Source organism: Nelumbo lutea, chromosome 4 (assembly GCF_056320005.1).
Source record: "Nelumbo lutea isolate HS-2025 chromosome 4, American lotus-T2T, whole genome shotgun sequence".
Taxonomy (NCBI): domain Eukaryota; kingdom Viridiplantae; phylum Streptophyta; class Magnoliopsida; order Proteales; family Nelumbonaceae; genus Nelumbo; species Nelumbo lutea.
The window spans coordinates 44,282,432-44,354,520 of record NC_142687.1 but is presented as its reverse complement, the minus strand read 5'-3'; the positions used below and the strand labels follow the sequence as shown (position 1 = coordinate 44,354,520).

Sequence of the window (72,089 nt, the reverse complement as noted above, 5' to 3'; positions counted from 1 at the left end):
TTACTAACTTAAGCATCGGTGCAACCTCGTCGGGTTAGCCACCCCGGGTTCTCTGATCTTATTTTGCAGATCCACTTAGCTCGCCGTCCGACTGGAAGCCAGATCATCCTCCAATAGGGAGCAGTCAAATCGCGCTTCATCAATTGGCATCGTTTGTGGGAATCGCTACAAAAAGCCTTCTCCACACTCAACAGCTCATTTGAAATCAATGCCATCCTCCAGTCACGCCGGACAGAGCACTGAAATAAATGTCTCTGGGGGGAAACCTCAACTTCCATTGGTCTGCATCAGTCAGTTCACCATACTGCTCACTGTGGTTGGGGTTCCAACATTGACCTTGCTGCAAGCTTCTACGCAAGTAAACGCACCACTCCCTCCTGTAGTTGGCACAACCTTCAATAAACCATCTATGGTTCCTCTTGGAGTCGGGCAATCTAAGTTCGATGACTTGGTACACTGGTGCGGGCCATTCAGGTCCAAATGCAATAGGTCCAACAATTCCAGCAATATTAGCAACAAGTATTCTACCAGTTCTACCAACAGTAGTTCCCTCCACTGTCGCAAGACCAGCAGTTGGCTCCACCCCGGCACCCAGCAACTCAGTAGAATCGACCTTGTGTGCAGAACACTCGATCTCCCCACCGAGGCAAGGAGACTTCCCAGGTTCCACTTCCTCTTGGGAGCGAAGTCTCACCTCGCGGCAGGAGAGACGAACAAAACACTCCGCCCACTTCACAGGGCAACATCAGAAACAGGTCTGGACACACTCAGCCTGCCAGTGCCATTCTTCTTCGGCATTCGCATCAAGAAGGTTCACTCGCAGGTAACCGGTTTGGGGTTTTGGCCGCAAACTCAAGGCATGGCCCTTCCATCCATGCTAGTCAGCCTCAACATCCAGGGAACCAAGAGCCACCTCACGACAGAACAGTACCAAACCACACAAAGGTTAGCGGCACCAATGCAAAAACGACGAAGGGGCAATTTAGTCAAACAAAAATAACTTTTTGTTGTGTTCACTGTTTTTCCATTTTTTTTCAAAACATATGTGATTTTGTAAATCAATAAAACTTTATTAATTTTTTTTAAAAGGCCCACATATATATTGTTTATTTAGTTATATTATCTATATATGTTATTTGTGTATTTATAAATATGTTTATATTGCATTTTCTTTATTTATATATATATTTTTTTCTTTATATAAGCTGATATATTTTTTAAAATGTTTCAAGAATTAAATCAGATCAAGTTTGTTGTATGTTCTATCGATCAAATTTGGATATACCCTGGTTCAAATCCGATCTATTTGCATCCCTAAGGAAAGGGGCGAGAGAAGATGTCATATCAATTATGGTCTAAATTTCCACAATAGATCAAATCATTTTAATTTAGAAACCAAATTAAACCAAACTGTTCTATTATGGATTGATTTAATTTTTAATATGGTTTTGGCCATTTTATTGGGTTTAACCCAATTAGATTGCTCGAATAACATGCATACCTACATAAATAACAAATAAAATTCAAAAATTGAAATGTTAAAAAGTGCCACCTACTACTATTACATAAAATATATTCACATTTTCTCAAACTTAAACTACTCTTTTGGGCATCAAATTATAAGCTCAAAAGTGAAACAAACAAAAAAATTATATACATTAATAAATATATTAATAATAATTTTGTTTAATCACATTTATAATTTGGCCAAAAATTGTAAGAGAAATTTTTAGACCGAAAGAACTAGTTTTAAGGAGAGACTAGACCAAATATTGCAGGTAAAAGAAACAATTTATATTGATCAAGTCAAAACACTTTAGGTAGAAACAACAATGATACCAAGGATAACCTTGCAAACTTGGCATTGCTCCCTTCTAAATGATTGTTGTTGGGAATATGGGGTCACAGAAACTTAGAGGAGAAGCGCTCTAAGGCGTGTTTGAAGACACTATCTTTAGAGCGTTATTTGCCACCACTTAGTCTTATTGAATTTGTTGTTGGATTATAAACAAATTTGTTCCTAGGATACAATAGAGCCTTGGGCAAGAATTTGCAACCAACAAAGTTGAAGAGTCTCCAAAGAAACCTTTTGTGAAATAGTAGTAGATCGAACAAAGAGAGACAAGAGTGATTTTTGAAAATTTGTGTTCAAATGCTTGATTTACACTCCTTAAATAATTTCAAGCATTGTGGTCGTTAAAAAGGTAATTAACAGTTAATGACTATTAACTTTGAATAGTGCCTCTTGACCACATCTGATTGAATCATGACCGTTGAAACATCAACGATCAACCTTACACCAAAGGTGAAAGCTATTCTTCATGAGCAAAGTGTGCCTCTAAAACACCTAATTGCGCCGCACACAAGTGTGTGTTGTGCGGTAGCAAGCTTCCAATGCTCTCCTCTATTTCTAAGGAGTGTCAATAAACTCCTAGAAAAACTATTTTCCAAGAATGGCTACATGTCCATTCATATTACTATTTTTTCTTGATGAATAGGAAAATGGGCTACCCTTCCTTCTAAGGGTAACCGGGCACAGGATATGTCACACAACTTGATACTTATTGCGTATTGTTTGTCTGCATCCATGCCTTTGTCTAACAACTATAAATCACAACTCACTTTAAAAAATTGAGGCTAGTGTGATTCAAACATAGAACTAAAGTCATGCAATGACCAAGAGCATATACCTCTTCAACCACCAAGCCACTTAGCACTTTTTGATAATAAAAGAAATGCATTAATCTTTATCAACATTAAAGTCTAGTAGTCTACATACAACCCAAATAAACAATATATACTAATATTCAACAACTTCAACTACAAATTAAAAAGAATAATTTTTAAAATTAGTATTTTAGGAACAATTGAATAAATAATTTATCAAATCTACATATATACCAAAAATCAATTTTTAATTTCAGGAAATTTATACAAATAAAATTATTCTTAATAGAATAATTATTTTAATGCTTAAAATTTATAAATTTGCACATCATATGCATATTTAAATTTTAATAAATTATTAATTAATAGTTTAATTTGCATAAATAATAATGTTCTACTATTTAAAAAATAAATAAAAATATTATTTACAAAATATTTGAGAATATAACATAAATTGAATAGGTCAATTCCACTAATTTACATTTATATAAAAATAAAATAATTTTTTATTTTAGAAATTTTATAAAAGAAAAATATTAATAATGGAATAATTATTTTAGTAATTAAAATTTATGAATTTTCATATGATATATATCTTCAAAATTTTAATAGATTTGATATATTTTAAGTTAAGATTATATATTTTTTATAAACTATTAATTAATACTTTACTTTACATTTTATAATAACATATTTATTTTTTAAAAAATGTAAATAACATATTTGTTTTTTATAATAATATATTTATTTAATAATTAATTTTTTTATTGATTTTTTGTTAATGTTAAAAGATAAAAATAGTAAAATAGAAATATTGATTTAGTAATTCAAATAGAATAGTTAGATATGTTTTGTGCCTTGGACTTTAATAGAAAGTAAAATAATGATGTATTTGTGCATTTTCTAAAAGAATCTATATAATAAGTCTTAGATTGTTGATTGATGCACTATCATTAAAATTGCATAATATATATGCATCTCACTATATTAGTTGTGCATTTCCCTAGTGTATCCAAACATTTCCATATTTTTTGTTTGTATCCATGTGATTTTTAAGAAAATCCATATTCGTATCCATATCCAAATTGTCCGATATGATACCTGATACCAATACTTTGATCCTTGGTCTTGAAGGGCCATATGAGGAGAATTTTACCACGAGGGCCCAAAAGAGATGGACTCTATCAATTTCTCGAGATAGTTCAACAAAGACAAACAACTTAGAAGCTCTTGTAGGCAAGAAAGCTTCCTTAGAAGAATGACATCAATGGCTTGGTCATGCATCTCTAAAAGTTGTTAAAAATATTATTTCTAAATTTGGTTTGCCATATTCAGGATCTCTTAGTTACCTTTTTGTGTGAGGCATGTCAAATGGGTAAAGCCCATTATTTAAGTTTACTTTCATCTAATACAAAATTTTCTTCTCCACTTGAGTTAGTTTTCTATGGGGACCTGCCCCCACTTTGTCTAATAAAAGATATAATTTTTATGTTTTATTCATGGATGCCTACTCAAAATTTTCATGGATTTATCCTCTTGAGAAGAAATCGGATGTGTTTAACACTCTTTTTAAATTTAGGAGTCATGTGGAGACCTTATTTTCTACCAAAATCACTAGACTTGTTCATGGGTTGGGCTGGGCCGGGCTTTCACTATATATTAATAGATTTTTCTAAGGCTTGAGCCCAAGCCTGGCCCGACCATCGGGCCTACAACTTGGGCCGGAGCCCGGCCCTCATAAAAAGCCTGAAGCCCGGGCCTAGGCCCAAGCCCAAAATTTAACCCATGTTGTTACTACTACTGAAGTGACCGAATAGAGAGAGAAATTATAAAGAAAAAAATAAAAAATGTATATATTAAATTATAAATAAATATATATATTTCAATAAATATTATATTATTTATATTTTATATAATATATAAAATACACATTACATATTTTATAAAATATATAATGCTGAATTGGGCCGAGTCGGGCTTGGGTCGGGCTTTTTTGACAAATCCCAAGCTCAGCCCGAAACACAGTCGGGCTTATTATGTTAGGCCTGAGGTCAAGCCCGCGGGTCTAATTACATGACCAAGCCCGACCGGCGTGCGGGTCGGGCTAGGCCGGGCCATCGGGCTACCCAACCCATGAACAAGTATAAAAATCACGATGTTTCAGAGTGATTGGGGTTGAGAATTTTGCAGTCTTTCTCGTTATCTTGATGATGTAAGCATCACTCATTGTCTCAGTTGCCCTCACACACATGAATAGAATGGTGGTGTTTAATGCAAACATTGCATTGTCATTGAGTCCACATTATCTCTACTACCATCCTCCTCTCTCCCTCAATCCTTTTGGGTAGATGCTACTAAAACTGTTGTTTTTCTTATCAATCGATTGCCTAATTCGAGCCTTGGTAATCTTTCTCCTTATGAAAAATTATTTGAGAAACCTTAGGATTATTCTCTGTTAAAAGTGTTTGGTTGTAAGTGTTATCCTCTTCTTCGGCCCTACAACAAACACAAGATGGATTTTTGCTTTTGCACCTTGTATATTCATCAACTACATTAACTATCACAAAGGGTATTGTTGTTACAATCCTATTGTGGGACGAGAAATTATTGCTCGACATGTCTTTGATGAGCACTCCTTCCCTGGCCTATTACAATCATCGCCATCTACTGGCTCTTCTAACACTTTTGGCATCATTATTCCTTCTCTAAGCATCATTGACTTTGCTCCTTGTTTGATTCCTGCTACCCCTAAGGTATCTTCCTCTACTCCACCTTCAATTGAGATTACTAATGAGGAATCTACTACTTCTTCTCCTATTCCAAAACACCCAATTTTTATAAGTGATGACCTCTTACCAGTTCGGTAACTCAATCTCTTCAAGAGATCTTGGACACGAGTCCGGTGATGCAACTTCCTATGCACACTTGTTCCATGGAAACAAGGTTGATGGCAACTCATTCGACTCGTGCTCTACTTGCCACTCGCCATCCTCTTCTGTCTACATTGCTTCATGATGTCGCTACTCATGAAGTTGAACCATCTTCCTATACTAACTCATTGGTGTTCATCCATGCCCACCGAGTTTCATGCCTTGGTTCAGAATGGTATTTGAGTGTTGGTTTCCTATGACTCCTCTATGAATGTTGTTGGTTCCAAGTGAGTTTTCAAAATCAAACATCACCCCGATGGCTTGATTGATCGTTACAAAGCTCATCTTTTCACTCAAGGCTTCACTCAGGTTCCTAGCGTTGACTTCATAGACACCTTCAATCTTGTGGTCTAACCCACTACTGTGCGCATTTTTCTTTCATTGTCAATATCTCGAGGATGGGACATTCGGCAATTAGATGTTCATAATGTGTTTCTCAATGGATTCATTACAAAAACAATATATATGCACCAACCCAATGGTTTTGAGAATAGCAATTATCTACATCATGTCTACAAGCTTCACAAGGCCCTCTATGGTCTCAAACAGACCCCTTGGGCTTTGTTCTCTCTTTTGAGCAATTGGCTTTATGATCTTAGTTTTCGTGGTTCATAGTGTGATCTCCCATTGTTCATTTACACTTGGGATCAAATTACCATATATATCTTGGTTTGTATTGATGCTATTATTGTTACTAGGTCCTCCTCCTCTCATGTTTTCCATCTCATTGGTGACTTGTCTCAATCTTGTTCTCTCAAAGATTTACGGTTTTCACATTATTTTCTTGGTATTGAAGCCCATTGGGATGCCATAGGGCTGTTTCTTTCTCAATATTTTGGATCTCTTGTTATAGCTAAACCAGTTTCCAGTCCCATGGCTACCTCATCTTGCCTCTCTAAGTTCCATGGGGAGCCTCTATCTGACCCTACTCAGTATTGTAGTGTTGTGGGAGCACTTCACTACGTTATTCCCACACAACCAGATAAAGTTTTTGCTGTAAATAAAACATGTTAGTTTTTACATGCTCCTGCTAAGGAACACTGGGCGACTATTAAAAGACTCTTGAGGTATCTCAAAGGCATTATTAATTATGGACTGCATTTCTCGACTCAGCCATTGGGGTCTTTAGCTACCTACTCTAATGCTGACTGGGCAGGTTATCCTGATGACCGATGCTCTATCGGAGGTTATGGTATTTTCCTTGGTTCTAACTTAGTCTCGTGGAGTGCTAAAAAGCAACCTACTATTACTCGGTCTAGTGCAGAGGCTGAATTTCGAGCTCTAGCTAATGCAACTACAAAACTAATGTGGCTTCAGTCTCTTCTCTCTGATATGGGTGTTACTCTCAAGTCGCTACATATGCTCTACTTTAATAATGTTGGAGCTACATATCTTGGTGATCATCCCTATTTCATGCTCATACTAAGCATATAAAAGTCAATTTTAATTTCTTATGTGACCTTATTTTCAAGAATTCGCTAGTGGTTCAGTTTCTTCCCCTCAAGATCAAGTTGTTAACATTTTCACTAAGCATCTCTCTTCTTAACAGTTTGAATTGCTTCGATCCAATCTTCATGTTCTTCTAGCCCATTTTTGCTTGAGGGGGTGCGTTGAGAACATTGAGGGATCGGCAACCCTAATTCTCCTACCAAAAAGAGAGTCGTTACTCTAAAAGAAGCTCTAACAAAGATGGAGCAGTTACTATAGAGAGACCAGTTAGAGCATCTCCTACCAAAGATGGAGTAGTTACTATGGAGAGACTAGCTAGAATGAAAAGGAAACTTTCTCATTAGGAAGTTTCTTAGCTAGGCTTATAACCTTGTTTGCATGTTGTTATTTTTATAATTATTTTCCAGATTTATTCACCTTTGTTTTGTATATAATACCTTTGTACAATCAAATCAATACTTAATGAAATTCGACCCGTTCTTTTAGAATTATTATCTTTCTCTTAGGCTAACTATTTTGAAATCGTAGGTGAGGCCTTTGTTCACAAAAGCTATAGAGAATGGAAACTATGATGCCATTGTTAACCCACGGTTACAAAAGGACTACAATGCCACTGAGATGGAACACATGGTTTCTTGTACAAATACTTGTGTACGTGTTTCTGAATTGCATCGGCCCTGCATGAGCATGGTAAGTGTGTTGGATACAATGTTTGGACCCATCGTCGAACTGGCCAATCGGATCGGCTAACCTGTCATCTAGTCATATTTATGGGGAGTATGGATTTCCTATCAACAAAATATGCTCCAACACCCTACCAACATAATCTAATACTGCACATCTCATGCATGCCGTGTCCTTTTTTATGCTGGGTCCTAATCTTATGGTGAAATGTGCAATGTATAGGTTGTTACAACATGTTTTGTTGGTAGGAGATCCCAACTCATTTACAGGTGTATTTCACTCTCAAATCATTCACCTGCATGAACTTATTGACTCAATCAATGAAATGACACAACTATAGTCGTTGGTTGGATATTTACTCTTTACTGCTATCCTTTTTTGTATTTCTAGCAATTTTCACCAGTAATAACGATGACTCATTTTTTACAATTGATTTTATTTATTATGAGGAATATAAAATATTAGAAACATATATGTTATTTTTTTTTATTTTTCATTGATATTATGTGAAATCATGAATATTCATTCATTTGATCCATGGTCGAACCATCAATCCACCACGTGAGAACTTATTCCTTTCTAGTTTTAAAAACATTAGTTAAAATTCTGTGTGTAATGATTTTATATTTATATTTTATATTCATCTTATTCACATGGATTCTCTTAAAAATTTAATTATGATTTGAACCTAGTAGATTGTTCATGTCTTGGAGGGACTCAGAGCTATTGCAGAACTGAAAGAAGTTCATCAAATTGGAAGCAACAAATAATGGAACATACAACAAAACCTTTACTCTCCACTCTTTGAACGAGATTTAAAATTGCAGATTTCATTGTTTATCCATATCAATGGCATTGACTATATTTTATTATATTTCATATTTATAATTTGCTGAAATTATAAATAATACATGATTCCTATTTGTATTGATGAATTATTTTTTGATAAAACCCTAACTACAACAAAAATGGATTTTAGTGACGAATGTATAGTGATATCCATCACTATAAATAACTCCATAGTGATGAATTTAAAATTCCACCACTATAAATATACTATTTAGTGACGAAGAGATTTTCCATCATTATAAAGAGGTTATAGCAACAGATGGTTAAAACTTTGTCATCAAATTGTGATTTATAGTGATAGACAATGGAATGTTCGTCACAAAAACACAAAATCTTAATATATAGCGATGGACAATTGTCATTCTTAACAACTGATAAACTTAAATGATGGGAAATTTAAGAACTACAGCTATATATTAAGTTATAGTGACGGATAATTAAATCATAGTCACAAAATGGCGGATTATAGTGGTAGACAATTGAATGTTCATTGTAAAAGCACAAAATCTTGATATATAGTAACTAACAATTGTCATCCATCACTAAATGGTAAATTATAGTGACAAAGAATTAGGTATTTATCACAAAATCATGAAGGTTGATTTATAGCGACAAGTAGTTTAATGACAACCACAAAAACTTTATTTAAAGTAATGGGCGATTAGGCATTTGTTACAAAATCTTAATCTTTAATAATGAACAATTAAAAGCTTTTAACTAATTAAAATTACAACATATTCATTTTGAGACATTTTTATAGGGGCATTTTCTCATAATCATTGTTTAAAGGTTATTTTGTTTGTAATAATATAATAAATTGGACATTTGAATTATTGAATTGATACATCCAAATAATGGGCAATAGGTTAACCATTTATATATTTAAAAAGGTTGTAGTAAAATTCCATTTAAGTTCTATGTAGAGATACTCTTGGGTCAACTTTTTATAGACTTGTGACACCCCATTTTTGCACTTGTTAGTCTTTATAAAGTATTTTGAGCTTTAAGCATGATTTGGCTAACCTTGCGATCGACCTGGAGGTATTTTTGGAATTTTACAAAAGTTGGGGTCTCAAGGATTCAAGGCCATAGGTACATAGAGCCTAAAAACTTAAACCCAATGACACTAAGATCACCGAAATCCAACACCGTTATCCCTTCATCCTTAGACCCGAAGTCGAAATTGATTCCAATCATCCGATTTGACTCATTTTAATCCTAATCCTCATTTCACATCACATCTAAAATCCGAGACTATAGGTACATAGAGCCCAAAATCTGATTCTAACGACACCAAGATTGCCCAAGTTCGACACCATTGACCCCATCATCCTGAGACCCAAAGCCAAAACCAATTCCGATCATCTAGTCGGGGTCATTTTGATCTTAATTCTCATTTCAAATCAAATCCAAAATCAAAGACCATAGGTACGTAGAGCCCAAAAATCCAACTCAAATGACACCAAGATCACCTGAGTCCCACACCGTTTACCCCATCATCCTAAGACCCGAAGCCGAAACTGATTTCCACCGTTTGATCGAAATCATTTTGATCATAATCCGCATTTAACAAAAAATCCAAAATCTGAGACCATAGGTATATAGAGCCCAAAAATCAAAATCCAACAACACCAAGATCACTCAAATCCCACACCGCTTACCCCTTCATCTCAAGACCCGAAGCCAGAAACGATTCTAGTTGTCCGGTCGAGATCATCTCTGATTTTAAATCTTAATCCCTAGAAAATCTAAAATCTAACATTGTAGATGGATAGAGCTCAAAATTCTGAGTCCATCGGTACCAAAATCGTTTAATTTTGACACCGTTAGCCCCTCCATCTTGAGAACCGAAACTAGACTCAATCTGGAGCCTCTATTTAGAATTCTCTTCACAATAACTTTGAACCTAGGGCATTGCATGACCAAAACTTCTCCTCAACCTCTAGAAACATCTTAAAAATCTAAGATTTGGCTAGCTATAGCTTGCAATTAATCAAGCCAATCACCTAAACTTGGAACGTCTAATTTAGGTAAATTGGTGAAATCTTTCACTCTTTATCTGATTGATTGAGAGAATCTTTCACAAATCTGTCTTGATAACTCATTCTCTTAATCAATCTCCTTTCAAAAACTATTTAAACATTAGTCATTGATCTCCCTTGTCTCCCATTTCAGCCCTCCAATATCTAGAAATACCAATCCTTTCTTACATCCTAAACACACAAACCTAGAGATCCTATAATCAATAGTATAGAGAATACCCCCTTTACATCCAATAAACTCCCTATTCATATTCTCCACATCCTTGTGTCCCTCCATATCCATAGTCTAAAGTATGAAATGATCTTAAAAGTGCAACAAGAAGTCTCCATCGTGCGACAACATCCTTCACCATTGTGGCCATACAACTCACGTCTTTTGCTTCTAGCAAGTAATTGGAGATCTATTCTTGCTATTGGCAAGAAAGACTTCAAAGTGTAGAGGAGGTTCGTGTTCTGTCCATTTATAGCAGTCGTTGAAGGGGAAGCTTCTAAGCACGCAACAGTGGAGAGGACAAAGCAATTTCAATCGGTTGGAGTTTTCTTTGAGGCAAAGGTTCTTGTCCGAACATTTAGTACCATACTTCCCCTTAAATTTTCATTTTTTCAATTCAGTTTTTTTTCATTGTAGACTATTTTGTTTTCCACAGATAGTTAGGTTGGTCCATTTCAGATTGCATTTCCTTTTAGTTAGTATTATATGGTTAAATTATGATTCTGTATTTTGGCTTGTTCGGGTCAATACGATCATCTCATTGGCTTTCCCTTTTTTTTTAAATATGTGCATTTCCCTTAATTATTCTTGCATCATTTTCTACATTTAATAAATTAGTTTTATGAATTGACAAAAGCATTTGGCTTCTCTTCCTTTAAATGTTGTGTTCTGTTTTAACACATAGGCCATCTTTTCAATTTTTCTATTACATGAGTTAATTAAGAATTTGGTTTCATCAATAAATCAGCTTTCGTTAACATAGGAAATTGCCATGCCTTCAAATTCCACCTTTTTCTTTTAATCTTTTTACTTTAGATCCTTAAGCATGCTAGAAACGTCTTTTTCAGTTAGTCCTTTCTTTTTTTCCTAGCAACAATCTAATCAATATCAAATATCTCTTCATCCTATGTATTAGTATTAGGTCAAATTAGAATTCCTTGCATATTGTTCATTTCTTTTAGCTTTAAATTATTATTTATGGATTTCTACCATAGAATTCGTACTTCAAATTTGTTGTTTGAATTTCCTAGTCAATTATTAAATTGCTCTTGCATCTTTTAGCATTTATTGACTATTATTTGTTAGGCCATAGTTAGGTTTTCTCTCTTGTTTAATTTAGTATAATATAGTTTTATTAGTGTGATATTTTATTACTTCTACAAGCCCAAAATTATTAAAATCTTCCTCGGAACATTGGTGAAGTAGAGGCCGGTTTAACCAAATGTGTGTGGGGTGCCTAACACCTTCCCATACCGTACCTTGGTCCCCAAACTCAAAGAATCTCATCCCCATTGGGAAATAAATCACCAAGAAAACAAAATGTTTTTATTGAAAAATCTTGAGTTTTTCTTGATAATATGTTTGGGGCTTGGCATTGGAACTAGCTAGCCAAGAAGTAATAACTTATTTGAATAAAGAGAAATATAAAATGTTAATTTATTTTTTATAATCAAAATTATAGAAAATATGGAAATTTTTATAAATTTATAACTATAATATACCATATATTTCTTTGCATGTGTGTGTTGAATAGTTTGAATTTGATCCTAACTCCAAGATCTTTAGGTTGCTTTAGAGTTATGGTTGACAGTTCCATAACTTGATTTGGGTTAGGTTGACCTCAACCTGACCTGATCTATGCTACATAGTAGGAATGGATTCAATTCGAGTTAAGCTGAATATCTGGCAATTCATGCTTCGCTCACCAAAATTCCATTAAGCTCAAATTTGATTCGAGGTAGAGGTTTGAGCTTGAATTCACCTCGGCTTAGCTCGGCTCATGGTCAAAATGTGAGGTAAGCTTCCTATAAAAAATAAAATTCATTTATTACTATATAATAAAAAAATATTATATGTAATATCTATTACTATACGTATGAAAATTAAAAATATCATTATACATATAATAAAATTATTTATTAATATACGTATCTATTATCAAACTTGTAAGCAAGTAAGTAATGTATTTTTCTATCCCATTTTCTTTTCCAAGCAATATCTTCATCAAATTCAACACTGCTTATTTCCAAGCATTTTATTGTGAATATATACTTATTATAACTTTTAGTTATTAGAAGAAACTTTCTATTGCTTTGGATATTCTTTATTTCCAAGCATTTTATTGTGAATATATACTTATTATAACTTTTTTCCTTGCCATAAGCCAAGAAAAATTATATAACTTGTAGGAATGACAATGGGACAGGTTTGGAGTGGAGACCACACTCCCCATGTTCATTCTCAATTTCTAAGCACGTAACTCCCCATCTCCATACCTAATCCTTATTGGGGAGAAAAATGAACCCACATCCCTGATCCCCAATAGGGATGGGTTCCCCATTAGGGACCCATATCCTTGAATTCATTTTTTCCTTAATTCAAAATATATGATTAGTCTAAATAGATTAGTCTAAATAGGTTAGGTTTAGCACTAGGACTAGGACTTCATTCCTCATCCTTGTCCCTGCCAAAGCAGTCTTCATATTGGACCCGATTGGGTTGGGGAGGCTGAATTCCTAGTGGGGGTAAGGAAAATTGCCATCTCTAATGACTTCCTCCCCTCTCCCCCCAAAAGAGAAAATTCCTACCTCTGCCACTGTTTGCACCCCTATTCATATGAATGGCAATAGAGTATGTTTGTGGTGGGGATCATATTCTTTGTCCCCAGCCTGGATTTTAAAAATCCTTATCCCCAACCCTGATTCCCATTTTGGATAAAATTTGTCCTCCATCCCCAATCCATGACAAAGATGGGTACGTTGCAGGGACCCAAATCCCCAGAATTCTTAAATTAACAATATTTTCTTTAATTAAAAGTTGTCATCCATCCCTAATCCTTTAAGATACATTTGATTTTTTTTTTGTGAAAATATAGCATATAATTGTTTCTTGAAATTTAGCAAAGAGTCTAACACTTCAATAAGTTCATATCTAGCCTAATTAAAGGAAAACAACTTGGAACACTAAGCTGTTTGACAGAAATGTTACATTGATTGTACAAGCTTAAAAGTTTTTGCATTGACAGACAAAAAAATTTCTTCAGAGAACCATCTTGAGATTTTGCATTCACCAAGTTGTTCTGCTTTGATGATTTGAAAAGACAAAAAGTTAGAAAAAAAAAATATATATATATATATATATATATATTATTTTCTAATAAATATGTGTGGTCAATGCTTGTTTTAATTGAACTTGCCTTTTAAGCAGTTGCAATTTTGTTTTTCCTACAAAACATGACATTTTCTTTTCATTTTTTTGTAAGGAATCAATCTAAAAGGGTGCATTCAATCCTTTAATTTATTAAAACCAAACTCTGATCACATTGATTGAACATGTCCACTTTCTTCCCATTAGACATCGTTTTCTCTTTTTGTCTATGCAATTTTATTTTTAAATATAAAAGTTTAATAAAGCTTACCCTAGGCATAATCCTTCCCTTTGTGCAAATTTCCTTAGACATAATCCTAAAATCAATTGAAAATCTATCATTTCGTGTGAACTACCTTCGGTTGTAAATCTTAATACTAAAATCAATAAAAAATTAAATTTTCGCTTTGTACAATTTACCTCTAAGCAAAATCTTAATCCCGAAATGAATAAAAAATTAATTTTTCGCTTTTTGCGAATTACCTCTAAGCATAATCTTAATCCTAAAATCAATAAAAAAATCTTTTACTTCATGCAAATTTTCTTTGGGAGTAAATCTTAATTTTAAAATCAATAAAAAAAATATTCCACTTTGTATGAGCTGCCTCCAAGCAACATCTTAATCCTAAAATCAATAAAAATTTCTCTAACTTCAAGCAAGCTGCCTCCGGGCATAATCCTAAAATCCTTAATTGATCAAAAATCTTTCTTCGTACACATTTTTTTCGGTTATAATCTTAAAATACTAACCCTTAAATCAGTCGAAAATCTTTCACTTTATACAAGTTGCCTTCTGGCGTAATCTATGATTGAGCCATCATATCCTTACACTATCGTCATGGAGTTCAAATCCTTGTTGGGGACATTAGTCTTATTTCAAAACCATGTCATTTTGCATTATATGGTTTTCGTCATTTGATTTGTTGAGGCTTTGATGCAGAAGATGTTCTCATTTAATGGACTCTTGTTACGTGCTAAGACTAGGCAATATATCAATCATAAGACCTCTATCAAATTTTTGAAATAATTTTCTAAAATATTTTCAAACCAAAAACACATAAGAATTTATTCAACATCAACCTTTTTTAAAAATCAAAATCCATAAAAACCTAACAAGGTACATCAAATAACAAATGTTTGAACTTCATTAGAGTATCTAAAAGCATCAAATCAACAAACCAATGGACAATGCAAGCATTAATAAAAAATGTCAATTAATTCTTGTTATTTTTGGGATGGCACCACTATTTCTTTCACACCTTTGCTTGTGGGACTTAATAGTATGGGCCTTGGCCCATTTATGTTATGTCTTCATATTTCTTGTTGGGCTATACTTTTGTTATTAATTGTTAATGGCCCTATTGGCCCTATGCTTCTTTATGTTAAGTTACTCCATATCTGACTAATTGGGGGGGGGGGGGGGGGGTAAAGTTGTAATATTATTTTTTTAATGTTACCCTAATATAAATATCACTTTGAATGATTGGGTAAGGTGCTGCTACCCTATTACACTCTACATATTTGTTTTTGTATGTACTCCTTCCAAAACTGAGCCTTAGGCTGTGTTTGGAAATGATGCAAATAAGTGTGAATGTAAATATGTAGAGTATAAAATGATTCACATAAATTGCAAAATTGGGTTAGTTTTGCACTGACAAATTTACCTTCTTACCAAACAGACTTTTAGTTGTAATGGATGCAAACATGAATTCCAATAAAGCATATACTTTTTTTTATCACAATCCCACTCGTATGCAAATTTACTTCTTTTTTATTAATGTACTTTTACATCTTATTATCAATGTAAATATGCATTGGTTTGTCATCTGTTAATGTATAAAAATAATGTTGCCAAACACATGCAAAAGTGAACCAGAATGCATCATTTTTAAATGCAGCCTTAAGTTTCTCATTGGACTACACAACTGGGGGGGCGTTATCTTACTAACCCACTAGTTTCCATTTTCTAATAAAGATAATTATACAAGCATTCAATATCAATGTTATAAAAACCAACCTGTAGGTTGAACCGTTTTGCCTCTAGGTCACGGGTCACTAGTTTGATCGGCTAGGTTGAATGGTTTAGACCGTGTCATGTCATAATATATTTGTGTGTGTGTGAGTGTGCACACACATATATGTGTATAAATATATATTTTATCAACAAATAATGTATAAATATATTTTTGATATGTTATATATATTTGCATATTTAATATATGTTTTTAATTCAGTTTTTAATTCTTTTTATTTATAAATAAAATATTAAAAATTGCAATTTGAGACCAAAAAGAGAGTTTTTTTGCCAAAATAGCGGGGCAAGGTGCCCATGGATCCTTGGAATGAATAAATCTCGAAAAGTTATCCAAAATAAAAAAAAAAATCACCTCAATTAAATATCAGAATGCAAAGTTATAACCTCCGAAAATTTATATATATTAAATGCACAACCTGTAACCTAATGACTGGATCAAACGAATCAACAGTCAAACTGGTCAGATCAAACGATTCCTAACCAAATCCACAATTTTTAATCATCTAACAAGTCTTAATTAAACCAGACCTGAAATCTTAACAACCTGCCAACAACGGGTTAAAAGTATTGTTCAATATAATGCAATATATATGAGGCATGACTAAACACCATACGGGAAGACATTGATTCCGAAGTCAATGCATACAACTAAGTTATTAATATAGCAATAGTCTAAAAAATTTAGAGGTCCTTCAAGTGGAAATATATTTAGAGGGCCAAAAATGCACTACATGTTCTCTTCAGTCCTTATTACTATTTTCTATTATATATCACTTTTATCTCCCCATACCACCTTATAATCTTTTATGCTTTGGCTAATTAATTATTATAATCGTTTAACTACCAAAATACCCGGCCAAGATATTAAAATATTTTTCTAATTTGGTTGTTTATCAAATATAAAAACTATTGAAAACGCTGTACAACTAATATTTGGATTAAAAATAAAACATGTAGCATGAATAATAGGTGGATTTCAGACACATCATGTGGCCAATCTGAGTCAGGATCCTGACACAAGTGTAGCAGGACACATTTTGTTATTACATATTCACATTGTATCAAAGAAAACCTGCGGTTACATAGCCTAGATTTAAGCAAAAATTTTAATTTGCATACATCACATCGGGCAACATATTTAGAATATCTCCGTGTATATGTATGTTAAATTCGTCAAAAATATTTTTAATATATGGCTGGATGCTTATATTTTTTCAAAGTAGAGATTTTGATTGCAGAAAATCCTATTGCACAATCACACGGGTTCGATGAATCCGTCAAGTCAACATGTTTTGCACGCTACAACTAGAATTGAAAAGTAACTTATATCAGGACCGATGAATCCGTCACACGGGTTCGATGAATCCGTCAAGTCATAAATGTATGGAAATTGTGTGTATTCTCTTTTTTCATGCGTATTGGTAGGAATGGTAACGGGGCGGGTATAGGACGGGGCGGGTATAGGGCGGGGCAACCCCTCTCTGTCTCCGCTCCAAATTCAAGATACCTTACCCCATATTCTTTCATGTCCTTGTTCAGGGTCAGGGAAAATCCGCCTTGGGGCGGGTCCCGATTTTAGTGTTATTGATGTATTTTATGATTTACTAAAGTATTTATAATATTTCCAAGCATATCTATGAGTATCTTAGTTTTTCCCCCGATACGCATGTATATCTAGGCTGTATGTGCATTTGAGAAAGATTTTTTGACAAGAGAGCCCGTCACTAATTTCACACCTCCAAGTATAGAGTTGGGATGTGATCCCAACACAGGGTCCCAACTAGGTGGGATATGATCCCAAAATACAAGGTCCCAACTAGGGCTGTCAACAGTTCAGGTTTCGGATGGGACCAACTAGAAAGAGAGTCGATTCCATAGAAAATATTGAGGACCTAGAACCAAATTGGATCCAATAGGGTCTATAGCTTTTAGACCTAGAATCGAATCTATCGGTTCTTGGAATAATCAGGTCTGACTTGATGGACCTGATTATAATAAATAAATAAATAAATACATTTAATATATATTAATTATTATATATTATATTATATATATATATATTTAGATGGGTCGGGTGAACCAGTTTGTGACTAGGTGGAACCAGTTCTGAACCAATACTAATTCGAACACTATATCAAGACCCAGAACTGACCTTCGGTTTTAGTTCTTAGAACTAGAACCATGCCAATCGGTTTGGGTCATCAAGTCCGTAAAGTAGGACCTGACTCATTGACAGCCCTAGTCCCAATATCCATTAAAGATGTACATTAGAACATCTTGCCAGAAAGACAAGGGAGATGTTCTGAATGCATGGCTGCAATATTGACTGTTGGGACTTGTGTTGGGACCAAAGTTTTTAAAACCAAACCGAATAGAGAACTTTCTGGGGTCTCATTCCCAAATTGAACTGTCTGATCATTCAAACTGAATGGATGGCTCTTTTTAACAAAAACAAAAAAAAAATAATAATAATAAATTAAAAATTAAAAATGGCCAAAACCACTTTTGGCCAAAAGCGGCTGGGATGAAACGGAACCAATCAGGTGAACGGTTCCCAGTTTTTCCAGTCCAATCATCCGATCTAATCCGGTTTTGAAAACATTGGATGGGACTAAATCCAAAAAGGAAAAATCTATAATCCTAAAAGGACTATGACTAATCAAAACCCCAAAAATTTTGATGAAAACCCACTTAATTACTAAGTACTTTTATGAGAAGTCCCATTTGGTCATTCAGAGGGAGATATTCCAACGCACAGCTGCAAGAGGCTGAGCACAAGTGCCCAAAAAAAGAGAGGTTTGGGATCAAAACGTTTTCAATTCAACCCGAACCTTACCCAAATTAGCTCTAAAGCCTCTAACCCGCATACCCGATTAAATGAAATAGGTAAACGAACCCGGTCACCTACAATGCCAACGGTTTGGCTCCCATTGAAAACCAAATCGGAAGCCCAATTAAGTTGATCCCTAACCCAATAGAGTCTACTTAATAAGGATTCATCACTTAAGCCCACCCACTGACATCCATCCCTACCCTTGCCACAGTCCTTCCTTTGCTTCCATTCCTCTTTCAGACGTGGAGCAGAAAAGCATTAGTCATGCCCATAATTTTTCGGAGATCTTCACCATCACGTAGGCTTTTCTCACCGTTGCCTCCAGAAGCCACATCTTCAAGTTTGCCTCCTCCTCCTCCTGTGGATCCCAATCTTCTCTTTGCCTCTCCACCATCGCCATGGTTTTCAAACCTGAATGACCTCATACATGCATCGCTGCCAATATCTCTTCTATCTACAAGATATGCCTCTATTTATGGAACACCACCACCACCACTGGTATCAGTTTCTCCACCATCACCACCATTGCCACCTTCACGACTTCTAGAGTCACTACCGCTGATTTCACCGGCTCCACTGTCGCCAGAGCCTACAAGTTCAGAGCCGTCGTCACCTACGTTGGTACAATCTTCTATTGGCAAATCCACTGGACTCTCACCAGGATTGCTAGCAGCCGGAGTCCTGGCGGTTATTGGTGTAGTTTGCGTTATATTATTATTATTTGTTTGGTATAAGAAGAAAAAGCGAGGAGAAAACGCAGCTGGAACTGGAAGTTCAAACATCCGAACCTCAGCCCCTGAGGCTCCAAATAGAGGTTAGAGTTTCTCTTTCTTCTTATTTTTTAATTTATGCATTGCATGATAGGTTCAACAGCCTAAAATAATTGTCCTACATTGATAAAAAGCTTTTTGCTCGAAATATCCTTATATCCCTATATGTACAGTTAGTCCTGCATTAATCCTCTTTATAATGATATCCATGTTAATGATCATAGCTTACAATTCATAGAGAGAAAAAACTGCAATCTAGGACAAATGAAATGACCAATCTTGATATTAATCACTAAACTAACATTTTATTAATAAGAAAAAAGTATTTACCACTCTGGCTAAATCTGACCCACTACAGACACATCTCTGAGATCTAGCTTCTCTAATTAATTAAGAAGTTGGAATTATAGGGACTACATTTCCGGAAAACATCGAATTTATGAGCACAGAGGAAGTTGTGAACATATATGATGATCAGGCAAGCAACTCTAGTCTGACTAAGGGGAGTCTCCGGTTGTCCTGAGGTTGTTTTGGGGTCGGTGGATCTGAAAACCTAAGCTTTTCCGGTTTTTCTCATCAAATTAAGGTTGCATTTGGTACCATTTCCATTTATATATGCTTGCACTATCCTACCTTGTCAATACAAATTTTATGAGAATATATATATATATATATATATATATATATATATATATATATATTTAATTTTCAGTTACAAATGCTTTGATTTATCAATACAACATTTAACACCATTGCTGTTTGTTGAGGAAATATCAAATTTGGTATTTCTGTAAGTGTCAATTCTCAATCTAATGCCTTATAATTTTTGGGCTTTTACCGTTCAGTCCACCCTATAAATCTTAGTTTCACCGTAAAGTTTAGGGTAAGTGTCAGTTCGGAATTGATACCAATTCACAGAAAATATGAGTTTTATAGGTGAAACTATTTATAAATTTGAATTATTGTAGATCTGCAGTTCAAATCAAAGTTCTGAAGTAGAGTGCCATCCAAAAATCCCTATATTTTTTTAGTACAATTGATTATTTGATGTAAAGTAATTTGATAATTTCTCAAAAAACTTATATTGACCAACCTAAAATATTTACAAGTAGATGCAGCAATGGCAAAAACAAGCTAAGATAGCTTATAGGCTATTAGTAGGCCAGTCCAATCATGTGGTGAATCATAATCTGCATCAGTAAGCCAATCAATAGCTTTCTTTTATTATATATTGACGGGTTACAACTTGAACAAAAAGTCAATGAACATTTGGTGCGTATTCACCTTTAGCCGCAGCAACACCCTAGAATCTATAAATGCATCATATACATCAAACATATTGTTGTGCACGGAATGTGAAACCTACGCCTGGACTGGAGACCCTCAATAAAATGCGAGCACCCAGTTTTACAAAGAAAAATGTATAAAATATCACATCAACTGGTGGTTTCTGGTTTAAATATTGGGGTCGTATAGAATTAATTAATCTCTTACTTGTTCTTGACAAAAGATTTGAAAGAAAGTGACAAAAAATCATTTAATTTGGACTTGGGCTTTCTCGCCTATTTCAATTTTCTCCCTCCCCGCCCCGCCCCATCCGATTCCAATTATATATATATATATATATATATAATAATTTATAATTTTGAGAAATTTGGATATTTGAGTTCTTAATAGAGGGCCTGTCTCCGTTGGAGATCGTGAATGGAGCCATTTTTATTGTCAAGGAAAATAGGGGTCAAGGACAGGAATTTGTTTCAAAATCGGGAAATACATCCTTAAGTTCTCTGATTTAAGGATTGCTTCCTAAATCCTAATTCGGTTCACTCGAATAATAGGCTATAGAAAAAATATTATTTTACATTCTCTAGTGGTACATAAAATACCCAGGGAAAATAGAGGTCATCAAAAGATGAAAAATAATCCTAGGAAATGATATTCTTCATTTATTATTATTATTATTATTATTATTATTATTATTATTTACTAAATGGGTGATAATAATGAGGAATTAACATCATTTCATCACGTCTGGTTCTGGTAGGACATAAGACCAAATCTTACCATTTCTAAGATTTTTCTCTTATTAGATGTTAAAAATAAGCCTAATTTTTAATGCCCCTTACCTTGAAAAACAAGTTTTTACAGGTTAAACAGTTGGGAAGTGCTATGAAATGCCACCTTAAACTATGTTTGATTTGAAGAAAAAAGAAGCGAAAAAAAGAAAAAGGTAAGAAAATTATACAAGGTTAATAAAAGTTTTTTCACCTTTTCCTTTTTTTCTTATTTTTTTTTCTTCAAACCAAGCACAGCCTTGTTTAGTTATGTTCCATGGCTACTTATTAGAAGGTTGAATTATGTTCCAATTATGTGCTTGTTGACCCTTGTTGTCGACCGTTGAGAAGATTGAGTTTTGTTCTAATACATAATCTTTTTTCTTCTAGCCTTGGCTACAGTCTCAACCTGCTACCGAGGGTATATTCTATTAAGTTTTATAAAACGACAATAATTAAAGGTATCTATACTTACAATGTCAGATGATGCCAAACCTACCTTGTGCTGGTAGCTGTGTCTGTGTTGTGATGTATTGGGTCTGAGAAAGTCCCACTGATTTATAGGTGTCCTCTTAGATTAGATTAATTGAAATACTTTACTGACGCATTCATCAATCAATTGCAATAAAATTGGAGGGCTATGAGGCTTTCCTTTCAAACTGCTTTTGATCTAGGACCAATCAAATGGTGGCGGGTATTGGTATCTGAAATGTAGAATCTAGGCAATAATTTATGGTGACCCCACATTCATTGGTCATAATTAAATGTCTGTTAGTCAGCAAACCGTCATTTAGCTATCTAAAGGAAATGATTTTTTGTTTTTTTGACTGGATTTGGTACAATCCGATCCAATCGAATGTGAGTCCATTTTAAATCGACCAGGTCCAATCCAATCCAATGAATGTTTTGGATCAATTTATACTGGTTCAATTCAATGTCTGGACCATCTAATCTGTTCAAATTTATTTTGATTTAGATTGGTTTCAAGTCAAATTTGGTCCATTCACACATATTCTTATCTTATATTAATAGACCAGATATTGGCTTAATCCAATCCAGTCTAATATAAATTTGTTATGAGTGAACTAAGTCCAATCCAAATTAATAAATACTTTGGACTGGATTGGTCCAATCAAGATGTCTTGTTGGTTCATCCAATCCATCCAAAATGATTTTGGACTGCATGGGGTCCAATCCAAAACTGGTCCATTGACACCCTTAGTCGGCTGTAGGCAAACTCAGACATTACCCACACCAAATTCATAGAAAGAGGATTCCTCCTCTTAGGGATGTCAATGGGTCAGGTTAATTGATCCAGATTGACCCAGTCTTATAAGGTCCGGTTAGAGCCAAGCTTATTTGGTTTAGGGTCGGGTTAGGGTTTTGATTTTTTTTTACCCGAGTCGGATTCAGGTTTTGGCTGACCTGCCCTACCGGGTCATGATACCTTGCGTATATGCCTTGTATTCTTGCAATTTTTTTTTACTTCTAACTTTAAAACCTTAATGTTTATAATTTATTTATATGTTGATGTTGATTTTCTTTTGTTTTTTTTTTAAATGGAAAAAATAACACCTTAGAATCTATAAAACAATATCCTTATTTAAGGTCTTTAAAATGTGTTAAGAAATACATTTAAAACTCTATGGATCAAGTCGGATCGGAATCGGGTTAAAACTTATAGGACCGGTTGGTTTCGGAAATCGTGTAGGTCAGTTTGGGTTCTGGTTGGAGTGTTGGACGATCGGGTTAGGATTGAGGCAAACCTGTGCCGAACCCGACCAATTGACATCCCTACCTCCTCTAACAAAATAATTCGAATGCAAGGAGGAGGGGACCACTTTCACTGTCAAAAGTGGTTTCTAATATTTAGGCCCCATTCACTTTTCAGTAAGTTTCTTACCCAGGTATTTTCCTGTAAAACATTTACCTGGGGAAGTGCTTTTACCCATGTTCTTTTATTTCTCATGTAAATAATGCAATGACCATTTTAGCCATAAAAATCTATTATCAAAAAGGGCATTTCCGTCCCATACAAGTGTTGGAAAATTTCTCCCTAGGTGCGAAAGTTATTTACCCACCTAGGAGATGGGTGATACCTAGAAAAATAAACTTTCCCTGATTCCTACATAAATCTGAAAAAAAAAAAAACAAGGAATTCTCAGTCAATGAGAACTAAAATCCCATTGAGCAGTTTTCCCCCTCTCAAATCAACGTACTTACAATGTTCTACCTATCTGATCCAAACTATTGATAGAGTTAAAGCCACTTGAGCAAAAAAATGAGCCACCTAATTTCTCAACCGTTGGGTGTGAGTGATGTATACCTCTTTGTGGAGCCCTGCAATTGGCAATTATGGAGCTAATGCGCCAAGGAGGTATAGAAAAAACCTAGGACAAGGATTATGTAATATGTGATGAATCTCCTTTAAGATAATTCTTTGAAGCTGGAATTGTGAAGCCAATTTATAACCCACTACATCTCCATTTCTCGACACCTCTCTGTTCGTGCAAGAAGCTCTATCCACATTTACCCTAAAATACTCCAGTGGAGCTAACATCCATGTGGATGATGAGGGAGTATGGATGCTTGCTTCCTCTATATTTTCTTCTATCGAAGAGCTACTATGGGAATGCTTGTAAACCTCAATTAAGTTTGAGACTTGCATCCAAACTCTCCTTCGATCTGGTGTAACATTCTTGAAAAGAAATGCACATCTAGCATTCTAAATGCACCTGGCGATGATCAACATTTCATTCACCACTTTGATGTTCCATTTGTGACCCACCCGATCAAACTACCAATGGATCCATTCTACAAAGGTATAATGTATTAAATCCGAGCAAAAGTCTTAACATAAAATTGCACTTTAGGCTTAGTTTGGATGGAGTACAAATACAAATATGTATAGTATAAATACATATAAAATAATACAAAATACAGGATTTTACATTCTACATATTTGTATTTATACTTCTACCAAATGGAGCCTTAGGCTTAATTTGGAAGGAGTACAAATACATACAAAATAATACAAATTAGATGCTTTTACACTATACATATTAGTATTTATACTTCTTCCAAACTGAGCCTTAGACCTCCTAAATTCCACACAGCAGACAGATTTTAATCTCATTAGAGATTAAATCCAATGGGGTTTGATTGATCAATTACATGAAAAATGCACCTGCACACATGTCTTAAAAATACCATTTTCTCTTACTAAAACCAGTTTTTAACTTGTTTCTTGGAAAATTACAAGACTTGTTTTGGGTTTTTAAACAGGAGATTATTTACTCTTTAGATATAAATAGGAAAGTATAGAGGCTTGCAACCACGCAACGCACATGCACGTGTGTGCGTCGTGCGTGGCACAATGAGGTGCATTAAAGGTGTACTTTGCTGGCACTTCACATGGCTCGTGAAGGGTGGCTTTAACATTTGTTGCGAGGCTGACCATTGATGTTTCAATGGCCACGATTCGATCAAGTGTGATCAAGAGGCACCATTCAAAGTTAACGGTCATAAACTGTTAACTAACTTTTAACAGTCATTATTTTTTAAATTGTAACTGTGCAATGAGCCTTTTTCTAAACAGGCACTTTCCTCGATTCCTTGACTCTTCAGAAATTATATAAGGAGCATGAATCAAACTTTTACACACACAATTTCAAAAATCATTGTTGTTTCTCTCAGTCAAATCTGCTACTGTGTTACAAAAAGTTTCTTTGGATACTCTTCAACTTTATTAGTTGTAGATTCTCGCTCAAGACTCTGTTGTATCCTAAGAATAGATTTGCCTGTAACCCAATAACAAACTCAATGGAATTGAGTGGGGGCAAATAAAGATAATGTCTTCAGATGCGCCTCAAAACTTCTTCGCCAAGTTTCAATGATCCAAATTCCCAACAGGATCTACTTTCTTACTCTAGGCAGCTAGGCTAGCACGAAGCATACTGCTTCAACTAAACAGTGCCATGAAAAGAGTTGCACTACTCTTGGTGGTATGCCTTTGGAAGCCCACAGTCTTCTCCACATGTTGTTCACAGTTGATGACGGTTAAAGTTGTACCATTAGTTATTTCCTTATACATGGAAATTACTTTAATTCAAACCAATTTATCATTATTGCTCTTCCCGTTGAAATACAACGGTATTCTCTTGATTGCACTGACCACAACTGCATCAAAAAATTGGATAGTTTCTGCTCATCCCACTTTCTAGTTATTGGGTCTAGTAATTTCACTACCACTAGGGAAGGGGTGAAATAGGGGCGACTCAGGATCCATGGATCCACCCATACCTTAATGTCTATTGATCTGCTATGAAACTATGTTGTCTATGTTGCAATAATGAGGCATGAAAGAATTTGGATTTTCGGTTGCCTTCTTTCATCCACCTATAGCAGTATCTTTGTTTCCCAAAGAGCTTATTCTTCTCTAGTCAATCGGCATATTCCCATTCAAGACACCTTTCTTTTGCAATTGAGTCCGTGGTGGGGGGTAATGCTTGGATGTTGCCAATCTGTTGTACAATCATTTGAGCTCTCTCTAAGAAGCCCTGGAAACACTTACGTCCCCACCATGCCAAATTCCTAAAGGATGATCCCGTATATTAATTATTGGATAGGTACTGCTGTACCTAATTTCCTTGAGCTAGAGACTGAGGATGGAAGTTAAGAGGAAAGGGACGAGAGATAGGGGTGTTCATAACCCAATTTGGTTTGGTTTAGAGATCTCAGTTTCGATTAACCATTTAAAAAACCGATGGTTAATTAAACCGACCAATATATATACAATAAAATATATTTATGTAATATTATATATATACATATATTATTTTTTATACTTTTTGAAAATCAAATAAAAAAGTTCGGCAGTCTGAGAGTGCCAAATTGTAGAACTGAAACTTTTAGGTTTTAGGCTTTCAGTCTTTCTCTTCAAAAGGGTGGCAGACTGATAGCTAGACTAGCAGTCTCTCTCTTTGTCCCTAATAAGCCTCTTACCTTCGCCGCGCCTTTCTAGTTTCCATTTTCCCTAATAAGTCTCTCTCTACGACTCTAGCTTTCTTTGTCACTCTCAGTCTTAGTTCTCTTCTTCCCTAACGGACCGACAGACTCTGGCACTCTGACCTCTACCGAATCACAGATGGCCCCTGACAACCGAGTCACAATCACGGACGTCTGACCATGTAACCAACTGTCTCACTCTCTGTTCTCTCTCTCTCACACTCTTCATCTTCTTCCCCAACGTCTTCCTCTTCTCTCTCAATCTTAGTTACTCATCTCTTTCAATCTCTCATGTCATCTCAGGCTTAGTTCTGTTCACTCTCAATCTGCAAGAGGGAAGAGGTTTTTTACCTTTTCTCTTTAAATTTTAGTACATAAAAAAACCGAAAAATCAAACTATGGTTAACCGGTAGTATCCGTTCGGTTTCAGTTTGATTAGATTTAAAAACCGAATAGGTCGATTTAGTCTAGAAAATCACCCCACGGTTCAATTAATCGAATCGTGAGCTCCCCTAACATTTTTGTGCCTCTTGTCTGAGGATTCTAATGAAGGGGGACTACTTGCAACCGTGAAAGAGTTCAAGAGAGGTAATTGCAAGTACCAAACTATAGGAGGTTTTAGTAATAGTTAGAAAATTCATGGGAGGTTTCATCAATTTATCCTTTTTGATTGCACTCACCACAACTGCATCAAAAAATTGGATAGTTTCTGCTCATCCCACTTTCTAGTTATTGGGTCTAGTAATTTCACTACCACTAGGGAAGGGGTGAAATAGGGGCGACTCAGGATCCATGGATCCACCCATACCTTAATGTCTATAGATCTGCTATGAAACTATGTTGTCTATGTTGCAATAATGAGGCATGAAAGAATTTGGATTTTCGGTTGCCTTCTTTCATCCACCTATAGCAGTATCTTTGTTTCCCAAAGAGCTTATTCTTCTCTAGTCAATCGGCATATTCCCATTCAAGACACCTTTCTTTTGCAATTGAGTCCGTGGTGGGGGGTAATGCTTGGATGTTGCCAATCTGTTGTACAATCATTTGAGCTCTCTCTAAGAAGCCCTGGAAACACTTACGTCCCCACCATGCCAAATTCCTAAAGGATGATCCCGTATATTAATTATTGGATAGGTACTGCTGTACCTAATTTCCTTGAGCTAGAGACTGAGGATGGAAGTTAAGAGGAAAGGGACGAGAGATAGGGGTGTTCATAACCCAATTTGGTTTGGTTTAGAGATCTCAGTTTCGATTAACCATTTAAAAAACCGATGGTTAATTAAACCGACCAATATATATACAATAAAATATATTTATGTAATATTATATATATACATATATTATTTTTTATACTTTTTGAAAATCAAATAAAAAAGTTCGGCAGTCTGAGAGTGCCAAATTGTAGAACTGAAACTTTTAGGTTTTAGGCTTTCAGTCTTTCTCTTCAAAAGGGTGGCAGACTGATAGCTAGACTAGCAGTCTCTCTCTTTGTCCCTAATAAGCCTCTTACCTTCGCCGCGCCTTTCTAGTTTCCATTTTCCCTAATAAGTCTCTCTCTACGACTCTAGCTTTCTTTGTCACTCTCAGTCTTAGTTCTCTTCTTCCCTAACGGACCGACAGACTCTGGCACTCTGACCTCTACCGAATCACAGATGGCCCCTGACAACCGAGTCACAATCACGGACGTCTGACCATGTAACCAACTGTCTCACTCTCTGTTCTCTCTCTCTCACACTCTTCATCTTCTTCCCCAACGTCTTCCTCTTCTCTCTCAATCTTAGTTACTCATCTCTTTCAATCTCTCATGTCATCTCAGGCTTAGTTCTGTTCACTCTCAATCTGCAAGAGGGAAGAGGTTTTTTACCTTTTCTCTTTAAATTTTAGTACATAAAAAAACCGAAAAATCAAACTATGGTTAACCGGTAGTATCCGTTCGGTTTCAGTTTGATTAGATTTAAAAACCGAATAGGTCGATTTAGTCTAGAAAATCACCCCACGGTTCAATTAATCGAATCGTGAGCTCCCCTAACATTTTTGTGCCTCTTGTCTGAGGATTCTAATGAAGGGGGACTACTTGCAACCGTGAAAGAGTTCAAGAGAGGTAATTGCAAGTACCAAACTATAGGAGGTTTTAGTAATAGTTAGAAAATTCATGGGAGGTTTCATCAATTTATCCTTTTTATATGAATAATATATAATATTATAGAATGTGCCCAAATTTATCTACAAGTTTTTACATTTTCTAGAACTTTATGTATTTTATTTTTAATTATAATATAATGTTTTGATCTGTTTGAACCATTAATCCACCACTTGGATGAAAAATCCATTTTTTTTATAATAATGAGGAATTAACACCATTTCATCACGTCTGCTTCTGCTAAGACATAAGACCAAATCTTACCACTTCTAAGATTTTTCTCTTATTAGATGTTAAAAATAAGCTTAATCTTTAATGCCCCTTACCTTGAAAAACAAGTTTTTATAGGTTAGACAGTTGGAAAGTGCTATAAAATGCCACCTTAAGCTATGTTTGATTTGAAGAAAAAAGCAGGGAAAGAAAGGGAAAGGTAGGAAAATTATACAAGGTTAATAAATTTGTTATGGGTGAACTAGGTCCAATCCAAATTAATAAATATTTTGGACTGGATTCGTCCAATCAATATGTCTTGTTGGTCCATCTAATCCATCCAAATTTATTTTGGACTGGGTGGGGTCCAATCCAAAACCGGTCCATTGACACCCTTAGTCGGCCATAGGCAAACTCAGACATTAGCCACACCAAATTCACTGAAAAAGGATTCCTCCTCTTAGGGATGTCAATGGGTCAGGTTCATTGATCCAGATTGACCCAGTCTTATAAGGTCCGGTTAGAGTCTAGTTTATTTGGTTTAGGGTCGGGTTAGGGTTTTGATTTCTTTTTACCCGAGTCGGATTTGGGTTTTGGCTGACCCGCCTTGCCAGGTCATGATACTTTGCGTATATGCCTTGTATTCTTGCAATTATTTTACTTTTAACTTTAAAACCTTAGAGTTAATAATTTATTTATATGTTGATTTTGATTTTCTTTTGTTTTTTTTTAAATAGAAAAAATAACACCTTAGAATCTATAAAACAAAATCCTTATTTAAGGTCTTTAAAATGTGTAAAGAAATACATTTAAAACTATATGGATCAAGTCAGGTCGGAATCGGGATATACCTTATAGGACCGGTCAGGTTCGGAAATCATGTAGGTCTGTTTGGGTTTTGGTTGGAGTGTTGGATGGTCGGGTGAGGATTGAGGCAAACCTGTGCCGAACCCGACCCATTGACATCCCTACCTCCTCTAACAAAATATTTCGAATGCGAGGAGGGGACCACTATCACTGTCAAAAGTGGTTTTTAATATTTAGGCCCCATTCACTTTTTAGTATGTTTCTTACCCAGGTATTTTCCTGGAAAACATTTATGTGGGGAAGCGCTTTTACCCATGTTCTTTTATTTCTCATGTAAATAAGGTAATGACCATTTAAGCCATAAAATTCTATTATCGAAAAGGGCATTTTCATCCCATACAAGTGTTGGAAAATTTCTCCCTAGGCGCGAAAGTTATTTACCCACCTAGGAGATGGGTGATACCTAGAAAAATAAACTTTCCCTGATTCCTACATAAATCTGAAAAAAAAAACAAGGAATTCTCAGTCAATGAAAACTAAAATCCCATTGAGCAGTTTTCCCCCTCTCAAATCAACGTACTGACAATGTTCTACCTATCTGATCCGAACTATTGCTAGAGTTAAAGCCACTTGAGCTAAAAAATGAGCCACCTAATTTCTCAACTGTAGGGTGGGAGTGATGTATACCTCTTTGTGGAGCCCTGCAATTGGCAATTATGGAGCTAATGCGCCAAGGTGGTATAGAAAAAACCTGGGACAAGGATTATGTAATATGTGATGAATCTCCTCTAAGATAATTCTTTGAAGCTGGAATTGTGAAGCCAATTTATGACCCACTACTTCTCCATTTCTCGACACCTCTCTGTTCGTGCAAGAAGCTCTATCCACATTTACCATAAAATACTCTAGTGGAGCTAACATCCATGTGGATGATGAGGGAGTATGGATACTTGCTTCCTCTATATTTTCTTCTATCGAAGAGCTAATGTGGGAATGCTTGTAATCCTCAATTAAATTTGAGACTTGCATCCAAACTCTCCTTCGATCTGGTGTAACATTCTTGAAAAGAAATGCACATCTAGCATTCCAAATGCACCTGGCGATGATCAACATTTCATTCACCACTTTGATGTTCAATTTGTGACCCACCCGACCAAACTACCAATGGATCCATTCTACAAAGGTATAATGTATCAAATCCGAGCAAAAGTCTTAACGTAAAATTGCACTTTTGGCTTAGTTTGGATGGAGTACAAATACAAATATGTATAGTATAAATACATATAAAATAATACAAAATACAGGATTTTGCGTTCTACATATTTGTATTTATACTCCTACCAAATGGAGCCTTAGGCTTAATTTGAAAGGAGTATAAATACATACAAAATAATACAAATTAGATGCTTTTACACAATACATATTTGTATTTATACTCCTTCCAAACTCAGCCTTAGACCACCTAAATTCCACACAGCGGACAGTAAGGATGTGTTGGATTTTAATCTCATTAGAGATTAAATCCAATGGGGTTTGATTGATCAATTACATGAAAAATGCACCTGCACACATGTCTTAAAAATATCTTTTTCTCTTACTAAAACCAGTTTTTAACTTGTTCCTTGGAAAATTACAAGACTTGTTTTGGGTTTTTAAACAGGAGATTATTTACACTCTTTAGATATAAATAGGAAAGTATAGAGGCTTCCTACCACGCAACACGCATGCACGTGTGTGCGTCGTGCGTGGCACAATGAGGTGCATTAAAGGTGTACTTTGCTGGCACTTCACATGGCTCGTGAAGGGTGGCTTTAACTTTTGTTGCGAGGCTGACCATTGATGTCTCAATGGCCACGATTCGATCAAGTGTGATCAAGAGGCATCATTCAAAGTTAATGGTCATAAACTGTTAGGTAACTTTTAACAGTCATTATTTTTTAAATTGTAACTGTGCAATGAGCCTTTTCTAAACAAGCACTTTCCTCGATTCCATGACTCTTCAAAAATTATTTAAGGAGCATGAATCAAATTTTTACACACACAATTTCAAAAATCATTGTTGTTTCTCTCAATCAAATCTGCTACTGTTTTACAAAAGGTTTATTTGGATACTCCTCAACTTTATTAGTTGTAGATTGTCGCTCAAGACTCTGTTGTATCCTAAGAATAGATTTGCCTGTAACCCAATAACAAACTCAATGGAATTGAGTGGGGGCAAATAAAGATAATGTCTTCAGATGCGCCTCAAAACTTCTCCGCCAAGTTTCAATGATCCAAATTCCCAACAGGATCTATTTTCTTACTTTGGGCAGTTAAGCTGGCACGAAGCATACCACTTCAACTAAGTAGTGCCATGAAAAGAGCTGCACTAGTCTTGGTGGTAGGCGTTTGGAAGTCCACAGTCTTCTCCACATGTTGTTCACAGTTGATGACGGTTAAAGTTGTACCATTAGTTATTTCCTTATACATGGAGATTACTTTAATCCAAACCAATTTATCATTATTGCTCTTCCCGTTGAAATACAACAGTATTCTCTTGATTGCACTCACCACAACTACATCAAAAAATTGGAGAGTTTCTGCTCATCCCACTTTCTAGTTATTGGGTCTAATAATTTCACTACCACTAGGGAAGGGGTGAAATAGGGCGACTCAGGATCCATGGATCCACCCATACCTTAATGTCTATAGGTCTGCTATGAAACTATGTTGTCTATGTTGCAATAATGAGGCATGATAGAATTTGGAGTTTCGGTTGCCTTCTTTCATCCACCTATAGCAGTATCTTTGTTTCCCAAAGAGCTTATTCTTCTCTAGTCAATCGGCATATTCCCATTCAAGACACCTTTCTTTTGCAATTGAGTCCGTGGTGGGCGGCAATGCTTGGATATTGCCAATCTGTTGTACAATCATTTGAGCTCTCGCTAAGAAGCCCTGGAAACACTTACGTCCCCACCGGGCCAAATTCCTAAAGGATGATCTCGTATATTAAGTATTGGATAGGTACTACTGTACCTAATTTCCTTGAGCTAGAGACTGAGGATGGAAGTTAAGAGGAAAGGGACGAGAGATAGGGGTGTTCATAACCCAATTTTGTTTGGTTTAGAGATCTTAGTTTCGGTTAACAATTTAAAAATCCAACGGTTAATTAAACCGACCAATATATATACAATAAAATATATTTATGTAATATTATATATATATACATATATTATTTTTTATATTTTTTGAAAATCAAATAAAAAAGTTCGGCAATCTAAGAGTGCCAAACTGCCGAACTGAGACTTTCAGGTTTTAGGCTTTCAGTCTTTCTCTTCAAAATGGTGGCAAACTAATAGCCAGACTAGCAATCTCTCTCTTTGTCCCTAATAAGCCTCTTAACTCCGTCGCGCCTTTCTAGTTTCCATTTTCCCTAATAAGTCTCTCTCAACGACTCTTGCTTTCTTTGTCACTCTCAGTCTTAGTTCTCTTCTTCCCTAACGGACCGACAGACTCTGGCACTCTGACCTCTACTGAATCACAGATGGCCCCTGACAACCAAGTCACAATCACGGATGTCTGACCATGTAACCAACTGTCTCACTCTCTGTTCTCTCTCTCTCTCACTCTTCATCTTCTTCCCCAATGTCTTCCTCTTCTCTCTCAATCTTAGTTACTCATCTCTTTCAATCTCTCATGTCATCTCAGGCTTAGTTCTGTTCACTCTCAATCTGCAAGAGGGAAGAGGTTTTTTACCTTTTTTCTTTAAATTTCAGTACATAAAAAAGCCAAAAAATCAAACTATGGTTAACCGGTTGTATCCGTTCGGTTTCAGTTTGATTAGATTTAAAAACCGAATAGGTCGATTTAGTCTAGAAAATCACCCCACGGTTCAATTAATCGAATCGTGAGCTCCCCTAACATTTTTGTGCCTCTTGTCTGAGGATTCTAATGAAGGGGGACTACTTGCAACCGTGAAAGAGTTCAAGAGAGGTAATTGCAAGTACCAAACTATAGGAGGTTTTAGTAATAGTTAGAAAATTCATGGGAGGTTTCATCAATTTACCCTTTTATATGAATAATATATAATATTATAGAATGTGCCCAAATTTATCTACAAGTTTCTACATTTTCTAGAACTTTATGTATTTTATTTTTAATTATAATATAATGTTTTGATCTGTTTGAACCATTAATCCACCACTTGGATGAAAAATCCATTTTGTTTTTTTGATAATAATGAGGAATTAACATCATTTCATCACGTTTGCTTTTGGTAAGACATAAGACCAAATCTTACCATTTCAAAGATTTTTCTCTTATTAGATGTTAAAAATAAGCTGAATCTTTAATGCCCCTTACCTTGAAAAACAAGTTTTTACAGGTTAAATAGTTGGAAATTGCTATAAAATGCCACCATAAGCTATGTTTGATTTGAAGAAAAAAGCAGGGAAAGAAAGGGAAAGGTAGGAAAATTATACAAGGTTAATAAATTTGTTATGGGTGAACTAGGTCCAATCCAAATTAATAAATATTTTGGACTGGATTGGTCCAATCAATATGTCTTGTTGGTCCATCCAATCCATCCAAAATTATTTTGGACTGGGTGGGGTCCAATCCAAAACCGGTCCATTGACACCCTTAGTCGGCCATAGGCAAACTCAGACATTAGCCACACCAAATTCACTGAAAAAGGATTCCTCCTCTTAGGGATGTCAATGGGTCACGTTAATTGATCTAGATTGACCCAGTCTTATAAGGTCCGGTTAGAGTCTAGTTTATTTGGTTTAGGGTCGGGTTAGGGTTTTGATTTTTTTTACCCGAGTTGGATTCGAGTTTTGGCTGACCCGCCTTGCCAGGTCATGATACTTTGCGTATATGCCTTGTATTCTTGCAATTTTTTTACATCTAACTTTAAAACCTTAAAGTTTATAATTTATTTATATGTTGATTTTGATTTTCTTTTGTTTTTTTTTAAATGAAAAAAATAACACCTTAGAATCTATAAAACAATATCCTTATTTAAGGTCTTTAAAATGTGTTAAGAAATACATTTAAAACTCTATGGATCAAGTTGGGTTGGAATCGGGTTATACCTTATAGGACTGGTCGGGTTTGGAAATCATGTAGGTCTGTTTCGGTTTTGGTTGGAGTGTTGGATGGTCGGGTTAGGATTGAGGCAAACCTGTGCCGAACCCAACCCATTGACATCCCTACCTCCTCTAACAAAATATTTCGAATGCAAGGAGGAGGGGACCACTATCATTGTCAAATGAGGTTTTTAATATTTAGGCCCCATTCACTTTTCAGTAAGTTTCTTACCCAGGTATTTTCCTCTAAAACATTTACCTGGGGAAGCACTTTTACCCATGTTCTTTTATTTCTCATGTAAATAAGGCAATGACCATTTTAGCCATAAAAATCTATTATTAAAAAGGGCATTTTTGTCCCATACAAGTGTTGGCAAATTTCTCCCTAGGTGTGAAAGTTATTTACCCACCTATGAGATGGGTGATACCTAGAAAAATAAACTTTCCTTGATTCCTACATAAATCTGAAAAAAAAAACATGGAATTCTCGGTCAATGAGAACTAAAATCCCATTGAGCAGTTTTCCCCCTCTCAAATCAATGTATTTACAATGTTCTACCTTTCTGATCCAAACTATTGCTAGAGTTAAAGCCACTTGAGCTAAAAAATGAGCCACCTTATTTCTCAATCGTTGGGTGTGAGTGATGTATACCTCTTTGTGGAGCCCTGCAATTGGCAATTATGGAGCTAATTCGCCAAGGAGGTATAGAAAAAACCTGGGACAAGGACTATGTAATATGTGATGAATCTCCTTTAAGATAATTCTTTGAAGCTGGAATTGTGAAGGCAATTTATGACCCACTACATCTCCATTTCTCGACACCTCTCTGTTCGTGCAAGAAGCTCTATCCACATTTACCCTAAAATACTCTAGTGGAGCTGACATCCATGTGGATGATGAGGGAGTATTGATACTTGCTTCCTCTGTATTTTCTTCTATCGAAGAGCTACTGTGGGAATGCTTGTAATCCTCAATTAAGTTTGAGGCTTGCATCCAAACTCTCCTTCAATCTGTTGTAACATTCTTGGAAAGAATTGCACATCTAGCATTCCAAATGCACCTGGCGATGATCAACATTTCATTCATCACTTTGATGTTCCATTTGTGACCCACCCGATCAAACTTCCAATGGATCCATTCTACAACGGTATAATGTATTAAATCTGAGCAAAAGTCTTAACGTAAAATTGCACCTTAGGCTTGGTTTGGATGGAGTAAATACATATAAAATAATACAAAATACAGGATTTTACATTCTACATATTTGTATTTATACTCCTACCAAATGGAGCCTTAGGCTTAATTTGGAAGGAGTACAAATACATACAAAATAATACAAATTAGATGCTTTTACACTATACATTTTTGTATTTATACTCCTTCCAAACTGATCCTCAGACCTCCTAAATTCCACACAGCGGACAGTTAGGATCTGTTGGATTTTAATCTCATTAGCGATTTTAAATCCAATGGGGTTTGATTGATCAATTACATGAAAAATGCTCCTGCACACATGTCTTAAAAATATCTTTTTCTCTTACTAAAACCAGTTTTTAACTTGTTCCTTGGAAAATTACAAGACTTGTTTTGGGTTTTTAAATAGGAGATTATTTACACTCTTTAGATATAAATAGGAAAGTATAGAGGCTTGCTACCACGCAACGTGCTTGCACGTGTATGCGTGGTGGGTGGCACAATGAGGCGCATTAATGGTGGACTTTGCTGGCACTTCACATGGCTCATGAAGGGTGGCTTTAACTTTTGTTGTGAGGCTGACCGTTGATGTTTCAATGGCCATGATTCGATCAAGTATGATCAAGAGGCACCATTCAAAGTTAACGGTCATAAACTGTTAACTAACTTTTAACAATCATTATTTTTGAAATTGTAATTCTTCAATGAGCCTTTTCTGAACAAGCACTTTCCTTGGTTCTATGACTCTTCAGAAATTATTTAAGGACCATGAAACAAACTTTTACACACACAATTTCAAAAATCATTGTTGTTTCTCTCAATCCAATCTGCTACTGTGTTACAAAAGGTTTATTTGGATACTCTTCAACTTTATTAGTTGTAGATTCTCGCTCAAGACTCTGTTGTATCCTTAGAATAGATTTTTCTGTAACCCAACAACAAAATCAGTGGAACTGAGTGGGGGCAAATAAAGACAATGTCTTCAAATGCGCCTCAAAACTTTTCCTCCAAGTTTCAATAATCCAAATTCCCAACAGGATCTACTTTCTTACTCTAGGCAGCTAGGCTGGCACGAAGCATACCGCTTCGTCTAAGCAACGCCAAGAAAAGAGCTGCACTACTCTTGGTGGTAGGCCTTTGGAAGCCCACAGTCTTCTCCACATCTTGTTCACAGTTGATGACGGTTAATGTTGTACCATTAGTTATTTCCTTATACATGGAGATTACTTTAATCCAAACCAGTTTATCATTATTGCTCTTCCTGTCGAAATACAATGGTATTCTCTTGATTGCACTCACCACAACTGCATCAAAAAATTGGAGAGTTTCTGCTCATCCCACATTCTAGTTATTGGGTCTAGTAATTTCACTAGTCAATCGGCATATTCCCATTCAAGACACCATTCTTTTGCAATTGAGTCTGTGGTGGGGGGCAATGCTTGGATATTGCCAATATGTTGTACAATCATTTGGGCTCTCTCTAAGAAGCCCTGGAAACATTTACGTCCCCACCATGCCAAATTCCTAAAGGATGATCTCATATATTAATTATTGGGTAGGAACTGCTGTACCTAATTTCCTTGAGCTAGAGACTGAGGATGGAAGTTAAGAGGAAAGGGACGAGAGATAGGGGTGTTCATAACCCAATTTGGTTTGGTTTAGAGAAGATCTCAGATACAACTAGTAATTATGGTCTAAGAAATTATCAAAACAGACCGAATCAATTTAATATAGAAATCAACCAAATTTAAACAAACTGTTCTATTATGATTTGATCTGATTTTTAATATGGTTTTGGGCCATTCTATTGGATTTAACCCAATTAGATAGCCCAAATAATATGCATACTTATATACATAACAAATATAATTCAAATATCGATCAAGTTGAAATGTTAACAAGTTCCACTTACTACTATCATATAAATTATATTCACATTTTCTCAAACATAAGCAAGTCTTTGGGCATCAAATATATGCTAAAAAGTGAAACAAACAACTAGTGGCAGAGCAAGGTATTTTCTTTTAGGGGGGCCAAGAGAATGAGAGATGAGGAAGAATGGAGAATGGAGACTAAGTGAAAATTTCTAAAGTGCAGCTATGAGATTTATTCTACAACTAAAATCTAATCAGAAAGTTTGGTTTAAAGTTTCTCTTAAGGTTAAAGTTAAAAAATATGAACCCTATTAAATTTTGGGCTGGATAAGATTGAGACATTGTTCAATCCAACCCTACATATAAGTAAATAAGTCATTATAATTCAAGTCCAACCTGAAAATCCAATTCAAACAAATTGGATTGAGATAGGAAAAAAAAATGGATTTTGTTAAAGTTAGATTTAGGAATTCAAGAAATCAAATCGAGTCATGATTGAGAGAAATCAATATTAATGTGACTTTGCCCACCCAATAACATGCTTGTGAGGGGCTAAATATTAGCCCAACCTGGTCGTTGGTATATTTGATGGGCTACCCTTAGTTAAAGGTATAGGGTGGGGAAAAGTTTGGGGGAGCTAAGGACTCCCACCCAATAACTTGGCTCCGTCCCTTAAAGGTGAGCAAAAAAACCAAAAAATTGAATCGGTCGAAATCAAATCGAAAAATCGGTTAACCAAATCAACCGATATATACACAGTAAAATATATTTATGTAATATTATATATATATATTATATTTTTTATACTTTTTGAAAATCAAATAAAAAAGTTCGGCAGCCTGAGAGTGCCAAACTGTCGAATTGAGACTTTCAGGTTTTAGGCTTTCAGTCTTTCTCTTCAAAAGGCTGGCAGACAGACAGCCAGACTAGCAGTCTCTCTCTTCGTCCCTAATAAGCCTCTTACCTTTGCCGTGCCTTTATAGTTTCCATTTTCCCTAATAAGTTTTTCTCTACGACTCTAGCTTTCTTTGTCACTCTCAGTCTTAGTTCTCTTCTTCCCTAACGGACTTATGGCCTCTGGCACCTTGACCTCTGACCAAATCATCAGTGGCCTCCGACAACCGAGTCACCGTCACCGACGTTTGACCAAGCGACCAACTGTCTCACTCTCTGTTCTATCTCTCTCACACTCTTCTTCTTCTTCCCCAACGTCTTCCTCTTCTCTCTCAATCTCTCATGTCATCTCAGTCTTAGTTCTGTTCACTCTCAATCTGCAAGAGGGAAGGTTTTTTACCTTTTTTCTTTAAACTTCAATAGATAAAAAAACCGAAAAACCAATCCCTGGTTAACCGGTTGCATCGGTTCGATTTCAGTTTGATTAGATTTAAAAACTGAATAGGTCGATTCGGTCTAGAAAATCACCCCACGGTTCAATTAACCGAATCGTGAACACCCCTAACATCCATGCAAACAATAAAATTATATACATTTTGGTCAACTTTCTAAATTTTAGAAAACTAGATCAAACCAAAAGATTGGCAAGAGAAATTCTCAGACCAAACCAATCTGTTAAGAAGAGACTAGATGAAACATTTCGGGTAGAGAAACAATTTATATATATTGATCAACTCAAGACGTTCTATATAGAAACAAGTAACAACATTGATACCAAAGACAACCTTGCAAACTTTGGCATTGCTCCCTGTTAAATGATGGCTACATGTTCATTCATATAACCTAGGTTATGTTACAACTTGGTATATATTTTTGTCCAATTTGGGGTCAACAGAGATATGCTACAAATTAACAAGACGTGTACAATAAGCTACATAACCTAACAAATACACCTAAAACAAGATGCCTACAATTTTGAGGTCAGACCACTCAAATCGAAATCCAACCGTAAAAATGGTCTTTGATCGCCCAGTCTTTGCAAATATTAGTTTGGTTAAAAACACTTTAAATACATATTTTACTAGCTGTTGCAACATAAAAGCATTTATTGTTTTATGCTTTTCTCAATGTGATAAGCATATATACTATAAAAATGATCTAGAATGATATTATATTTTTCTAATTAATTTGTTTTGTACTTTTCTTTAATGAGTTGAATGGTGGAATCAAACAGTACAGATTCTCACTTTCTATGGGATGGGAGGGAACTAGGAGAGAAGGAAAGTGGTACAGTGGTATAAATTTTATATCAGTATTTTAAGATAAAAATTTTGCACTCTCAAGGACTCAACTGATGTGAATGAGACAAAAATACAAATTTTGCATTAATTAAGAGTGCAAAATAGTATAGTTAGACTCAATATGGAAGGATGCAAAAACAAATATCTACAGTATAAATACATACAAAATACATAGTTTTGTACTCTACAAATATGCATTTTTAACATTTAGAACCGTAACAGATTGCTTGCAACTAGTAGGATTCTCTTACACAAATTTCCTGTACTCATTGATGTTACTCCTGAAATTTTCTTATTCTTATTCATGATGGTGGGCAATAAAATCAGATAATCGTCAGAGTTCTCAGCCCCAACAATGGGAACTCAAAGCATCACCGCAAGGTTCTGAGGTACCAATGCTACCAAAGTCTTCACCTCCATTAGCAGCTGAATCACCACAGCAGCTGCTTTCAGCATCATACAATTCAGAGCTTCCACCTCCGGTCTCAAGCAGCACCGGAGGTTGGGGGCCCGTGCATTCAGTGTTAGAGAATCAACTTAAGCAATCCTTCTCAACAAAGGCATTCGAAATTGAAGAATTAGCAGAAGCAACCAATGGATTCTCAGAAGACATAGGAGCAGGCGGTTTCGGATATGTCTACAAAGGAATCCTTTCTGATGGGAATGAAGTAGCGGTTAAGTGTCTTAAAGAAAAAAGTAGACAGGGCGACCGTGAATTTCTTACTGAGATTGAAATTATTAGCCGTGTACATCACAAGCATCTGGTTTCATTGATTGGGTATTGTGTTAATGGTAATCAAAGAATGCTTGTTTATGAATTTGTTCCAAACAAGACCTTGGACTTCCACTTACATGGTATGCCTTTCTATATATTTCTCCTGTCAACCTTCTAGTACTTTTCTCAAAGAAATAAAAGAAAAAATAAATAAATAATTGCAGCGAAAGATCGACCAACTTTGGATTGGGCTTCGAGACTAAAAATTGCCATTGGAACTGCAAAAGGACTTGCATATCTGCATGAGGACTGTGAGCTTTATTCTAACCTTACTTACTTTCTAGTGACAAGTCATGAGGTATTGTTTTATTCTAATTAACCTCACTTAACTTTAAGCAATTATATCTATAGGTCATCCTAAGATTGTCCATCGTGATATTAAGGCTGCAAATATTCTCCTTGACTCTAAATTTGAGGCAAAGGTACTCTCTCTCTCTCTCTCTCCTTGACTCTAAATTTGAGGCAAAGGTTTTGTGAGTGTGCATGGAAAGCCCGATAAGAGTGGTGTACACAGAAATCAAAATCAAGTTGTTGTACTGAACAGAACTGCACATTTTATAATTAAGGAAACTAAAAATACACATATATTGGCATATGTTTGGATTATGTGATCTGATTATCTACTTGCTAACTTGAATTTGGAATCCCATTTCTAAAACTTAGTTAACTAACTAGGATTGTTTTCTCAGGTTGCAGATTTTGGGTTGGCAAAATTCTTTACTGGTACTGATACCCATGTTTCAACCCGAATAATAGGAACTTTTGGGTAAGGGCCATTTCTTTAAATTAAACTATTTAAGTTTCACAACTCATTATAAACACCTGAAGTGTGTTTGTGACTATCATTAATTTAATTTATTTTTCCGTGGTAATTGATAAGTGAATTTTATCTACTTCAACCTTGCATGCTAATTAATTTACCCAAGAAACAAAGGGAGTGTGGTGCTTCTTATGTTTGCTTGCTGTGTAAAAAGCAGATATAAAATTTGCAACTATTTTATTAGTTAATTTTATATCCATTTATTTATTATTATTATTTTTTTTAATTATGATTTGCACTTGAGCAAAATTTGCGCTTCTACCTCCCACTTTATTTCCTTCCTAATGATGAAAAACCCTCCTCCCCCTCGCCCATCAGCATCACTACTTTTCAGTGTGGGGGAGGGGTGCACACATCATTTTTACTCTCATTTCTGTTTTTGACAAGTGAGCAAGGCCAAGTCAAATGTCAAATGAATTTAGCACTCAGGCCGTTGGCATTGAGGCGAGATTCAGTGAACCTTCCAATAGGAGGCGTGCACGTTGCCCCTTTCGAGTCATGCGCGAAACCTCGATCGCCGTTAGCTTAAATAACCGTTAATCGGTTAAACCGGGCGGGACGAAAACAAAATCAATCGAGAGCCCTCCATCCCTTCGTTTCATCTCCCCCTCTCCCCCACTCCTCCCATTTTCAAGTCACTGGAGCCGTACGTAGTTTTGAGAACACAGAAATCGGCGGCATCCTCACTGATTCACTGACCTCCGGCGGTGAATCATTCAACCATATCCAGCGGCAACCAGCGCCAAGCGGTAAGACCCTCCGGTAAGTGGCTTCTCCTTCTCCGACGGACTTGGAACCCTGTTTTGAATCTCAAATGTGATTTTCTTCTTCTCTATCGGTCACCGGCGGCATCCTAACAAGCAAAACAACATGAAATAGTTGGAGAAGGAAAGCAAAACAACATGAAATGGTTGAAGGAGAAGAAAATTACATTTGAGAAGAAGAAAATCACATTTGCCGCTGTTTTGAAAATTACATTTCAGAACAGGGTTCTAAGTCCGTCGGAGAAGAAGAAACCACTTACCGGAGGGTCTTACCCCTTGCTGCTGGTTGCCGCTGGATATGGTCGAATGATTCACCTGGTCACCGCCGGATATGGTATCATGATTCAGTTAGGATGCCATCAGTTTCTGTGTTGTCAAACTCGGTTTCTGTGTTCTCAACCGATTAACGGTTAAGCTAACGGCGATCGAGGTTTCGCGCATGACTCAAAGGGGCAACGTGCACGCCTCCTATTGAAGGGTTCGCGCGCCCCGTGAACCCAGGGGTTAACAGGATCTCGCCTCATTGGCATTCCCCTGCATTTACACTATAACCAAAACCTCAAAGTATGGATGTGATTATGTCCTTGAGTTGTTATTTACTTCAACTTTGTTAGTAATTTACAAATGAAAAATAAGAAAAAATTTGCCAATTAAATACATTTGATGTGATAATGTTCTACTCTAATCCTTTTCATTTTTCCTCTTAAAATTAACAACTTTTGACTTTCCACAGGTATCTTGCTCCAGAATATGCATCCACCGGGAAACTAACAGTAAAATCAGATGTTTATTCATTTGGCGTCACATTGTTAGAGTTGATTACCGGATGCTCACCATTTCATGAATCTCGATTCAACCTAAATGTTAGCTTTGTAGACTCGGTGAGTATGTCCTTGCATCAGAACACCCCTAGTTCTAAACCCTTCAAAGATGCTGTCATTCCATTAACTGTGACATGAAGAACTAGAACAATTTACTAGCATGGTAGCATTGCTCAACAAATGTGGGCTCTCTCTTATTCTGTACAATATGCATAAGACTGGCTAAATTTACACGATTGATCTCACTATTTTGAAATCGTAGGTGAGGCCTTTGCTCACACAAGCTATAGAGAATGGCAACTATGATGCATTTGTTGATCCACGGTTACAGAAGGACTACAACGCCACTGAGATGGAACGCATGGTTGCTTGTGCAAATGCTTGTGTGCGTGTTTTTGCATTGCATCGACCCTGCATGAGCATGGTAAGCATCTTGGATACAATATTTGGACCCATTGTCAAACTGGTCAATTGGATCCGTCAAACTGTCATCTGGTCATATTTATAGGGAGTCCGGATCTTCTACCAACAAAATATGCTCCAACACCCTACCAACATGATCTAACATTGCATACATCTCATACATGCTGGGTCCATTTTTTATGGTGGGTCCTAATCTTATAATCTTATAGTGAGATGTGCAATGTGTAGGTTGTTGAACATGTTTTGTTGGCAGGAGATCCCTACTCATTTACAGGTGTATTTCACTCTCAAATAATCCTTCACCTGCAAGAACTCATTTGACTCAATCAATGAAATAACCCAACTTTTTGAATTACTTAACTTTTGGACCTGGTAGTGGGTTATTGTTTAGATGTTTACTCTTTAAGTTCAGTTTGAAAGGAGTACAAATACAAATATGTAAAGTGCAAAACTTTATATTTTATATTATTTTGCATGCATTTGCACTATACATATTTGTATCTGTACTCCTTCCAAAAGTCTTACTGTTATGTTTTCTTTTCTTTTTATATTTCTAGTAATTTTCATCACTAATAATGATGACTCTCATTTTTTGCAATTGATTTTATTATTATGAGGAATATATAATTTTAGAAACATATGTGCTTATTTTTTTTATAATTTTATAATTTTCTATTTTTGTTTTCATTGATACTATGTACATCATGGATATCCATTCATATGATCCATGGTCGAACCATTGATCCACCACATGAGAAGTGATTCCTTTCTAGTTTCAAAAACATTGGTTAAATTTCTGTCTGTACTGATTTATGTTTAGATTTTATGTTTCGCATGGATTCTCCTAAAAATTTAATTATGATTTGAACCTAGCAGATTGTTCATGTCTTGGAGGGACTCAGAGCTATTGCAGAACTGAAAGAAGTTCATCAAATTTGAAGCAACAAATAATGAAATATACAACAAAACCTTTACACTTCCACTCTCTGAACGAGATTTAAAACTGTAGATTTCTTTTTTTATCCATATCGATGACATTGACTATATTTTGTTATATTTATTATTTATACTTTGTATTTCATAATATATGATTCCTATTTGTATTGGTGAATTATTTGTTGATAAAACCCTAACTAAGAAAAATGGATTTTAGTGATGGACGTACAGTGATATCCATCACTATAAATAACTCTATAATGATGAATTTAAAATTTCGTCACTATAATTGCATTCCATCATCAAAAAGAGATTATAGCAATGGATGGTTAAGTTTTTTGTCAGTAGTCTATATCTTTTTAATTCGTTATGGATGAACTAACCAAAACAGAAGAAGTTCCCTTCATACATATTCCTAACGATATGGGTACAATCCTAAACATTCCCAGAGTTTCTTTCCTCCTAGATGCCCCCAAAAATGTCAATTTGCTTCTTAATAATCTGATCAATGATTCTCCAAAGAAAAAACTATTTTCTGAGTATCATACCTTTTTGTGTATGTTGGAAGGCATGGCAAGAAAGGGATTAAAGATCCTTTCAAAGCAAAGAAAGATCAATCAATAGTTTCTATTCTAAAGTGGGGCCCTTCATCTTGTACAGGATCTTAGTGCTATGGAATCTGATGACATGGCTATAAGTTTATTATTTAGCAAGGGTTTGTGATCTTCACTAGGTCTTGTGGATTATATTGTGTAGATTCTTGTCTGGCTAATAGGTGCTTATATTTTTTTTTCTAGGGTTGTTATTTTGGGGTTCACCCCAACACTTGTATTTTGTTCTTTTATCTTCTTCTCTATTCTTTTTTTCTTTTTTACTAGGGGATTTTTTATTTGTTAATCAAACAAAAAGAAAAAAAGACAAATATGATGATTGGGTTTTCTGTTGGGATGTGACCACATATAAGAAATCAACTATTGTGGTAATCCTCAATTGAATTGTTATGAATTTTAATTTCTTTGACACGGATTTTTGACTTGTTTGATGTCAAGCGAAGTAGCTGGTTTTGGTAACAAGCAGCCACCAAGTAGCACTCATGCAAAGTGATTAGAGATCATGACGAGAGCATTTTAATGAGCTACTCAGGGCTAACTGGTTTTGGTAGCTCTTTAAGAGATGAACTGTTAGTAGTTCTGAATAAGTTAAAGTTAGCACACAACAATGGATGGAGTGGATTTATGGTAGAAGGTGATTGTCATGTGGTTGTTAGTGAGACGGCTAAACAAGGGAATTTCAAGCTAAATTTTGACATGTGAGCATGAATTAAAATGTGGAATTGGGTAGAAGGTTCAAATCTAAAGAAATGTTTATTGGTCTTGATTGTCAAGTCTTACTCATCAAAGGCTTTCAAAATGGAATCTTGGCATTTTTATAATAGATCATGGTAGATTTGAGGTGGAACTTAAGGGTTGACCATATCTTAGTATCATTGAAGCAATGGCTGTGTCAGATTCGATTTATGTAAAGTTAAGGATCAAACGCTATGTAGATTAGGACTGTCTAAAAACAAGTTGGTATAATGAACAGTAAATATTTGGAGTTTGTTCACAAAATTCTGTATGTAACTAAGTTTTAGCTTCCTAAGTCTAGGGATTATGTTTGATTAAGGTATTAAAGCTTATGCAGTGTCAAATGCTGTTGTTAGTCAGACATTTGACATGAGAATTTTGGATTTCAGCTAATTTTAGGTCAGTGTAGTTATATTTTCAAGTTTTGGGGTTCAGAAGAGGGCATAAAGAGGTTGGGTGAAGGAACTGAACAAAAAATGTGTTGAACAACATAGAAAAATAAGCACGCAGAGATTTTTTAGAGGAATAAAAAGATCAAAGAGGAATTTTGCTATGGACTTTTAGTCAAGGTTGAGATTAACGTAGTACAATGCCTTTGATTGGAATGTATAGTACAATTCCATGCCTTTGAAGGCAAATTCAACTATCAAGCAAACATGTGAAAGAAATAGTGGTTCCATCCCAAAAATAACATGTATTAATTGACATTTTTTTATTAATGCTTGCATTGCTGATTTGATGCTTTTAGATGCTCTAATGAAGTTCAAAAAATTGTTATTTGATGCAGCTTGTTAGGTTTTAATGGATTTTGATGTTTAAAAAAAGGTTGATGTTGAATAAATTTTAATGTGTATTTGGTTTGAAAACATTTGAGAAAACCATTTTGAAAATTTGATAAAGGTCCTATGATTGATATAGTGTTTGCTATATTGTCTTAATAGGTAACAAAAGTCCTTTAAATGGAAGCACCTTATGCATCAAAACCTCAACAAATCAAATGATGAAAACCAAATAATGCAAAATGACATGGTGGTGAATTAAGACTAATGTCCATAATAAGGATTTGAACTCCATGACATAGTTTAAGGATACGATGGTTCAATCATGGATTATGCCCAAAGGCAACTTGTATAAAGCGAAAGATTTTCTACTGATTTAAGGGTTAGTATTTTAAGATTGTAACCAAAAAAAGTTTGCATGGAGCAAAAGACTTTTGATCAATTAAGGATTTTATTAAAGTGTTTTCATAAAAGTACTTTCGTAAAAGTGTTATCATAAAAGTATTTTCATTAAAATACTTTCATAAAAGTGTTTTTATAAAAGTAATTTAATAAAAGTACATTCATAAGGTGTATTTTGAACTTTTTGAAAGAAAATGAAGGAAAAAATTGTTACAAATGCTTATTGGAGAAAAGACTACTAAACACACCCAATATGAAATAAGTGCTTATTTTTTAAAATGAACACTTGAAAAAGTTGGGTGTCAAATGCAAATAAGTGCTTATTCTAATAAACACTTGTTTTTAAGCACTTATTCAATAAGCACTCCCAAACATGGCCATTGGTTCAATGCCATAAAGCCCATGTATATATATATATATTTTTAAAGAAACCTGCAAGCAATTCATTACTTCAAATCATCGACCAATACAAGTATAAGGAGTTCAGGAGAGAGAAACCAATAAGTGGTTTGACATACAATGCAACCAAACTTTGTTAGTGTGAGCAACTCTATTACTTGTAATAGAGTCTTCCCTGCAATTGGTGATAACTAGGTGAAACTTCGCTAGAGTGTTTGTAAGTAGACCCCATCTGGTAGAAGCATGAAAATGTCCAAAATACCTTTGTAGTTACTTTTGACAAAAATATTTATTTTCTAAATTCTCTTTCATATGAATCATTGCCTCAAATCCCTTCCAATTTTTTTTTCTAAAATTGATTTATTTTTCAAATTTACCCTTCATATCAATAAATCAAAAATAAAGCTGAAATTTTGGAGTAGAGAAAGAATATTTATTTTGCAGTTACTTTTGACAAAAATACCTTTGCAGTATGGATCGAGAGGCAGCAATTTCATGGTAAAAAGGATGGGGAAAGTGAATCTCTTTTTTGGGGTGGAGAAAGAATATTGTTCAGCTAGAGTGATTGGGGCAAAGTCTAAGGAGCATTGCTTTTGTCTCTGTGCTCATAGATACAAAAAAATTAAAAATATATATATCAAAAGAAAAAAAAAACCGTTAGGCATATTTCAATATCGTATCTTGAAAACTACACTTATTCTCAAAATGTCTCCCTATCCAAATCGACCAAATCACTGCAGCCAGCACCACTACCCAAATGATTTTTCCTCTCTTGGACAGACCTCTCTGCTGCCAGCCCCAAAGCAAAGCCTTCATATCCTTTACATAACTGAACCTCAAAGATACCCAAAGATTTCTCCCATAAATAATCTGCTTCTTCGGTGCATGGCCTCTCTCAACACATTACACACCTACTTGGTTCCATTGACAACCCGCCATGGCAAGTTTGTTTGCTCTTAGTTCTCTTGTAAGCTATTTCACTTCCCTCAAAATATGTCTATATTGCCATGGTCCTTGCATGGTTGTTATGTTTTACATCGATGTAGTGAACTCTTTCTTTTTGGCAATACAATGAAGTGTTTCCCTTTAAATAGTGTGCAACCTGATGCTTTATAACATATTCGACTAAGTACTAAAACAATTCCGATGTGACAACAAACCGAAGTGTTAACTATGATATTTAAGTATGAAAGTTTTAGTTAAGTATTCGAACAGGATCAAAGTATTTAAACGTTACCAAGGTGTTCATATAGAACTCGGTTAAGTATTAAAATGATAACAAGGTTGCGATCTGAGGTATTTAAAATGTGTCGGTGTGCATAGTTGGATGGAAGGGTCAAGAATAGGTTGGTCTAATTAGGTTGTGAAAACAAAGCTCGACCTTGGTACCAAGCTGCTTTTCAATGAAATTAGTCAAGATGACCTAAATCGAAGAGAGCAAAACCGATGAATTAAATCGAAGTGTTTACATTGAAGAACTCTTAAAGTGAGTCATACATTGTCAACTGACGAAATCGAAAATTTAAGTGTAGTATCTTTTGAGGTTCTTGGCATTCCATGTACAGGGTACTGAACTCCCCTCCATAGTTTCGAGTTCGTGTGTATTGGACTATTGGGTCCCATAAATTTGACCACTCTATACAGCCCTTCCAATTTGGGCCAAGTTTTCCTGAGCCTGACTCAGCACCATGACCCTGTGCAGTACTAAGTCATCAACTCGGAATACTCGTCTTTCAACCCCAAACCTCAGCATTGTGGTAGTTGGCTATTCTTTATTGGTAGGTTGCAGTCCTAACTTGGGCTTGGTCTCGCATCTCTTCTACAAGGTCAAGTTTGGTTTATAGCTTGTTATAGTTATCATCCTCATTGTACATTTTTGCCCTCAAGGTCGGAACATTGATCTCGGTTGGTATTACAGCTTTGGTCCCGAAGGTGAGATTCAAGGGCATTTCTCTAGTAGCCGTTCTGCATGTAGTGCAGTATGCCCAATGAACATTGGGGAGCTCGTCAACCCACAACCCGTTGGCTTGGGAGATATAATCTTTCAAACCTTTTAGGATGGCTCAGTTTGTCACATTGGCTTGCCCATTTTCTTGGGGATGGCAATGGATGTGAAGTGTTGCTCTACAGTTTGTTGCATTAGTTCTAAAACCCAATGTCTTCGAACTATTTACCATTATTCGAGATTAGTGTGCAAGGTAGTTTGTATCATCAAATGTTACTCTTCCAAAAGAAATTTTGTATAATTCGCATTGTGATGGTCACTAATGGCTCAGCTTCAACCCACATGGTGAGTAGTCCATAGTCACGACCAAGAACCCCCTTCACCCGATTGCTGGTGGGAAAGGACTGAGGATGTCTATCCCCACTGAGCAAAGGGCTACGGGCTAGTGAGGTATTATACATCGGCCTTCAAATTGTTAGCATGACACTGACATCTATCAAATTATTGCACGAGTTTGATTGCATCGGCCTTCATTGTTGCCCATTAGTAGCCTTGCTTGATGGCTTTTTGGGCCAAAGCCCTACCCCCCAATTGTTCACCACACAATCCTCCACGGATTTTGTGAAGTATGCGCTCTGCTTCAGTAGGTCAAAGGCAACATAAGTACGAAAGAGTAAAGAACTTCCTATATAACTGCCCACCAATTATCAAGTAACGAGCCAACTTACACTTTATTCTCCGAGCTACATTTATGTCTATAGGCTCTGTTCCATGTTGAGGAATTCCAAGATTGGATCTATCTAGCTCGATTTGGCAACTTGTATGGGGATGACTTCTTCCTCTATCATTGCTTCTATACTTGGGTGTAGTAAGTCTTCAACAGACACCATCCTCTTTGTATTGTCCACAACACCGGTTAGCTTTGAAATCACATCAGCCTGAGCATTCTTGGACCTTAGAATCTGATGGATAGGGAGTGAATTGTTGCATAATTGCAAATCTTTCATGGCATTCTCCTTGGCAAGGGATAGATTGACTATCAAGACTTCATTGTTGGATGCCCAAAACCTGAATCTTAGGGAGTATTCAAGTTTTACTTCATCTAGTCTGAGCAAAACGAGTCCATCCCCACTACCCCTCTAATGCTCTCGTCATTATCTCTAATCACTTTGCATGAGTGCATCGGCCTTCATTGTTTGATTGCATCAGCCTCCATGAAACTTAGTAGTTCGAACCCCGAGGTGGCATCTATGAGTCAATCTATTCAAGGAAAGAGGCAGCTATCTTTAAAGCAAACTCTATTGAGGTTAGTGTAGTCCATGTAGATGTGTCACTTCCTGTTCGCCTTTTTCATGAGTACCACATTGGCAATCTAGTCTGGGTACAAAACTTCTCTAATGAAGTTGACATCAAGGAGCTTCCCAACCTCCTCATTAATGGTCTTCCATCAGTCTGCAACAAAGTTCTATTTCTTTTGTTTCACGGGTTTGACTAAAGGATTCAATTAAAAATCTTACCATCTCAATGCATGGTGGCTCCTCGAGAAATGACCAGATCTGAACTTTCTTCTCCATCTTAGTCTCAAAGAGAGGATCTAAGACTGCTTCCTTGGTGGGCTTAATGTGTTCTTCGTTGGACTCATCAAGCAGGTCGAGGTTTACATTAACATCTAGCTACTATTTACCCTTGCCTTTCAAGGCCACCACATATCATTTGGGGGACTCAAGCTGGTCCCCTCGAACTATACCAACCTCATGCTCGATCAGGAATTTCATCAAGAAGTGGTATATGGATACCACAACTTGGAGCGCATGAAGTAGTGGTTAGCCCACAATTACACTGTAGGGCGGTGGCAAATCTACTATCAATAAATCATGTATTAGCATCTCCCTATTCGACATGGTCCTTGTTGAAACCAATAAGTTTATTTTGCATATAGGGACGCACAACGTCCTTGCTAAAACCAACCAGAGGCACGCTGGTTGGGGTAAGGTCTTTCTAGTCTGACTTCATCTTCTAAAAGGTGTCTAGGAACAGGAAGTCAGCCAAGCTCCCATTGTCTACGAGTATGTCCTTCACATCATAGTTTGTGATGACAAGCTTTATGACTAGGACATCATCATGCGGTAGGTGGACTCCTCAGAGATCATCTTAAGTGAAGGAAATGACCTCCTCGGACCTTGGTCTTTTGGGAGGATTCTCTTCCTCATGTTGCAACTCTTTTACTAAATTTTTCCTGGTCAAAGTGTTATATTCGGGCTTTTTGGTGGTGGAGTGTAGCGCAAGCCCAAAGTTTTACATTCGAGCTTTCTGATGGAAAGTGGTGGGGAAGGCTAGGCACATATTGGCTTGCGAGACCTCGTGGAGTAGCATGAGGGCCTGGAAGCTTTCTAGTGGTCCAAAGGATCGGTGGTGCCATTATAGTTCTCTAGGTTGAGAATTTTGAAATCCTTCGAACGTCTCTTGGTTGAGGATCTCAGTGGACAATGGGGAAGGGAGAGAGCTCGGGAATGCCAGAGGTTTCACCACGGCTTTTCGTGTGGTTTTCAATCATGCTAGCATGTTGCTCAACCCGTGGTCTGAGGTGATCCATCACCAATGTGTGATGGAGAATTGGGGATGCCTCCTTCGCCTGTCCTAACATGAACCAGTTGTGGAGTGAGAGGTCTCAGTCCTATGCGAGGTGGTTGCCTTGCTATCTACCCCCCTCTAGAACGTAGGTGTGATCTTGTTGTTTTGAGGTGGTGGTCTACACAGGCTTGGGGCGAACTTGTGAAGATGGTTGGTTCTCATTAGTGGTGACCTACTTGTTGCGGTTCTACTAGTATTGCTAGTCATTGCTTTGAAGTGGTGGACAGCTAATGTTTTGTGGAGGCTCCTGCACGGGCACCTGGGTTTAAGGTAGCCCCAAGGTGGCCATGCATTCCTTCCAAGCCTGCATTCAGAGATCCATTCCCTGAATGTAATTCATGAACTCTTGGAACTATTAAGCATCAACTCCAGTTGGAATCATTAATGGGTCGACGTTCTATGGCTACTATGCGAACAACATTCTGACAACATTATCCTGAGTTTCTTTTCCATTAGGTGAAGTCATGTTGGTAGTGCTTGAAGAATATTGAGCGGAGATGACCTTTCAATCATTACTATAAACAGCACCAATTAATGCCACTTGGTCTTAGGCCTTGGAGGGTGGCCTAAATGCCTTTGACATACTTGAAGGTAATGGGCCTTGACCACTAGGATCTTAGGCTCCATTTGGTTTGTAGGATGGGGATGGGAAAAAGGAAATATTCCAAAAATATTCCTTTTTCTCTTATTTGCTTTTAAGGAAAATAGAGGGATGGGAATAGAAAGATGTGGGATGCCAGATCCCAAAATTGTGGAATCGGGGTCGCACCAAAATAATGTGACCCTAGTGGAAAAACTCGAGAAACCACTTTTACCATCGACAATGAATAGAGGAGGGATGGGCTAAGAAAAATGAACCAATGACTACGAACAGAGGGGGGACTATTGGTGCCAAAGGACCTCTTCGGAGCTTCAGTCATGGAGTTCTCTGTTTCTCCCTCCATCTTCCTCTTCTCTCTTCTCCCTCACCTTCTTCCTATTCTTCCCATCTTCCTCCTTTTCTAGTGATCTGCTTTCTCAGCACTCCTATCTCTCTCTCCCATTCCCTCATTTTTCCTCTCTCTCTGACTGTCGCTACAATCGTGGAGCTCTTTTCTTCATCTTACATGAATCCGGTAAAGAACTAGCTCGTGACATTGCTTTTCCTATTATTTTTCCATATATAAAACCAAACAATAGAAAGGTAAATTTTTACACTTTCCCATCCCATCCCACCCAAATTTTCCCACAAACCAAATGGAACCTTAGGGAATACTCGAGAACGACCACTAAATTGACCACTCACTGTTTCCCAGGAAATGGGGGAGACTCATGTAACTGCCCCTACATGGGTGACGTAACCCTTGAATATCTCATATGCATTAAATGGCGTACATGGTATAAGGTGGTTGAATGATGTAGGTTCGTTTTCATGAGGTCAAGTAACTTATTGGATGCTTGGGCCGCATAAATGCTTTGAGGTGATGATGGACATTGCAAGTGGGTCTTCTCTGAGTTGCTTTCAATTGAGCTCGTACTCAAGTGTGACATGAGCCATCCTGCTGATGAACGTTTCTGAGGTGACACCATGTCTAGTCTTGAAGTGGTCTGAGGTGGCTTTAGACATCCACTTGGCAACAAATGACTGGTATGCCACTTTTCCATCATCAAGTATCTAGATCTGAATTCTTTAAAGGGATTAAAGCTGGTGATATTGTTATAGATTGGGTTTTACATTTTGAAACTTCTCTTTTTCTTCCCCAACTTACAATTTTCCTTTCAAAACTAAAGGGCCTCCGCTTATCCCTAGAGCACTAGCATATCTCTCTTTCTCTCTCTCTCTCTCTCAATAAAAGGGGTTGTTGCTTGGACCATTGGTAAAATAACAGGCTAATAAGAATGAAATTATAGGTTCAAGTTGAGAGTGACTGCTTTGTGAAATAAAGAAAAAAGAAAAAGAAAGAAACCAAAGTTTTTTTTTTCTTGCATAAAGAAGGAAAACAAAGGTAACATATCCAATCTACCCCTTTCAAGACTCAAGATGGAAGGGTCCATAATTGGCAATGGTCTTTTTATGCTTTGATGCCCTCTACCAGCTGCCTAGGGAAGTTTTGGACTTGAACTTTGATAGTTGTTTGTTAAACTATGTTAAAAGGCTATAGGTAAGAGGTGTAAGATTCAGTGAACTCTAAGTCATATTTTGGAAACTTGGTTGGTGTACTTTTACTTTAAAATTCAAAAATGAATTATTTTTAGCAATATTTTTTAATGAAATAATTGTTGGAATAACAAAAGAAAAACAGTAGTGTTAAAAAAAAAAATATATAAATTATCAAGTATTACAAATTCACAACTTAGCTGAAAGTTTATTTTAAAAGTTGAAGGTTTGTCATTGTTGGTGAAATAATTCTGAATTTAAGGTAATTTTTAATCAAACACTGATGAGTGATCAATATTATGTATTTATAATGTTTTGTTACAACAAATGAAATACCCAAAAGTTTGATGGACTCTCGGAGATAAAAATATAATATTTAAAATAAATAAAATAGAAGAGCAAATAAAAATAACAAAGCATAGATAAGATACAGGATAGGATAAGACTACAGGGGATAAGTGTGAAGATAGGAGAACTTTCTAATCGCCCAAAAGGCACTTCGACAGGGGTATTATTGCCCAACAATGAAGGTAGATACCATTGAACTCGTTAAAAAATGCGACAAATGTCAGAAGCACGCCAATATTCACCACCAACCCGCTGCCGACCTCAAATATATCACCAACCTGTGGCCTTTTGCACAATGGGGCATCGATCTACTCGGGCCATTCCCGCTAGCAACGGGCGGGACGAAGTTCTTAGTAGTAGCAATGGATTACTTCACCAAGTGGGTAGAGGTTGAACCCCTTGTAACGATCACAACCCAGAACGTCCAAAACTTCTTTTGGAAGAACATTGTGTGCTACTTCGGGTTACCTCGGGTACTAATCTCTGACAACGGCAAGCAGTTCGATGACATCAAATTCCAAGACTGGTGCCAAGATATGGGGATCCGACAGAACTTTACTTCAACCGCACACCCTCAAGCAAACGGTCGGGCAGAAAGTCATAAACAGAGCCATCCTCCGTGGACTGAAGGCACGTTAGACCGAGCTAAAGGGTTGTGGGCAGATGAGCTACCCAATGTCCTATAGGCCTACCGGACCACGGATAAGACCGCCATGGGAGAAACCCCCTTCCACCTCACCTACGGCACCGAACCAGTTATCCCCGCAAAGATCAAAGTACCTATGCTGCAACTAGAAGCATACAGTGATCAGGCGAACGAAGATGATCTGCGTACCAACCTCGATCTACTCAACGAAGTAAGGGACCCCGCATACATCAGGACCGCAGCCTACCAGTAGAGAGTAGCTTGGTACTATAACGCTAGGGTCAAGAAGCGGAACCTTCGCGTTGGCGACCTGGTCCTTTGCAAAGTTATGGTACCAGAGCCCGACGCTGGCAAGCTCGGGTCTAACTAGGAAGGACCTTACCGAGTGAAACGAGTGCTCGGGGAAGGAACATATGAGCTCGAGACCCTCGAAGGAAAACAAGTACCTCGGGCATGAAATATTGTCAACTTAAGACAATACTATCTGTAACAACCGAGTAGGCCACGAGCCACTCCCCGAGCCTAAGGGCGAAAATACCGATCTAACATGACCTCGACGCAATAGGACCCAGTCGGCTCTATGGCATGGGCAAACTTCAAGGTTAGACCACAAGTCGCCCCCCCGGCTTACGGGCTAAGGCACCGAGCTAACCAACACCTCGGCATCAAGAAGGACTTAGCCAGTTCGATGATGAGGGTAAAGTATGAAAAGCGTGAGTAGCTTAGGTTTAAACACCGGAAATCTTAGCTCGTTCCGGTACATTGATCGAACTAAAGAATAACCGACGAGTGTATGGTTCGAGCACACATGGTAATCACTTCGTCGTGCATCATAGAGATGCCTTGAGTGATTTAAGGTACAGTTCGAAATAATGATTATTGAGAAGTCCTACTTCAGGTATTTATCTCTAATAGCTCGGGTGTTGAGATCGCCTTAGCAAAGATAAAGAGTGCACACCATACTTAGAAGAAAAAGAGAAAATGACAAGGCAATAACCGAGCTAAGCAGCTCGGGAAAGTTTAACAATCACAGGGCATAACCGCCCAACCAAAGATCTTTGAAAGACCGGGTTTATGGCACCTGGGAGCCACCAGAAGTCCAGGAAAAACACGGCCTTAGGGATCTGCCTCCCCGTCCTCATCCTCCGGGGACTCAGGCTCCTCTTCCTCTGCTTGATCCGCCGTCTCGGGAGGCAGGCCCTTCATAGTGGTGCCGTCGAGGTTGAGCCCGGAGAACTTCTTCCTAACCAACCACTAGCAGAGCTTAAACCCAGAGCAGTACAAACTCGAGCCATATTCCACTTGGAGGTCGTGGTATTCCTGGGAGTTTTTGAAATCCCAGACCGCCTTCTCTCGTTTGGCCTCCACCATCTGGTTGAAATTTCAAGTCCGATCTAGAAGAGTAGACTCCAAGTCTCGTACCTGCTGCCAAAGGAGCTCTCTCTCCGCCGCCACCCTTGATGACTCCTCCCGGTAACGCATGCTCTCTTCAGAAAGCCGGACAATTTGGGCCTGGTCGCAGATGAGCAGCTCTTGAGATTCACTCCCCTTGTGAGTGTGATGGAGCTCACCCCAAATCTGGTCGAGCTCGCCCTAGAACTTCTTATTAGTAGCCCGCTAGCCAAGGGCATCGACATTGTGAATTCACGTCTAGAGATCCATCGCATGGATGGCGGCATTCACCTGCCAACAGAAAGAAGATCGGAGGACAGCAAAAGGAAGCGAATTGAGAGAAGAAGGGAAAGAATCAGTTACCACCATGCAATTGTAGGAGGAAAACACAGCGAGGTCCCCATGCTCCATATTCCCCCAATGGGTGACCTCATCATTGTTAATCGCCTTCGGCTCCTCCAGCGAGCCATGGTGTAGTCGTTCACCCCTTCCTAGTTCGCCACTAGGAACGGAGGGTAAGGGGATGGATGTAAAGGGTTACAGAGAGTAGATCCCTGCTGTGGGAGCTCGCCCCCTCCGAGACCAGCCCCACTAGTTCCCTCGGATGGAGGTGGCAGGATCTCAGGTGGAGGGGAGGATAAAGCTGGCTCGGTAGATCCAAACTCAGCACCCCCCGATGTGGGAGTTCGGTCGGGGTGGAACCTCTTCACCTTGCGGCCCTGGTTGCTTGAAAGAAGACAGTGTGAGTCGATACCAGACATGATGGCTGCCAAGAAGAAATAACAGTATTAGTTCAGTAAGAACAAGATACATATATACATATGAACACAATGTCGTGACAAAAACCGCACGACCTAAAAGGACAACCTGCCTGGGCTTAGGCCGGCCTGTGCGAGCTTCTCCTCAACCAAGTAGTCTAACTAGAGGAAGCCTACTGATGCCTAGGACAGCATCATTTTTCTGAGTTTCGGGGCCTAGCTTGGCCCTGGAGTCTTGGATAGCGCCCCTCCAAGAAGTAGGGAAGGGCCACCCTTCGGGGTTGCGAACCAAAAAATAATCCCTCTTCTAGGTGGGGATTTTCTTCGGGAACTCATGCAAGAGCTTGTAGCCAATGTGGGGAGAGAAGTAGTAGAGACGCCTCTCTGGCGGGGCCCTGGGAGTGGCATTCTTTATATAGAGGATAGCGGAGAAGATGTCCAGACTCAAGGGAAGACAATATTCCCAACACAAGGATATCGTCCCAATCAAGTTCCTGATGGCATTAGGATGGAGCTGGTCAATAGTGATATTGAATTGGTTTAGCACCTCCACTATCAAGGGGTGTAGGGGGAGACGCAAGCCAGCCTCGAGTTGCTCCTGGTAAATGACTATATCCTTGGGGCCATGCTCCCACGGAAATTTAACAGTGAGGATACAGTAGAGAAGGTCCCTAGGGAGGTGGAAATAGCTAATCAGAGACCTAAGTCTCCCCTTTGTCATGGAGGAAGGGCCGAAAGTATCAGGCTCCCCTCTTTGCGAAGTAGAAGCTCCTTCACCGGAGACCTCCCTGGCCCCCGGAACCTGATCCCAAGCTCCCCCCGAGCTTGAGGGAGCATCATCGTCTTGGTAACCGCCTGGTAACAGACATGGTACAGGTATCCCGACATGACCAACAATAAGTAAGACTCATCGAAAGGGGACGGGATGAAATAAGTTCAGGAACTCAAGTAGACTTGATAGGTGCGCGACCTCATAATCCAAATACAATAAGATGGCATGGGGGGAAACGAGGCCCAGAGGGCCCTCCTATTTATAGCCCCCACATTTCCGAATCGATGGCCAAGATCAAAGCAAATCCAACGGCTCGTAGGCACACTGACTGCATGCCTTCTGAAAATTGAAGGTGATTGGCAGCACGTCTTCCACGATTAAGGAAATGACGGCTGCACGACGCTCAAAATTAAGAGCTATGTCAACACGTTTTGGGAATCCGAAAAGTCAGAAAAGTCAGGAAATCGCTTGATTCCCACATATGCCTTTAATGTGAGTAGTCAATCAAGTTTGAATTTTGGTCAAATCAGTCCATCACGCTTCATGTACTCCTCACGCTAAGGCAATGCTCTCAACTGAAAGAGTGGGGGGCAATTGATGGATGACGATTTGACCCGACCTATGGAATGGTGACACGTGAACACTGACTCAGCATTGTAGCCTAGTGCAACCAAGTGACAGGCTCTTAAAGCAGCTCGTTACATCATAGCTCACAAAAGGAGAAGCTCGCCACAATGCGAGCTCCGGGTTCCCTGAGCTACATTTGAAGGAATACTCCGGGGAAACTTTAGCTCGCGAGCTAGGGGAACTAGCTCGCCCAAGTTCCCAAGTAGACAAGTCACCCCAAGGACCAATTCTGTTAAAGGTAATCCTGAAGTATTCCAAGCTCGCTACAAAGTAGCTCGGGAATGGGCCGCATGGGCACTCCTCATGAAGCTTCTCCCAGATAGGAACACACCGATCTGCCTATAGACACCCCGAGGTGAAGACACCTCGGGCCAAACAGCTCGGTTTAGCTTATCACAGGCAGCTCACCGCTTACGAGGTACCCCAACACAGGGTAACTCACAGAAGGGCAGTTCGGTATATTGTAGAAGGATCTCCTGCCCGACTACCGTACCCGACAAATCTAGGGACATCAGCCATATCCCTCGTCAGACAGTGTCGTGCCTGCCACCTTTAGAAGGTGCCTTACACCTGACAGGCATGTACCTTGCGGTGATGGCCCTGCGCGTGCCACCTTAGCCTAGCCAGTAAGGGCTGCGGCAGGCTAACAGTGACGGTTATACCTGCCCTGTTAGAGGCCAGTGGACCTGATACAACGGATTTCGGTTATAAGGAGCGAGTATCAAGGAACGGAGATATCCTCTTCTACTCTCACATTATCTGCACTCTTAGCCTTCATCTTCTCCTATACTAATTTAAACATCGGAGTGTTCCTGCCGGACAAACCCTCGGGTATTCTTCTTCTTCTCCATCTCAAGTACCTTTTAGGAACCACGTAAGTGCCAATTAGGAGTGACCGATTGATTCCAAAATCAATACATACAACTAAGTTATTAATATAGCAATAGTCTAAAAAATTTAGAGGTCCTTCAAGTGGAAATATATTTAGAGGGCCAAAAATGCACTACATGTTCTCTTCAGTCCTTATTACTATTTTCTATTATATATCACTTTTATCTCCCCATACCACCTTATAATCTTTTATGCTTTGGCTAATTAATTATTATAATCGTTTAACTACCAAAATACCCGGCCAAGATATTAAAATATTTTTCTAATTTGGTTGTTTATCAAATATAAAAACTATTGAAACCGCTGTACAACTAATATTTGGATTATAAATAACACATGCAGCATGAATTATAGGTGGATCTCAGACACATCATGTAATCTGAGTCAGGATCCTGACACAAGTGTAGCAGGACACAAGTGGCCAATCGGTTGGGACCAACTAGAAACAAGGTCGATTCAATAGAAAATATTGAGGACCTAGAACCAAATCGGATCCAATAAGGTCTATAGCTTTTAGACCTAGAATCGAATCTATCGGTTATTCGAATAATCGGTTATTATATATATATATTATATATATATATTAGATGGGTCGGGTGAACCAGTTTGCGACTAGGTGGAACTGAACTGATACTAATTCGAACACTATATCAGGACCCAGAACTGACCTTTGGTTTTAGTTCCTATATATTATATATATATATTAGATGGGTCGGGTGAACCAGTTTGCGACTAGGTGGAACTGAACTGATACTAATTCGAACACTATATCAGGACCCAGAACTGACCTTTGGTTTTAGTTCCTATAACTAGAACCATGCCAATTGGTTTGGGTCATCGGGTCCATCAAATTGAACCTGACCCATTGACAGCCCTAATCCAAATATCGACTAAAGATGTACATTAGGAACATCTTGCCAGAAAGATAAGGGAGATGTTCTGAATGCATGGCTGCAATATTGATTGTTGGAACTTGTGTTGGGACCAAGGTTTTAAAACCAAACCAGATAGGGAACTTTCTGGATTGTCTGTTGACTGTTGCAATATTGGCTGTCGCAATATTGGCTGCAATATTGACAGCCCTAGTCCCAATATTGACTGTTGTATGTATCAAATGATGATGATGATGATAATATTCAGCAACCAAATGACCTTACTAATTGAACCTTTAGCCAATTTATCCAGGAAAATGGGTTATGATTAAGACATTAATTCATTTTTTTCTTTGTATTTTAGCCACTTGGCATGGATAGTCGGGTCATGTGTTAAACCTTAATACTCTTTATTTTTTATCCTAATTTTTGTTCTATTTCTTTTGTTAATGGAAATAATTCTCATTAATCACACTTTTTTATATAATGAATATATAATATTACATAATGTACCTAAAATTATAAACACATGTATACATTTTCTAGAATTTTATATATTTTATTATTTAATAATAACATTATGTGTTGATTCATTTGGCATTGATAGTTTAGCCACTAACCCACCACTTGTATGGAAAAACCATTTTGGTTTTTCAGTTGATTTTAAATCATGTATTCCATTTTTATCATCAATAAAAGTAATTCTTATTTTCACATTTGTTGTTTAATATGGTAAATATATAACAACAGAACTGCATTTATACAAATCTTATATGTTTTTTTGTTAGATCATTGACCTACCTACCATCAAGATATGGAAATGGTTTCATTTTCAAATTGGTTTTATATTTTGGATTTCATTTATATCTTTGGTAAATTAATTATTGTTTATTATTTTTTTATTTATATTATTAGTATATAATATTATAGATGTGCCCAAATTTGTTTTGTATTTTTTATATTATTTTATTGTAAAAAATTACTTTTAATTATATATAATGGGTTAACCTATTTGACCTCAACGGTTGAACCACTAACTCAAATGATTGAAGTACTTATCCGCGGCTTAGACGGAAAATATGATTTCATTTCTAGGTTTATTTTAAAATATATAAAATTTTATTCCATTAATAATTATTGTATATGGATTTATTAGTAGAATTTAATCATGACAAACAAAAGTGTTTTTTTATATTTCTAAATTTGGATTATTTATTTATAACATCATGAAAATTATCAATTTGATCCAAATGGTTGAACTATTTACCCACCATGTAGATGAAAAATATGATTTCATTTTTATCTTTATTTTAAAAATATATAATTTTATTTTATTAATACTTATTTTGTATAGATTTTTTAGTGGAATTTAGCGATGATAAAGAAAAGTGTAAATGTTGGATTAATGTGATTTATCTAATAACTTAAATGTTCACACTTTTATAAGTTGTATAGATAGATTTCCCTTCCACCCCCACCTTGATGCCCCAAATCCCCCTCCCATGTCTCTACTCTTCTTCCTTCCCAAGCCTTAAGAGCAGAAAGAGAAATAGCCATGCCTACAATTTCTCCGAGATCATCTCCATCACTTGGGCTTCTATCACCATTCCCTCCAGAAGCCAAATCTTCAAGTTTTCGTCTTGTGAATCCCAATATTCTGATTGCTTTTCCACCATCATCATGCTTTTATGCATTTGGGCGGCTGGCAACTTCTCCCAGTGAACCACCAACTGTAGATCTTCCACCACCACCATCACCACCTTCAGAGTCACCATCAACTGTAGATCCTCCACCACCACCATCACCACCTTCAGAGTCACCACCAACTGTAGATCCTCCACCACCAACATCACCACCTTCACCTCCATCACCTTCAGAGTCACCGCCGGCTCTGCCCTCACCTCCATTACCGCAGTCTGTAAGCTCAGACGCTTCGTTGCCTGGGTCATCACCACATGGTTTTGAGCCTTCTCCTAGTGGCAAATCCACTGGAGTCGTAGCAGGATTATCTGTTGGTGGAGTCATGGCGATGCTTGCTGTAGTTGGCGTCATACTATTTGTTTGGCATAAGAAGAAACGTGGATCAGGAGATAACGCATCGGAAAATTCAAACATAAAAACCTCAGACCCGGAGGCTCCAAATACAAATAGAGGTTAGAGTTTCTCCATTCCTTTTTCTTTCTTTTCTTTTTTTTCTTTTTTGTCTTTTACCTTTTTATTTTTTAATTTATACATTGCTATTGCAAATTTATTACAGCCTAAGATAATAGTCTTATTTTATTTAGAGTCCCATGAGGATGATCGACCATAGTTTCCCATTCAAGAGGACAACCAGAACCCATAAAATACATAGAGAAATACTGCAGGCAACTCAGACTCGATATTATTCACTAAACAAAGAGGTGTTCTTCGATGTAAAGTAATTGTTTTTCTTGTTTGGCGATTCTAAAAACAAGATAAAACTAATTGGTTTCAAAACAAATAATTTTTTAAATAAAACATAAAAATTAAACATGCTCTTGTTTATATGTGTATGTAGCTTCATTAAATTAAAGTTACTTTGGTTAAACCAGCTCAATCTATGCTTCAATCCACCCATACCGCTCAAGATATATGGAATTACCCACATCAACCATGTTGAAAATCAATTAAGTAGAATATATATTTAATTTATCTATCATTCTCTAATACAGATTCATGGGTTACGTTAAGTGGTTAACTATGGATCTATATGGCGTGTATTTATGTATTAATGGACCTTTTACATGAAGATTTGAGCAATGAGCAGTTGGTTCGAGTTCACCCTTCAAACCAGCTGGAATTGGGTACATGCATCTAGCATAATATTGTGCATTGAAGATTGGGTCCGCTGAAATCAATTAGATCTGCTGTACGCCCATGAGACTCAATAATAGTTGTTGACTTGGTAGATAAAGAATTGCAACCGATCACTTGACGTGCGTTTAAACTTTAAATAGGTGGTGCAGAGTGCAAGATCAATCAATGGGTCTGGTCTATATATTCAATTGTCAGTCAATGACCTCTTATTGTTAATCAATTTAAACCCAAACCTTTTCATATAATTAATAATATAAAGGCCTTCTGATTATATTTTTATGTTTTATATCTTTCTAAATTTTACATGTAGATTGTATAAAATTAGTGTTTTTCAACCATCATTGACCCGCATAGTCAGACCGTTCGGCCTAGGAACCGTTTAGGCAATCGGTTTTATTTTTGCATAAACTTGAAATCTGGTCAAAAACCATTGAAAAAGTCAATAGAATTTTGATCCGGGTGGTTGAACTGTTGAATTGTTGGTCCATTCAACAATTCTTAACCATTTTTCATTTTTTAATTATTTTTAATTTTTAAACTTTCCTAGTAGAATGAGCCATCCGTTCAAACCAGACGGTCGAACCATTGACCTAGAAACCGCTGACCTAAACGGTTCCGTTTCTGGGTCATTTTTTAAAATATTGTATAAAATAATTTAGTTAAAAATACATATTTTATCAATATTAGTGTAAGGGCATAGAATATATTCCTTACATTATGTAAAAGTAGGGGTAGATTCAAGCCGAGCCGAGCCAAATAATACAAGGCTCAAGCTCGGTTTGAGCCAAAACCTTGAGCTCGAGCTCGGCTCGGCTCAACTCGTTTGATATTTTATAAAAAATATTTTATTATATATTTTATAAACATTTTATTATAAAAATATTTTATAAAAGTAAAAATTAAATGTAAAAAACTTTTTATTTTATATTTAAAAAATTAAGAATTATAATATTTTTATTATATATATATATATATATATATATATATATATATATATATATATATATATATATTATTTTCTATAATTTTCACAAGCTGATCTCTAGTAGGTTCAAGCTCGGCTCATTTAATAATCGAGCCACTAAATTGGGCTTGAGCTTAGTTTAAGTTAAGTCGAAGTCGAGCAGCTCGTGAGAAGCTTGGCTCATTGCCACCCCTATGTAAAAGATAAAGAATTTGAATTTTATAATATGATGAAAACCCAATGCAAGTAGGAATGGCAACGGGGCAGGGCAGGGATGGGGAGAGGACAATGTTATCCCCATCCCCATCCCCCTATTCTCCGTAATTCTTTATAATGCTAACTGTTTTGTTTTTGTTTTTTATTTTATTTAAAAACATAAAAATAAAATAATTAACATTTATAATCTTATTAGAAATGTACAACCATATTTTTAAAAAATATTAATATATAGGTATATGTTTACATATTTACATGTATAATATATGCATACATATACACATATATATTAGTGGGGATCGAGGTCCCTATGGGTCAGGGAGTGCTCTCCCCGTCCCTGCCCTATCCCCGCTAAGCGGGAATGAAAATTTTTCCATCTCCATCCCCATCCCTATAGGAGAAAATCATCCTCATCCTTGCCTCATTCAGGATGGATCCCCACGAAGATCAGGAAAATGAACAAACTTTTTGAGTTTGTTTTAACCTAAACCACTTTATTGGAAAAAAAAATGATCAATGACTTAGTCAACAACCAAATGACCTTACTAATTGAACCACCAACCTATTTAATCAAGTCAATAGGCTAATGACGACATTAATTCTTTTTTTTTTGTATTTTTAGCCATTTCTATTTTTACTAACAATAATTTTCATTTTTTTCAAATATAATTTTGTTTAATATGAATAATATATAATATTAATGAATATTCAATTTGTTCTATAAATTTTATAAAAATCTAATTCTATACTTTTTTTATTATTTAATTTATGATATAATAAAAGCTACTTATTTACTAGGAGGAAATAAAATTCTAATATATTGTTTAAATATTGATTTTTAATATTGTGGTCAAATCAATTGATTAGATTGATTGATCCACCACCTAATTCAAGATTGTAGGTCCATTTGCCACTGAACCACTTGTTAGTGGGGACCTAGTTAATTAAATCATTGATCCATTTGACATGGTTAATGGGGTCATGTGTTAGACATTATTATTCTTTATTTTTTCTCCTCTTTATTTTTATCTAATTTCCATAATTAATGAAAATGATTCTCATTAAAACACTTTTTATAGGGTGAATTGATGAAACTTCCCCTAAAGTTTGGTAATTGCAATCACCTCCCTTAAACCTTTTGACGTAGTTGCAATTAGACCCCCTTTATCAGAATCCTCTTAAAAGAGGTATAAAAGTGACCAAAATGCCCATGCATTTGCTTTTGATCGAAGTGTTTATTTTACAAATTTTCTTTTCATATGAATTTTTAACCCAAGCCCTTCCAATCTCTTTTCTAAATTTGATTTTTTTCCAAATCTTCCCTTGATATAAATTGCTCCAAGGTAAAGCAACAACATTAAATTCTTTATTGTTTTGTTATTTATAAAGTTTGTATTTCTTCTTGTTTTTTTTTTTTTTTTTTGTAGAAACCAATCTCAACAGTAATTAAAAGGCATTTTGAACATTTTTGTACCTCATGGTTGAGTATTCTAATGGAGGGGGACTGCTTGCAATTGTGTCAAAGAGTTCAGAGAGGTAATTGCAAGTACCAAACTATGGGGGTTTTTAGTAATAGTTAGAAAATTCATGGGAGGTTTCATCAATTTACCCTTTTTATATAAATAATATTTAATATTATAGAATGTGCCCAAATTTATCTATAAATTTCTACATTTTCTAGAACTTTATGTATTTTATTTTTAATTATAATATCATGTTTTGATCCATTTGAACCATTAATCCACCACTTGGATGAAAACACCATTTTGATTTTTCAATTGATTTTAAATCTTGTATTCTATTTTCATCATTAATAAAAGTAATTTTATCTTCACATTTATTTTTGTTTAATATGATGAATATATGACACTAGAAATGTATTAAAATGCTTTATACGAAGCTTACCTTAACTCTTTGACACAGTTAAAAGCTTTATATAAAGCTTATTTATAAGTCCATCATTAATACAATTATGTCCATTCTATCATACTTATCTTTTTTTAATATGAAAAATATACAAAAATAGAATCGTGCCCATTTTTTAAAAAATTTCTTTATTTTATGTACTTTTTAATTTGTCTATTTCTTAATTTATATTATTTTTTCTTGACATCATGGAATTATCCATTTGACCAAAATGGTTGAACTACTTAGCCACCACTTAGATGGAAAAAATGATTTTATTTTTAAAATATAAAATTTCATTATTGTGTGAATTTATCAATGAAATTTAATGATGAAAAAAAATATAAATATTGGATTCAATGAGAGAATGAGATTTATTTAAAGCCTTAAATGTATGAGGTGATTGAATGTAATTAACACTTTTTAATTACATTCACTGAACTCTCGATGTAGATGAACCAGACTCAAGAGTGTTATTTTAGTAAAAACAATTCCAAAAACCCAATACCTCATTCATACTTTTATAATAGTATATAGATTTTTGGAAACTATCGAAAATTATTTTTAATTAAAAATTTGGAAAAAAAGAAGACAAAAATAATCTAATTTGGACTTTTTCCTCGCCTATGTCTCCCTCACCCCTTTCTTCTTGCCTAACTTAGGACCCCTGCCTAATTCCATCAAGTTGAACAAATTATAGCTTCTAGTAATGCATAAAATAGCCAAGGAAATTAATGGTTTTCAAAAATGAGCAATAACACTATTGAAATTTATATACATAGGAAAATGATCATCATATCTGACAAAAATCAAATGCTTCTCAATCCCATCCCCTTTCCCCTTATTTTCCTTTTGAATATGATTTTGTTAAGAAAATTATTTGTTTTCTTAATTTTATGTGATCCAGAATCCAACCTCTCAACAAAACTGATATGACCTTTGGAGCTGAGGGTACTTGGTTATATTTCTGGTCTAGTTCTTAATTAAATAACTATACATGGTTGTTGAGTAGGTTCCCTTGTCTGCCACTGAGAAGGCTGATTTATGTTCCAGAATTTTATGGTAGAAGTTGCACTCTTAGCCTTACCTATAATTTGAACCATGGAAACCTAGAGGCCATTCTGTGTATGTGTTATAAACATGACAATTAGAGGTAACATCTATAGGTAGCTCTTGTTGTGATCACAGACTACAAAAGAGTCTAGATCAACAATCAAGCGAAAGGGAATGTCTTGGGTCTAAGGATATAGGACAGATGAGTGTAGGCCCCTATAACTTGCCACCTCTATTTAACATTTGAACAATTAAAACCCACCCTTGACAGTAGGGGTACAATTAAACTGAGCTTAATTAGAATAATTTGACCTTCAGTTTGATTAATCCCAATTCAAGTTGATTGGCTATTTGAACCCAAATTCAACTAATATAATAAATTTTTTGGCTTCACAGCTTGCTATATATAAAAATATAAAAGTATATTAGTTTGTTGAGTTTTTTTAGTCAAATCAAACTTAATATCAGAGTATTTAAATTGAACCGAGGCAAGGCATGTCGTTGAAGCTCAACTTCGCTAGGTTCAATTGCACCCCTACTCGACAGGGTCCTACCAAAAGCATTGACCCCAACATTCAAGACAATATGATGAATTTTAACAACCCGATACTGTCATTATTTGTAGAACTCCGTCTTTTAAACTGTTCTAAGGTAGCGATCACTTTTTCAAAATCAGACTGCATCGTACGGTCCGACTGGAAAAATTAGGAATCGGTCATTGGTTCTGTTTTTCTCTAAAATTGTTTTTTCTTTCAAAATTGTTGATTTTGGTCAGTAAATCGCTGAATCAGCCGGTTAATTATTTGAATGATTTTGACTGTTTTTTAATTTATTTAGATTTTTTTATTTCTTTGTCAGAATGGGCTGACTGTTTGGATTGAACGATCAGACTGTTCGAACCAGTAATTGGACCCCTGACCAGTTCAATTACCGATTCATTTTTAAAAACCATGATAATAACTCTAAATTCATTTGAACCCAGATTTCTTATTCACTTTTCCTATACACACTCTATTCTCTATGAATTACAGTTATACACCTCACAATTTATAATAGAGATGTGTGGCTGCAATTCACAGCAGGCAGAATGTGGATAGAAGTAGTGGACAGGAAATTCTGTTTGCGCTCATTTATTTGTCTTAAATCGATGGTGGTTGATTGGATAGGGTCTTTATTGACTTAATTTCCTTTTAATGAATTTCAGTACTATCTTTGCCAAAAAAAAAAATGATCCGCCCAAGAAGGAGTTTACATCTTCTGTCTCCTGGGTTCTGTACCAGACCAAAAATCATTTTAATTTTGAAATAGGTGAAAGATGCAGGTTGCTGTGACAAATTACTATTGATCTGATACAGAAAATTTTGGGCCGAAACTCAACGTAGGCATGATTCTGAGCAGGGTTAGGCTTGCTTAGGAATTAGGATATAGCCTCAGGTGGATCAGACTAAGGGTGTTAATGGACTGGTTTTGGACTGGACGCAGTCCCTTCCAAAAGCAATTCGGATGGATTGGATGGACCAAAAAGATATAGTGGATTGAATTAATTTAGTCTAAAATATTTATTGGATTAGATGGATGGACGAATCGTAACAAATTTGTATTGGATTTGGTTGGATTAAGCCAATATCCATATTCGATAAGAATATAAGTGTCAATGGACCTGATTTGGGTTGAAACCAATCTAAATTTTAATAAATTTGAATGAATTGGACCGGCTCAAAATGATCCAAATTATTCATTGGATTGGATTGGACTTGATCCATTTGTAATGAACTCACATTACACTGGATCGGATTGGACTAAATCCAATCCAATGAATACCCCTAGATCAGACTAATCTTGTACGATTAGCTGAGAGCAATACTGTGAATGGGCTGGAACCAATGATAAAATCCCACACCAGTGATTAATTATAGAACTCAGTTTAGCTGAGTAAAATGGCTATTCAGTGGGTTGTGGTAATAAATTCATGGGCCTCACTGTAAAAGGAGTGGGTTGTGGAATCAATGATAAGATTATGGTAATATATTCATGGGCCTCATTGTAAAAGGTGTGGATCCTATGTATCTTATTTCTGGCATAGAACCATGTATCTTATTTCTGGCATTGAATTTGAATCAGGGTATATCCAAATATGATCTAATAAACTATAAATCTGATTAGATCTCAAATGGTTGCTTGCAAGTTGCAACAACTAGGGTTTTCTTATTAAACTATTGAACAAGACGATGTTAGTCCTGAAATTTATTAACTGGATCATATTCATGATGGTGGCCAATATAATCAGATAATCGTCAGAATTCTCAGCTACAACAATGGGAACTCAAAGCATCACCGCAGGGTTATGAGGTACCAATGCTACAAAAGTCGTCACCACCATGGGAAGCTGAATCACCACAGCTGCTTTCACCATCCTACAATTCAGTGTCTCCAACTCAGATTTCCAGCAGCAGTGGAGGTTCTGGGTCTGTGCGTTCAGTGTTGGGTAATCAATTTAAGCAATCCTTCTCAACGAAGACATTCACATTTGAAGAATTAGCAGCAGCGACCAATGGCTTCAAAGAAACCAGTCTTCTAGGAGTGGGTGGTTTTGGGTATGTGTACAAAGGGATCCTTCCTGATGGGAAAGAAGTAGCAGTCAAGTGCCTTAAAGCAGGAAGTAAACAGGGCGACCGTGAATTTCTTGCTGAGCTTGAGATTATTAGCCGTATAAATCACAAGCATCTGGTTTCATTGGTCGGGTATTGCATTAAAATGTGTGAAAGAATGCTTGTGTACGAATTTGTTCCAAACAAGACCTTGGACTTTCACTTACACGGTATGCGTTAAACTTGCTGAATTTGATTTCCATATATTTGTTTTCTCAACTTATTTCTAGCTAGTATTTTTCTCATATTTGCAGGGAAAGATCAATCAACTTTGGATTGGGCTTTAAGACTAAAAATTGCTATTGGAACTGCAAAAGGACTTGCATATTTGCATGAGGACTGTGAGTCTAATTAAGCACTTTTTAGTGAATCATCATAAGGTATATATTTTTCATTCTAACCTTACTTAAATTTAAGCATTTATCTACAGGCCAACCTAAGATTGTCCATCGTGATATTAAGTCTACAAACATTCTCCTTGACTCTAAATTTGAGGCAAAGGTAAGATCTCCCTCTCTCTTCCCTGGGTACACAGAATTCAAAAACCCATTAAGATTTTCTAGTGAACACTGCACGTTTTTTAATTATATGAAAACTAGTGGTGTCCCGTGCGATGCACGGGCTGTTTTTCAAAGATAAATTTTTAAGAGAAAAAAAAATGAAGTAATATTGATTCACTAAAGCTTTTATATATTTATATTCCTTTACGTATAAAATAGTAGAAAATAATTTTCTTTTCCATTTTAATTATTGAGCTTCAAATTTATCCCTTTTTATATAGCCAAAAAATATGCTTGACATGAAATTAATAACCAATTTAAAAATGATTTCAAAATTGAACTAACAAAGATAACCAATGGCTCATGTCAAGTGTTTTTATTTATTGTTGGACCAGAAAAACCCATGAAACAAATCTACATTAAATTAATAAAATAATAGAGAAAAACCCAATAATCTATACTACTTTAAATTAAATAATAGAGAAAACTAAATCTACATTAAATTAATAAGACAACCAAAGGCTCATGTCTCGAGGCACAAATGGCCTCAAGAATATTTCTGAAATTTTCTAAGGGCATAATTTACTCCTCTAGATTTAAATTTATTGATAAAAAATGAGGGCAAATAGAGCAATTGGTTCTTGATATTAAATGAATTGAAAAGAGGTAATTTAAAGATATTCAATTCATTCAATTCTCTCTCACTAAACACAACATTTAAATTACTAACTTGCATTCATGTTCATTGAATCATATATTTAAGCTATTTTTGTTTATTCTCATTATTAAGTTATATTAATTAAATCTATACTTAATAAATTATTAATTTCAATAACATAAAAGCTTATATTTTTAAAATCTACCTAGCAAAAATAGTATTTTCATTTAGGAGTGGTGGTAAGAAATTAAATCATTTTGGGTGAAATGGGTTAATCCATGTTTCCATGACTAAATAATAAAATTAAAAATAGATAAAATGAAAAAAATTGGAAACATTTTTAACATACATATTAAACAATAATAGGTATGATAAATAAGAAATATTTTTATTAATGATGAAAATGGAATGTAAAATTTAAAATCAATTGGAAATAAAAATATTTTCCTATTCTCTCTCATTAAGTCCTATATATAAGATATATTTTTCTCATTATTAAATTCTTGCAATTAAATCAGTAATATTAATTTTAATAGTATAAAAATAAAACCATTTTCTTCACCCCCGGTGGTAGGCGAGCAATTTGACCATTTGGAGTCAAATAGATTAATAAATAATGTCATAATTAAATAATAAAAATTAAAATAAATAACTA

General features: G+C 36.2%; 2 protein-coding genes across 3 annotated transcripts in view; both read left to right on the top strand.

Annotated features, from left to right (window-relative positions):
* Positions 1-19,035: 19,035 nt before the first annotated feature.
* Positions 19,036-44,885, top strand: LOC148855506 (proline-rich receptor-like protein kinase PERK15). Its single transcript, XM_088986771.1, has 8 exons — positions 19,036-19,661; positions 40,496-41,023; positions 41,108-41,194; positions 41,295-41,365; positions 41,633-41,709; positions 43,261-43,408; positions 43,611-43,772; positions 44,648-44,885. The coding sequence occupies exons 1-8, from the start codon at positions 19,112-19,114 to the stop codon at positions 44,708-44,710; spliced, it is 1,686 nt and encodes a 561-aa protein (XP_088842897.1). The 5' UTR covers positions 19,036-19,111; the 3' UTR covers positions 44,711-44,885.
* A 17,218-nt stretch (positions 44,886-62,103) lies between these two features.
* Positions 62,104-72,089, top strand: part of LOC148855505 (proline-rich receptor-like protein kinase PERK3) — a 16,389-nt gene continuing 6,403 nt past the window's right edge. The window contains exons 1-4 of one of the 2 annotated variants that reach the window (XM_088986213.1): positions 62,104-62,805; positions 69,916-70,446; positions 70,531-70,617; positions 70,707-70,777. In XM_088986213.1, coding sequence (XP_088842339.1) covers positions 62,208-62,805; positions 69,916-70,446; positions 70,531-70,617; positions 70,707-70,777 — 1,287 coding nt within the window. In that variant the 5' untranslated portion in view covers positions 62,104-62,207. The remainder of the gene's footprint in view (positions 62,806-69,915; positions 70,447-70,530; positions 70,618-70,706; positions 70,778-72,089) is intronic. The other variant, XR_016113252.1, reaches the window with a different exon arrangement.

Coding starts and splice junctions, on each gene's coding strand:
- LOC148855506 (XM_088986771.1), top strand. CDS start 19,112: ATGCCCATAATTTTTCGGAGATCTTCACCATCACGTAGGCTTTTCTCA. Junction 19,662..40,495: donor CCCTGAGGCTCCAAATAGAG/GTTAGAGTTTCT, acceptor CAATAAAATCAG/ATAATCGTCAGAGTTCTCAG. Junction 41,710..43,260: donor CGAATAATAGGAACTTTTGG/GTAAGGGCCATT, acceptor GACTTTCCACAG/GTATCTTGCTCCAGAATATG.